This window comes from Helianthus annuus, chromosome 10, assembly GCF_002127325.2.
Source record: "Helianthus annuus cultivar XRQ/B chromosome 10, HanXRQr2.0-SUNRISE, whole genome shotgun sequence".
NCBI classification, from domain to species: domain Eukaryota; kingdom Viridiplantae; phylum Streptophyta; class Magnoliopsida; order Asterales; family Asteraceae; genus Helianthus; species Helianthus annuus.
Window position 1 is genome coordinate 127,301,812 of NC_035442.2, and position 72,089 is coordinate 127,373,900.

At 40.3% G+C, this 72,089-nt stretch overlaps 1 protein-coding gene and 1 non-coding gene across 2 annotated transcripts; one reads left to right on the top strand and one right to left on the bottom strand.

Moving 5' to 3' along the window:
* The first annotated feature begins 35,511 nt into the window (after positions 1–35,511).
* LOC110885905 lies at positions 35,512–37,814 on the top strand. The gene is made up of 3 exons (XM_022133638.2): positions 35,512–35,590; positions 36,334–36,797; positions 37,314–37,814. The coding sequence occupies exons 2-3, from the start codon at positions 36,360–36,362 to the stop codon at positions 37,464–37,466; spliced, it is 591 nt and encodes a 196-aa protein (XP_021989330.1). The 5' UTR covers positions 35,512–35,590; positions 36,334–36,359; the 3' UTR covers positions 37,467–37,814.
* A 2,158-nt stretch (positions 37,815–39,972) lies between these two features.
* On the bottom strand, positions 39,973–40,044 carry TRNAG-UCC. Its single transcript has one exon. It is a non-coding gene; the product is annotated as a tRNA-Gly (tRNA).
* Positions 40,045–72,089: the final 32,045 nt, after the last annotated feature.

Sequence of the window (72,089 nt, forward strand, 5' to 3'; positions counted from 1 at the left end):
GGGGCATTGTTGTAATTGTAACCCGAGTAAGCTTGCTGCTGAAACGGGTTATACCCAGCTGCACCTGGGTATGATGGAAATGGGTTTTCATAACCCATGGGCGGTAGTGCTGGTGCAACTGGTGCAGAGTCGACCTCAGAAACTGGGTTTGAAGGCCCATCCATTTGCGGGTCTTCATACAGCGGCGGGTAGTTGCTGTTGCTGGAGTGTTGGGGGGTGCTGAAATGGAAACCCCCATGCACGGACATCCGTGCTCCTCTTCTTCGCCTTGGTGGTTTTGGAGGCAGTTGCTGCTCTGGTGCTGGCGGTGGTGGCGGCGTGACCGCCTAAAAATGAGGGTCCTCAGAAGGGACCTGCTGGTGTGGTGGTGAGTTGCGGTGAGGGGGAGTATACTCCCACTTGTATGAAGCCCATCTTTCGGCCCAAATATCTGGGCCCCTGTAAGGCGAACCATGGAAGGATGATCCGTTAGATATATCAATGGGATGCGTCGGTGTCCCAGATGGTGACATCTCGGGATCTGGATCTTCATCCACATCCATGTTTTGGATTTCAAGGTAATGATCAGCCGGTCCCAAAGGGTTTGGACCCTCTGGTTCTTGTATTTGGTTCATTGGGTTGAACCGGCTTTGGAAATAAGGAGTTGGGTTCTTGAAAGAACTGTGAGAACCCGAACGCTGCAACGGGATAAGGAATGATGCGAATCATGAGGCTCCTCATCTTGATGTGGCCCGAACGAATGGTGGTAGGACGGTGAGGAACCGAGTGAGACTGAGCGTCTCGCGGGCTTCCAAGTAGGTTCTCCAGTCTTCGTGAGGACTAGAGCTAGGTGTTACTGATGGTATACGCCGGTGAGATGGACCGGCTTCATGGTCATTTCTAGTCAAAATTGGAGCTTTTCCTCTTCCACCTCGGCCTCTAACTCTTGGCGGCATTTTGTTTTTTTTTTTTTTTTTTGATCCTATCAAAACAAAAGAAACAACAAAAGACAAAAACAAATTAAGATTTGGATTAATCCTAAGTCCTTTGCCTAGACTCGGAAGTCAAGGAATGTGCAACTGTATCATTGAGATTAAACGCAAAAGGCTAGTGTTTAATTCACTCAATGTTGGCTCTGATACCAACCTGTCACGCCCCGATATTTCCACGTATTACCGGTGGGCCCGGTGGGGAGTATCGTGACGTAGTTGATATCATCATAGACAATTAATCACAGTTTAATGCACATCGGAAGTCTAAAATAATATTACAAACCGGATTTGAAAGTATAATAAAATATTATACAAACGGTCGTTATTGGATCCACAGGCGGATCTGAAACAGAAGATAAATATTGTTCAACAGACTTTAAGTATTAGAAGCTTGCAAGACTCTTTAACTAATTAGTTTCCAGCCCATTTCGTGTAGTACCTGCACTTAATCTTTTTTTTTAAAATACGTCAGTTTACACTGGTAAATACAATTAACTGACTCTTTTGAAAAGTGTTTATAAAATTGGTTTGGATGCAAAAGGCATAAAGTCTTTTATAACTTGGGAAAATTATTTGAAATAATCTTGTTTACAGATTTATATGTTTGTCGTACGTTCAGGACCGGAATAGAAGAGCCGGTACAAGATTAATAGACACACCACTAGTATAAGCCCACAAGAAGTTTCCTCACGAGTGAGATACCATTTTACATACACAACTGTCAGGTGTATGCCTACACCCCGTGCTTAAGTTATGGCCATTTCAGATGAATGAGCCGAGGATATCCAGAACACAGTCATATTAACCCCCAAATGCTTTGTATCAAACAAAACAGATTAAAATGGGTTATCTCAATGATTTAACCACTAATCGATTAAATATTCAATACTCGACCAAGCGGTAATAATTTACCATATCCCAAGCCTGTTATAAGGGAAAATAAGTTAAAGGTATTTACCTGAGCTAAATGTAATTTATTCTCAGTCGTATTTTCTAATCAGCACATGCAGGGAGCTTTTACTGGGCTCCTAATCTGGAACGAAGGTTTTAATAACCTATTAGATTCCTAACGGGTCTTATTTAAGTTATAACTTTGACCGGTTAGTTTTAAGGGAAAGTTTACGGTACAAAACGCAAAATTAAGCGGTGACCGGAATAGAATGTGATTTAGACCCAACAAGTATGAAGACTTGTATAAAATGGGCAAACTAAATACATTCTAGATTTTGAAGTAAAAATGATAAGTTTTGACCCGTTTTGGTTAATTTATGCAAACTAGTTACATAAACTATACCGAACGCGTGTATGCATAACTGGTAACCGAATGAGTTATATACAAGTTCCAATAGTTATTATGCTTAAAATATGCTGTGATATCAGTAGGATATCTTCCATTATGCCCAAAACGAATTTAAAACCAATTTAAGCCCCGTTAGGGTATTTTGGTCATTTTAAAGTTTATAAAAGAGGTTAAATAGCAAACTGAGGTTCTGATCTAAAATATACAATAAAAATATTAATTTTATCAAGTTACATCAGTAAGATTTCATACATATGTGAGGTTTAACATTTATGGCCAAACTATGCACCGTAGGGGTATTTTGGTCATTTCACATATGCTTTTAAGGTCAAATTTGGAAATCTGAGTTCCAGACTTATACTTACTGTTAAAGTATAAAAATCTATTTTTAAAATCAGTAGGTAACAAGTCTTAGGTGCTAAATATGGTTTTAAACCATACTATGCGCCTGTTTCGCATAAAAGTCGGTATTTGACGATTTTTGAGATGTTTAAAGAAATCTGAGATTTTGATCAGCCTTAACTGTTTAAAATATTTTATTTAATATATAAAATCAGTAGAAAAAGGTTTGACGTGTAAATGATGTGTAAAACACATGCAAGAATTCTGTGTTATGGTCAGTATAAAATTTGACAAAAATTTCCAAAAATCCTTAAATATTATATTAACAGTGGGTAGCAAGTTTGGTGCCAAAAATTGGGTTTAAATATGATTTATGCCAAAAATGCAATTTAATTAACAAAAGTTTTTGTTTTACGATATCTTGCATAGCTTTTATTTTTGACTAGAAACTGATGTCAAATTTTTAGGACATACTTATATATCAGTAATAAAACTTTTTGTCCTCTCACGTTTTCAAAAATCTCGTTTTAATAACAAAAAGGCATAATGGTCAATTTTAAGCAAATACGGAACATGCATGTAATCTCTGATTTCTAAGGGACCATGTAGCATAACTTCAGAGAGTTATACTAACATATAATATGGTCACAAAGGAATCCTAAGGCATAGCTAAACTAATCTAAATTGGTTCAGAACTGAAAGTCAAATCAAAAGTCTACTTTTGCGACTTTCGGTTGCGAACCGAGCCTAAACTCAGAATTGTCGGGTTGAACTTGCCTAAACATGTTCTTATATTATTTACCAAGTTATTTAAGTGATAAAATGTATTTTATAGCTTCTACATTATCAGTTATGAATTATTTTGTAAAACCTGACTCGTTTGACTTTTCTCTTATGTAGTTTGACCCGACAATTGACTAAGTAAATTTGATAATTAGGAGGTGCCCTTTTAAGGGTTTAACACCTACATAATTATCAACACATAGCCACTTTCAATTCGAAAAATGGCTCGACCGTTAGTGATTAATCACAAAGTCAAAGCGTAATTACGATATCTTTGACTTTCGGTCATTAAACTAAGAAAAGCTTAAGTACAGAAGCTAAGAACGCTTACAATGGTCCTTAGCACGAAGATTAACTTTGGGAATGCTTCCTAGATGACCAGGATGCTCCAGAGAAGAGTTTGAGAGTGGAAACTTGAAATGTGCAAGAACAAATGAACAACCAAGGCACCTATTTATAGTGAATTGAGGATCTTTAGGATCAATCCAGCTGTTATGAGAGGCTCCCAGATGTTTACAGGTGTTATGGTGGCAGAAGAAACCATCAAACAACACCTGGTTTCGAGCAGAAGGCATGCAATGGTGGTATAGAAAGCTGCAACCTGCAGCTGCCATTTTTTGTTTGCTGGTGCCTTAGTCGCAGCCCGCGTAGACTTCAAAGAAGGTCTACAGGCCCCGCGAGGCTCCCCCCAATCTGGTTACAAACTTTAGTAAATTTCACTTTCAGCCCCTGGTCCTTTATAACTTGATTTATCTTTCGTCTATTGCAGTTTTAACTCCCAAATTTAACTTTTAAGGGTCTTGAGTCATCAAACAAACATCGTTAAGCTTCTGGTTAGTTATGAGATCACCCTAAAAGTCTTATATTCAAACGTTGACGCTTTTAACCCTTCATTTGTGGAAATTAACGTATTTAATATCAAACGATATCGAAACCTCGTAAATTTTTTGTCACTTGTTCTTGAGAGTGTAATTAATCGTTACAAAGTCTCGGGTTCGTTAAAAGGTCACTCAGAAGTAGTAATTTAACATGTTAACATGTTTAACCCTCGCGTCTTGTAAACTTCCACTTTCTTTCACAAACGGCTTCACACGTTTCACAATTTATTCGTTTAAGAGTAAAAGCATCATGTAGGGTCGTTGAAAAGCATGGTTTTCAAATGTTGACACTTTGGATCCTTATACGTGCATACTTTCTTTGCTTGTCAACTTTAGTCCCTTGAAATCAATTCATTACACGTTTAAAGTTCATGACACGTGTCTTTATAATATTGGACATGATTTTGCGAGGTGTTACACCTACCAATACATCTTATATAGAGCTGCTTATCGTTTTTCATTTTAGGTTCAAAGAGGTTTCGACAGACCATTAACGTACTATCATTTTCTCTTTGGCTCACCAGGAAACTCATTTTTGTTTTTCTATTGTTTTTGTGTTTTTGAAATGTCACACCCCGACCACGTGGAACAATCAAACGTGGCGGAAACGTCGGGGAGTGTTGTAACAGAATCATTGTTTCATAACACATGGAAATTGAGATATTGTTTTATTGATTAAAAGAGTTACAATGTCTTGACAAACAAAGAAATATAACATAAATAACTAGTCTTGCATCTTTTATTGTCACTAAGGCCCAAGTCCGCCTAAGTGTATCTTGATAAATCCTATGCATCATATCCTGAAACACATGTGAAAATAGGTACGTTAGCATAAAAATTCCTGTGAGATACATAGGTTTTGTGAAAATAGAATTCATGACTTATGTTTAAGAAAATGTTTAGTCATGAACCTTGTAATTTGCTTTGTCTTGTAAATCATTTGAAAAGCAATAAGATCAGATGATATGTATAAATAAGAGAATAATGTATGGTTAAATGAATAACCAAGTAAAAATGAGTTTGTATGAGATGAGTTGTTTTGTAAAACTATGTCTTGTGAAAAGTATGTTATTTGTATAAAATGTTATATGTCTAAATTGAAATGATTCAAATAACGCTACGATATGTAATACCATACAAACACTTATATATAGGAAGTACCAGCGGCGTATCCACCATGCTTGTATCATATTACACACACCTCGTTACTTAAATCACTTACTCAAACCAAACCATCAAAGTAAAATGTTTATGTATAATTAAATGTCAAAATGTTTATGTGAAAACCATGTCTAATGTCTATGTCTAATGTTTATGTCTAATGTAAATCATGAATTGTGTATGTAAATGTCAAAATGTTTATGTATGGTAAGTGAAATATATCAAGTAAACCATATGTAAAATGCACAAAAACAAGATATTGAAGTAAAACATGGTTTAAATCAAAGTTATGTTTTGTGTAATAAATGCATGCTATACTGATACAAACACCTATATTGTGAAAATGCATACATTCAAGCCTTTGTGACTGTGGTGATAGACCCCTAAACGAATTTAAAGGTCTATCTTGTTATTATGTTTATCGAATTCGGTCATTCCTTCCAATCCAAACAAAACCCGAGATTTCAGGAATGGGAGTTGTCAAGTCCTATGGTACCATTACCTACTAACGAGCGGCGTAGCTAATGTTAATGAATGTACATTGTTTAATTTAAACAAACCAAATGTCATACCAAAATGTAAGCATGTGATGAATAAATGTACTAAGTATGCACATAATGGGCATACATAGCATAAAATGTAATGTAAGATGATATACTAAGTACGCACACAACGGGCATACATAGCATAAAATGTAATGTAAAATGATGTACTAAGTATGCACACAATGCGTATACATAGCATAAAATGTAATGTAAAATGATGTACTAAATATGCACACGATGGGCATACATAGCATAAAATGTAATGTAAGATGATGTACTAAGTACGCACACAACGGGCATACATAGCATAAAAACAAGGAAATCATGTACTATAAGTGTACTATTGAACATAACAAGCATATGATATGAAAGCATGAAAAGCACGAAAGTAACAAGTAGGCACATGTGTTTCACCTCAAAAATGTTTGGAAAATAGTAAAAGAGGGGTCTATGTACTCACTTGAGATTGCTTTAGAAGTCCTTGTGTAACAACCAAACAATGCTAGAGATCACGGATATCAAACGGCACCTAATATAGGTAACTACATTAATATACCGGACCTAAATCGGAGGATTTGGATAGAATGAGGGTTCGTAAACCAAACGAGTATGGAGACTCGTGTAATATGGTTTAACAAAGCCTACATACTACAATGAAACCTAACCTAAGTGCTTACGACCCATTACGACCCGTTTAGGTAGCTTATGCTACTTTAACGCGTCGTCCGCGTAAAACGCGTTCGGACCGCCTAACTAGCCCTATGATAAGTAAAATATGCCTTAACATGTCTAATATTGTTGCCAAATCAGTTTAGATATCAAAAGTTATGTTACATATGCTTAATATAAATTTTGGCGTAAAAAAGGTGTGACACCCCAGGAAAACCAGTGAACGATACAGCTTACCTAGCTTCCTCAGTGAGTGCGTACCAAATTTCGGGACGAAATTTCTGTTTAGTTGGGGATAATGTGACAACTCGTATTTTGAACCCACTTTGTGTAACGTATGTGAACGTGTTATGATTATATGAACGTCGATTTATTGAATGTTATGTCAAGTGATTATATAAATGCTATGTGCATTGTGTAAATATGTGTATGTATAAATAACCCGAACCGCACAACACTCACACTCGCACAAGCCCTTTGGGCCGTTTTGCTTGTATTCGGACTTCAAGGGCAGCCCAAGTAAGGGCCGGCCCATTGCTCTTTCTCTTATGCGTACAAGCAATCACCATTAGGGTATTGCTTCTCATTAGTTACACAAGAACACAAGTCACGAAACCCTAGCTCCTCTCTCTTCTCTCACTCGAACTCGACGGCACAAGACAACCAAGGAGCATTCTTTGTTCGGTTCACTTTCTTGCTATCATTAACCGGTTAGTGTATATTGTTTGCTTGTTATTCGATTGTATGTGATGATGTTATGATCTATGCGTTCACATGATGTTTATATGATGATTGTTGATCGATTTAGGCTGGTCAAAATATGTGAATATAACTTATGATCTTAACTTAGAATCGGATGTATAGATATATAGAAATCGGCTGTGATGTGGTAATGTGTTAATCGGATTTATGTTTGTGAAATCGGGTTCGCTTATGGTCGAGTATGAAGTGTTACATGATGATTAAATCCTTAGATGATTATGTTTAGGTGTGTTGAATGATTGTTCATGATTATCGATCATCTAGGGTTCATGAGAGTTCATACGGATTTAGGAATGATTGCCTTGTTTGATCGAGATTTAGCATGTCTTGTAACTGATTGGTTTTTGATTGATAATCATATGTTTGGAAACTGTTAATTGATTGTAACCGATGGCATGATATTTGGAAGTTTGTTACGAATCACACAAGGTCCCCTAGTCGCACAAGAGGCCCACTCGTACAAGGCTTCGGGTCGCACAAGGGGGGGGGTCCAGTCGCACATGTTCCACTCGGTCGCACATGATCAGGTTATAAAGGACCTGATCCAATCGCACAATCCGGACACTCGAATAGCATCGCACAAGCTATGTACAAATGGATAAGCACAGTGTACTATGTCATACTGCATGATCGCACAAGATCTCATGGATCGCACAAGACAGTGCCGATCGCACAAGATCTTGGGCCACACACGAATCACCTAAACTGTTTTACTATTTGGGCCTTAAGCCCAATCCTAGTCTCACATCAGTCCGGGTCGCACAAACCATCCGGATCGCACAAGATGTTATTTGATTAATGATTTGGGCTGATATGTTATTGGATTGTTATATGTTAATTAACTTTGGGCCGTATGTTAGTTATTGGGCTGGGCTAGCTCATATCGCACAACTCGGCCGGATCGCACAACCTGATCCGGGCCGCACAAGTCATTTATGTGTTAAATATATTATATGGGACGCTTATGCTGTTGGATCACATATATTATTTGGGCCGAGTACCATTGGGGTTAGTCGTCCAATCACACAAATGTATGATTATATTATACTGTTGACTGTTAGCGTGCAATAAGTGTTGCCATGATCTATACGTGTTCCTAACGTGTTAACTTATCTGATACACACGTGTATTATCTAAGTCAAAACCTGACTTGTATGGTAACCCTTTTAGGACGTGGTTGACCACTGTTAGTTCAAGAACCCTCTTCTTTGGGTTGGAATGTTTGATATGGAATGATTACTCGTACTTACGCAATCACTAGACTATAGACCATCGTCCTCAGGATAGTCAGGACACTTACGTAAAACCTGCGTAAACTAGTATCTACCATTGTCTCCCGGGTCGGGAGGACACTTACGTAAATCCTGCGTAACCTAATACCCACTACTGTCTTCCGGGTCAGAAGGACACTTACGTAAATCCTACGTAAACCCCACGCGTACCACTGTCCTCGGGGAAGGGCACTCACATAAATCCTGCGTGACCTTGTACGTATTCCTGTTCTCGGATTAAGAAGAACACATGGTTGTAATTAGTCTAGTAAGTACCATAACGGGAAGCCCCCATTGTAAAGGATAAATGTGAGAAGCCCTCACCAGTAGTATATACTTGTATGGGACTCCCCCACTAGATGAACATACGCATTATTAATACGAACTTACTTTCTGTGAACTCGCTCAACTAGTTGTTGATTATTTTGCTGCATGCCTTGCAGGACCTTAGGTACTTATGGAGCTTGCACAAGGAGGAGCAGGTCGTTGTGGGCAAATGGGTCGTGATTACTTATGTCATTTCATACATTAATACTTATGATTGGGTTTTTACATTAATGCTTCCGCTATACTTAACTATGTTGGTTTTGATAAACACCTTTCGTATTGATGGATAACTTTTGCTATATATATTTACATGTTCAATATGATTGGTGGCTTGATCCTGGTCAGTCACGCTCCCAAGCGGTGATACTCCGCAGGTGGATTTTGGGGGTGTGACAGATTGGTATCAGAGCCATTGGTTATAGAGAACTTGGTTTTAATATGGGGAAAACGTTTTTATTAAAACCAGACTATAACCAGAACAGTGCTCTCAACGATCCACAACGACGCTTCGCTCCACGTGCAAGACTCGACAACCTAGGTAATAAGGTTTATGTTTATTGCCTGTTTGCTAGAACTGCTTAGAACTTTGCTCGCATTACGCTTAGATACACATGACTTTATTACATGAGAATACCTACGTGCTTACACTTTTCTGTCATCGCCCTACTCGCGAACCATTCTTACTTATGCTACTTTTACAATGAAGATCATGTCTGGACGGATTAACATGACTCAAGCCCAGCTAGAGGCTCTCGTTCAAGCTCAAGTTGCTGCGGCACTTGCAGCTGCTCAAGCAGGTAGTATATCCTGTAGTCATAGCACACACTAGGATCTTTAGATCCTACACTCCTAAACTAGCCCTTGTATTTAAACTTTGCCCTATTCGTACACAATAGGTCAACCAGCGCAGCAGCAAGTTTGCACCTTTAAGAACTTCATGGACTGTCGTCCAAGTACCTTCAGCGGCACAGAGGGGGCAGTGGGACTCCTCCACTGGTTTGAGAAGCTGGAGTCAGTGTTCGAGATGTGCGAATGCCCTGAGGCTCGCAGGGTGAAATACGCCACTGGCACGCTAGAAGGAATAGCACTAACTTGGTGGAACGCCCAAGTTCAGATCTTAGGGTTGGCAGCTGCTAACGCCACACCCTGGAACGATTTCAAGGAACTTATCAAGCGTGAGTACTGCACAAGGGATGATATCCACAAGTTGGAGAATGAGTTTTATCACTTGAAGATGACGGGGTCAGAGATAGAAGCTTACACGAAGCGATCGAACGAACTGGCTATTTTGTGTCCTACCATGGTAGACCCTCCGATCAAACGCATCGAGTTGTACCTCAAGGGTCTAGCCTCAGAAATTCAGAGCCATGTTACATCGGCTAACCTCGACAACATTCAAGATATTCAGCGTCTGGCTCATCGCCTCACGGATCAGGCGGTGGAACAGAACAAGTTGCCCAAACGCATCAGTGCTACCACTTCAGCCGCTACTCCCACTACACCCAGTGACAACAAAAGAAAGTGGGATGGGGATTCTAGCAAAGGTTCAGCAACAGTTCAATCTCAAGTTCAGCAGCAGAAGACTGACCACTACCAGAGTCCCAGTCAGCAATCCTCTGGTGGCCATAGACAGAGAAGGTATCAAGGGTTTCACCCCAAGTGTCACAACTGCAACAGGCATCACAGCGGCCAGTGCAACAAGGGTCGTTGTCAAAGATGTCTCAAGATGGGTCACGAGGCCAAAGACTGTAGGAGCCCACGGCCTGCAAATCAGAACCAGCAACCACAACAAGCAGCTCCACAGAACCCACAACAGCAGCAGCAGCCACAGCGTGGAAACCGGGGATGTTTCCAGTGTGGGGCCGAAGGTCATTTCAAACGTGACTGTCCTCAACTGAACCAGAACCAGAATCGCAACAACAATAACCAGGGCAACGGGAACAACAACAACGGGGGAAACAACAACAACAATGGCAACGAGGCAAGGGGTCGAGCTTTCGTGTTAGGACGAGGAGATGCAATGAACGATCCCAATGTGGTTATGGGTAAGTTTCTCCTTGATGATATTTATGTTACTGTTTTATTTGATTCGGGTGCGGATACAAGTTATATTTCTGTGAAAGCCAGTAAATTGTTAAAACGTACATCAACACCTCTAAGCACCAAACATGTCGTAGAGCTAGCTAATGGTAAGAGTTTAGAAGCCACGCAGATAGTCAGGGGTTGTAGTATTGTCTTAGCCGGTCAAACTTTCTCCATCGACCTTATTCCCATAGTCTTGGGAAGTTTCGATATCGTTATTGGGATGGAATGGTTATCCCAACATCAGGCAGAAATCTTATGCAGTGAGAAGATCATTCGTATTCCCCGTTCTGGTCAAGAACCTCTTGAAGTTCAAGGCGACAAGAGTGGTGCTGTGGTTGGCATCATCTCTTTCTTGAAGGCTCAGAAGTGTCTGCGGAAGGGTCACACCGCAATCTTGGCACTCGTTTCGGATGCATCAGTGAAGGAAAAGAAATTGGAAGATACTCCAGTTGTACGCGACTACCCTCAGGTGTTTCCTGAAGACTTACCTGGCTTACCGCCTCACCGTCAGGTCGAATTTCAAATCGAGCTCGTTCAAGGAGCAGCACCCATAGCTCGCGCACCATATCGTCTAGCTCCATCAGAATTGGAGGAATTGTCAAAGCAGCTACAAGAGCTCTTGGAAAAGGGCTTCATTCGTCCAAGCTCTTCGCCTTGGGGAGCTCCAGTATTGTTCGTGAGAAAGAAAGACGGTACGTTCAGGATGTGCATCGACTACCATGAACTCAATAAGGTGACGGTGAAGAACCGTTATCCTCTTCCACGCATAGATGACTTATTCGACCAATTGCAAGGGTCGTGCTACTATTCGAAGATAGACCTGAGGTCAGGGTATTATCAGCTGAGAGTCCGGGATGAGGACGTCTCCAAAACAGCATTCAGAACTCGTTATGGCCACTACGAGTTTCTTGTCATGCCGTTCGGGTTAACGAACGCGCCTGCCGTATTTATGGACCTTATGAACAGGGTGTGCAAACCCTATCTTGACAAGTTTGTCATTGTCTTCATCGACGACATTCTGATCTACTCCAAGAGTCAGGAGGAACACGAGCAGCATCTACGCCTTATTTTGGAACTTCTTCGAAAGGAACAGCTGTACGCTAAGTTTTCAAAATGTGACTTCTGGCTTCGTGAAGTCCACTTTCTAGGCCACGTAGTGAACAAGGATGGGATCCATGTCGATCCATCCAAGGTAGACTCGATCAGAAACTGGCCTGCACCACGTACGCCAACGGAAATACGCCAATTCTTGGGTTTGGCGGGTTACTACAGACGGTTTATTAAGGACTTTTCAAGGATTGCTCAGCCGCTTACGTTACTAACACAGAAGGGTGTCACCTATCGCTAGGGAGAGCCTCAGGAGACTGCTTTTCAGCACCTAAAGGATAGACTTTGCAGTGCACCTATCCTCTCATTGCCAGAGGGCACGGACGATTTTGTAGTATACTGTGATGCATCCATTCAGGGTCTTGGATGTGTGTTAATGCAACGCGACAAGGTCATTGCTTACGCTTCGCGCCAACTTAAGATTCATGAACGGAACTACACGACGCACGATTTAGAGCTGGGAGCTGTTGTTTTCGCGCTTAAGATATGGCGACACTACTTGTACGGTACCAGGTGCACGATTTATACCGATCACAGGAGTCTCGAGCATATCCTTAAGCAAAAGGATTTGAACATGCGTCAACGACGATGGGTTGAACTACTGAACGATTACGAATGCGCTATTAAGTACCATCCAGGCAAAGCCAATGTTGTGGCTGACGCTCTCAATCGGAAAGACACTTTACCTCGGCGCGTGCGAGCGCTACAGCTTACGATTCAGTCTAGTCTTCCAGCACAGATACGAAATGCTCAGGTAGAAGCACTGAAACCTGAAAATGTCAAAGCTGAAGCCTTACGCGGCTCACGACAACGAATGGAACAGAAGGCAGACGGTGCCTACTATGTAACGGGGCGTATTTGGGTCCCACTTTATGGCGGTCTACGCGAACTTGTAATGGATGAAGCTCACAAGTCTCGCTACTCGGTACATCCAGGGTCAGATAAGATGTACCACGACATCAGAACTACTTATTGGTGGCCAAGCATGAAGGCCCACATCGCTACGTACGTTGGAAAATGCTTGACCTGTGCGAGAGTCAAGGTCGAATACCAGAAACCAGCGGGCCTACTTCAGCAACCCACGATACCTAAATGGAAATGGGAAGAAATTTCCATGGATTTCGTTACAGGCCTACCTAGATCCCAGCGGGGGAATGATACCATATGGGTGATCGTGGATCGACTCACCAAATCTGCACACTTTCTGGCTATAAAGAAAACGGATAAGTTCTCCACTCTCGCAGACGTTTATCTTAAAGAAGTTGTTTCGAGGCACGGGGTGCCCACATCTATCATTTCGGATCGCGATGCACGATTCACGTCAGAACTATGGCAAGCGATGCACAAATCTTTCGGCTCACGGTTAGACATGAGCACAGCTTATCACCCTCAGACGGATGGGCAGTCTGAGCGAACGATTCAAACACTTGAAGACATGCTTAGGGCATGCGTTATCGATTTCGGCAACGGCTGGGAAAAGCATCTCCCTTTGGTGGAGTTCTCATACAATAACAGTTTTCACACCAGCATACAAGCCGCTCCATTCGAGGCATTGTACGGACGTAAATACCGGTCACCTCTCTGTTGGGCAGAGGTAGGGGATAGTCAGATCACGGGTCCAGAGATTGTAGTGGACGCCACAGAAAAGATAGCACAGATACGACAACGCATGGCGGCAGCACGCGACCGTCAGAAAGCCTACGCGGACAAGCGTAGAAAGCCATTGGAATTTCAGGGTTTTACTAAAAGTCTCACCCTGGAAGGGTGTGGTTCGTTTTGGCAAACGGGGCAAACTAAATCCGCGGTACGTCGGACCGTTCGAGATCATTGAGAAAATAGGCAAAGTGGCCTACAAGTTGAACCTACCAGCTGAACTCGGTGCAGTTCACAATGTCTTTCACGTGTCGAATCTAAAGAAATGCCTATCAGATGAGACCCTTATCATTCCTTTCAAAGAACTCACTATCGACGAGCGGTTGCAGTTCGTCGAGGAACCAGTTGAAATCACGGACCGGGATGTGAAGGTCCTCAAAAACAAGAGAATCCCTCTTGTTCGAGTACGTTGGAACTCCAAACGTGGCCCAGAGTACACCTGGGAACGCGAAGACAGGATGACAGAAAAGTACCCCCAGTTATTCGAAATCAATGCAACCACTACTGAGGCTGAAGCTACTACTTCGGAATTTCGGGACGAAATTCCAGATCAACGGGGGGGAGGATGTGACACCCCAGGAAAACCAGTGAACGATACAGCTTACCTAGCTTCCTCAGTGAGTGCGTACCAAATTTCGGGACGAAATTTCTGTTTAGTTGGGGATAATGTGACAACTCGTATTTTGAACCCACTTTGTGTAACGTATGTGAACGTGTTATGATTATATGAACGTCGATTTATTGAATGTTATGTCAAGTGATTATATAAATGCTATGTGCATTGTGTAAATATGTGTATGTATAAATAACCCGAACCGCACAACACTCACACTCGCACAAGCCCTTTGGGCCGTTTTGCTTGTATTCGGACTTCAAGGGCAGCCCAAGTAAGGGCCGGCCCATTGCTCTTTCTCTTATGCGTACAAGCAATCACCATTAGGGTATTGCTTCTCATTAGTTACACAAGAACACAAGTCACGAAACCCTAGCTCCTCTCTCTTCTCTCACTCGAACTCGACGGCACAAGACAACCAATGAGCATTCTTTGTTCGGTTCACCTTCTTGCTATCATTAACCGGTTAGTGTATATTGTTTGCTTGTTATTCGATTGTATGTGATGATGTTATGATCTATGCGTTCACATGATGTTTATATGATGATTGTTGATCGATTTAGGCTGGTCAAAATATGTGAATATAACTTATGATCTTAACTTAGAATCGGATGTATAGATATATAGAAATCGGCTGTGATGTGGTAATGTGTTAATCGGATTTATGTTTGTGAAATCGGGTTCGCTTATGGTCGAGTATGAAGTGTTACATGATGATTAAATCCTTAGATGATTATGTTTAGGTGTGTTGAATGATTGTTCATGATTATCGATCATCTAGGGTTCATGAGAGTTCATACGGATTTAGGAATGATTGCCTTGTTTGATCGAGATTTAGCATGTCTTGTAACTGATTGGTTGTTGATTGATAATCATATGTTTGGAAACTGTTAATTGATTGTAACCGATGGCATGATATTTGGAAGTTTGTTTCGAATCACACAAGGTCCCCTAGTCGCACAAGAGGCCCACTCGTACAAGGCTTCGGGTCGCACAAGGGGGGGGGGTCCAGTCGCACATGTTCCACTCGGTCGCACATGATCAGGTTATAAAGGACCTGATCCAATCGCACAATCCGAACACTCGAATAGCATCGCACAAGCTATGTACAAATGGATAAGCACAGTGTACTATGTCATACTGCATGATCGCACAAGATCTCATGGATCGCACAAGACAGTGCCGATCGCACAAGATCTTGGGCCACACACGAATCACCTAAACTGTTTTACTATTTGGGCCTTAAGCCCAATCCTAGTCTCATATCAGTCCGGGTCGCACAAACCATCCGGATCGCACAAGATGTTATTTGATTAATGATTTGGGCTGATATGTTATTGGGTTGTTATATGTTAATTAACTTTGGGCCGTATGTTAGTTATTGGGCTGGGCTAGCTCATATCGCACAACTCGGTCGGATCGCACAACCTGATCCGGGCCGCACAAGTCATTTATGTGTTAAATATATTATATGGGCCGCTTATGCTGTTGGATCACATATATTATTTGGGCCGAGTACCATTGGGGTTAGTCGTCCAATCGCACAAATGTATGATTATATTATACTGTTGACTGTTAGCGTGCAATAAGTGTTGCCATGATCTATACGTGTTCCTAACGTGTTAACTTATCTGATACACACGTGTATTATCTAAGTCAAAACCTGACTTGTATGGTAACCCTGTTAGGACGTGGTTGACCACTGTTAGTTCAAGAACCCTCTTCTTTGTGTATCTTCCGAGCAACCCAAGGTGAGTTCACACAGCCAAGGCATGGGATTCCCGGGTTGGGAATTGGGTTGGAATGTTTGATATGGAATGATTACTCGTACTTACGCAATCACTAGACTATAGACCATCGTCCTCAGGATAGTCAGGACACTTACGTAAAACCTGCGTAAACTAGTATCTACCATTGTCTCCCGGGTTGGGAGGACACTTACGTAAATCCTGCGTAACCTAATACCCACTACTGTCTTCCGGGTCGGAAGGACACTTACGTAAATCCTACGTAAACCCCACGCGTACCACTGTCCTCGGGGAAGGGCACTCACGTAAATCCTGCGTGACCTTGTACGTATTCCTGTTCTCGGATTAAGAAGAACACATGGTTGCAATTAGTCTAGTAAGTACCATAATGGGAAGCCCCCATTGTAAAGGATAAATGTGAGAATCCCTCACCAATAGTATATACTTGTATGGGACTCCCCTACTAGATGAACATACGCATTATTAATACGAACTTACTTTCTGTGAACTCGCTCAACTAGTTGTTGATTATTTTGCTGCATGCCTTGCAGGACCTTAGGTACTTATGGAGCTTGCACAAGGAGGAGCAGGTCGTTGTGGGCAAATGGATCGTGATTACTTATGTCATTTCATACATTAATACTTATGATTGGGTTTTTACATTAATGCTTCCGCTATACTTAACTATGTTGGTTTTGATAAACACCTTTCGTATTGATGGATAACTTTTGCTATATATATTTACATGTTCAATATGATTGGTGGCTTGATCCTGGTCAGTCACGCTCCCAAGCGGTGATACTCCGCAGGTGGATTTTGGGGGTGTGACAAAAGGGCATTTTGGTAATTTACCTAAGGCATATAAACTATCTATCATACAACTACTTAAACGAAGCGACCATAAGGTATAACCTCGGAAGGTTATTCCCTATATACTACGGTCACCTAATGTGCTTGGTCGGATCCTAATGATCGACCAAACGGGTCGGGTTCGAAAGTATAAGCGATTGTTTAGATCGCTTATCTTACGACCCTATATAAGCACTAAACTAAAAGTGACGAGCTAAGCATGTTAGAACATGCTTAACTAAGTTTAGAAAACAGGTTTGGTATCAAAACAAACGGTTTTGATACCTAAGAGTAGTTTGGTTACAAAATACGTAAGAATGCGCATGTTGGCCGAAACTACGACTCGTCACTGAGCCTAGATAACGTGGTAATCAGTAGGTGTAGTCATTAGGGACTATAACCATCGTGATCACGCTCACGTTATGATGTTCAAACGAACTTCGTGTTGACCATAAACTGGTCAACGCAGAAAGTCAAACAAAGCTTGACTTTAGGACTCAAAAAGCGAATAAAAGAACGAAAGAACACTTACGAAGGGTCCCCGAAAGCTAATCTTGATCAAGGAGCTCAGGTATGAAGCAATGGCATCAACTTAGAGCTCTTTGATCAGATTTGTGGGTTTTTGCAAGAAACTGGGGGGGGGGTATTTATAGGATATGCAAGATCGTTAGGATCGTTTCTTGAATATCGTGCCTCGATCTAACTCGTACACTTGTCGCAATGTTGTGGTGGCTTATTTTGCCCCCACCATAGGGATTTGACAAGTGGCGTTGCCCTTTGGAGGTTTGAAAGGCTGTTGCAAGTGGATTAAAACATTGAATCTGGTCTGGGAGGCTGACGCGGCCCGTGTAAAGGATCACCCTAGGCTTACGCGGGCCGCCTGGGTGTCCTGATCAGAAAACAAGTTTCAGAAATGACAGTTTAGGTCCCTGTTGTGGTTTGGGGCCATTTCCGACATGTTTAAGGCCCGCTAAGCCATCTTTAAGGTCTTAAAATGATGCTTAAACATTTAGGACATAAAACATGCTCAAAAATATGCCGGATGTCGGTTCGTTTGGCCGTACGATCGCGATGTTCGCTTAATTACGACGGAATGTGCATAAGCGCGAAAAACGATCCAAATGACGCAACGAATGGATTTTTCTCATGCCAATCACTAAGGCATAATATTAGGATGCTTACATAAATTTTTGGATGTCCGAATGTATTCAGAACGTAAGTTATGCGCGAAAGTGCAAACTTATGCACTTTTTGACACTTTTAGTCCCTGAATGATCCAAAAGTTTATTTTAGCACACCGAACACCTCAAAGCCTATTTCTAAGCTATGTAAAGGATATTTAAGGTGTGTTTAACTTATGGTCATGTTCTGGAATGTCTGTTATAGTTCAAATTGGCATACTTTCGCAGTTTGACAAATTTAGTCCCTGTAAGCGAATTAACTTGTTTTTGCCATACCAAAGCCTTCAAAACTTATTTCTAAGTTATGTAAAGGTTATTTAAGGTATGTTGAGTATATGTTCCGGAGTATTTGTCGCATTAAACTGAGTATGTTCACGCATCAGATTGCGTATAATTCTCTAGAAAGCGATGTAGAGTTTAAAATTGAAAAAGTCAAAACATGAAAAATGTAAAACATAACCAAACAAACATTGGGGTCAAATAGCATTTTTTATTGATAACTAAACTGTTCACAATGATTTCAAGCACAAATGTTACATGAAATTTTTTGATGTTTTTGTATTTTTGAAAATTTTCAATGTTTTTGTATTTTTGAAATTACTCCCACCTAAAATGCAAAAAGTACGAGAAATTAGAAAACACAAATAAATACTTACAAAAATGATTTTCCAATGTCGGTTTTACTCTTGCTTGACCTTAATGCCGTTTACCCTTAGTAAAAAGTCAAATCGTGATTTGTTAAAAGCTTTGGTAAAAAGGTTGGCATGTTGGTCATCGGTGTGGACCTTAACAACATCGATAAGTCTTTTATCAAAACAATCACGTATGAAGTGATATTTGATCTCGATGTGTTTGGTCTTTGAGTGCTGTTATGGGTCATTTTCTGAGAATATATATCCTGACTAATATTCTGCTTTTGATTGTTTACTTGTGATCTGGATACCGGATCAGGATATTGGTAACATCCTGGTGCGATATCCTGGTATTAGCTGAATTAACCACGTGCAGGTTAGAAGCTGTGGGTCTCTAACGGTCAAGTGGACTTCTTCTCCTTAAGACTCAGGCAAACCAGTTATGTGAGAGACGTTGAACCCAAAAGACCAGGTCTACAACGTTCGTATGGGGAATATCCGCCGAATCCCGGTTTAACAGGGTAGTTTGTTGAATTTCTTTTACTATAAGTAGATGGATCGGATCAAGTTATGTTAGTGCATTAATGTCTATCGCCTTCGTCAATCCGAGCCGTAGCGAGAAACTGAAGATAACGAGCTTTATATTGTAATAATTAGATAGAAGTAGCAAGGTGGCATTTTGGTAATTAATGAGAAGTCTCATTAATTCCAAGAGCTATATATAGGAGAGTTATGTCATTATTTGTAAGACTTTTTGCTCATTGTGACTTTTAGGAGATTCAAGCTTAAAGAGAGAAAGTCTAGAGAGAGAAAGTTCTCTCCACGTGATTCTTGTTTGTACACGTCATCTTATTCAATAGAATCACGGTTATAGTACGTTCTTGTGTGTTCGGTCACGCACGTTCACGGATTCCGCACGTCGAACGTTCGTTACGCAATCGTACGGTGTCAAAACCGATCCTACAAGTGGTATCAGAGCAGGAGTGTAACACCCCGTGTTTTCCAAAGGTCAAAGTCAAAGTCAAGTGTTGACTGTTATTGGAATTAAAGATTAATAAAGATTAATTTCATTTTAGTTTCATTTTGATTTTCGTATTATTTGGAGTAAGTGTTGTATAATCAAACTAATCGGACGATAATCGAACTGTGAATCAACGACCGACTGTGAATGATAGGAAGTAACAACGCAATAAAGCTAGTCAATCAATAATCAAGCTAATCAAATCAATCATCGAACTCAAGTGTGGGGATTTTAGTACTTTTATACGTGTGTGTGTGCCTTATGTGTTACTTGTGCATGTTTACTTTTATGTTAAAGTGTGTGGTGAATCAATCAAATCAATCAAGACTCAAAGGTGAATCAAACTCAATCGAAATCGAATCCAAATCGTGGTGTAAGGATGCTTGTATGTTAGATATAGTAGTTGGGACTAAAAGTAATTTGATTAGGAACTCTATCACTCTCAAATCATCGTTCATCGAACTCGAAGTATCAAAAATCGTCGCGAAACACTCAAAACCAGGCAAGCCGATCGAACAGGGCAACCTGATCGAACAGGCTAGCCGATCGAACAGGACTGTTCGATCGGACAGCTGCTCGATCAGGGATGCTGTTCGATCAGCTGACCCTTTCCTCTTTTGGAAGCCTATAAATAGGGTTGTCCTTGTCAAACTTTCCACTTTTGGAAAAGCTCTGACCGACCAGCCTCTTCTTCTCACTAACTCCCAGATTTCTCTCAAACCGGTAAGTATTTCGCTCTAATCCTTGTACGTTTTTGTTCATTAATCGATTCTCCATCTTTCTATCTTTCAAAATCTGAATTTCATCCATGAAATCACCAAGATCTAGGTGTTCTTGAGTGATGTCATCATGGTGTTCTTGGTGTTCATCAAGAACTTCACGTTCTTGACTTCATTCAACCATGAATAAGCTAGATCTAACCGATTTCCACATAAATAACCTAAAATCTTCCAAAGATCTTAACATTTCACGGTGGAAAAGGATTGGAAGATGGGTTTTCATCTATCTTTCAACTCTTTTACACTCAAAAAGGTGAAAACGAGACTTGAACCGATTTACAAATCAACCTAAACAAACACATGGTTCAAGATTCGGGTTCTACCGAGAGATATACCGATTTCGGGTTAAACGTTAAACTTGGGTTCCAAACCGTCTCTGACCGAGTTTGGGTGATTCCTGCTCGAGTCAGTAGACTAAGTAGGGACTTCAGCTTTGTGGTTCAACTCGTAGTCAAAATATCTCTAAAACATCAACAATTAACGGGAATAACCAAGTGTAAGTGATAGGTTAACCGAATCGAGAAGCTGGCCGAACGGCTAGGCTGTTCGATCGAACAGCCCAACCGAACGACTATGCCAGCCGATCGACTAGGCTAACCGATCGACTAGCACTTAGTCCCACAAACTCATGAAGTGTAGTATTGACGAGGTACTGCTCGATCGACTACGCCACTCGATTGTAATCATTACTGCTCGAATCATGAGATACTATACTTCAAAACACTTAGACTTTTCGAAACATTGGAATGTCACCCGATCGAACATGCCAACCGATCGAGTGACATATTTGAAAACAATGAAGTGCTAGCCGATCGGTTGGGCTAACCGATCGAACAGCTATTCGATCGGCCAACTTGAAAGGTAGTACAAACCATCATACACAAACACATCCTTCACATCAAAGGAAGAAACAATCCACTTGAAGGAACCAGCCGATCGAGCCAGCCGGCCGATCGAATGGATGTTCGAACGGACTTTCAAACCAATCGAACAGCCCACTCGATCGAACTGCTGTCCGATCGAATGGCCTACTCGATCCAAGTACATTGTTTACTTTTCCCGCGTTACTCATCGTTGTGTTATCGAACTATTCAGGCTAACCTATTCTCAGTGCTCCCTTCAATCCACGATCAACCACTGTGAGTATACTCGATCCCTTTGTGCTTTCAGCACTTTTGGGTGTTACATACGTAATCTATCAAATTCACAAACAACACAAACTATTTGAACGCTAACCTATTTGCATGTATTACTTGTCTAAATGATTGCTGTTTATTATGTTTACACGTGGAGTGCTATCTACCTGCTTTAGCAACGTAGTACTATAGTTTGGACTCAGCACCCGTTCACACGGGGGTTGCTAAGGACAATTACTTGCATGGATTACAGTGGTAATCATGTATCGCGAACTGTCTCGGACAGTCAACCCGAAGTCACTGGTATCGATGGTCCCATGTTGATAATTTACATGCATCGTTTGCCCTTGTGTACGTGCTTGGTTATGCGTAAACTATTCGAACTCTATATGCTATATCAAACTTGTGTACTCACCTTTACATTATATGTATTGACTTTTATTTTAACGTATGTGACAGGTGTTTAAGCTACTAGCGTGCTAGGGAAGCGAGGCAATAATAAGCTTCTAGGAGCCAGTGACCTTAGGACAGTGTCCATATACCTGCTCCAGGGCCATAATTATCTGTAGATCTTGTACTGGCACTTGTAGTCAGTAAGATCTATAGTTAGCCGTCTAGAAGTCTTAAAACAATATTTAAATTCGGTCTGTAATAATTAAGAACTTGAGTTGTCGGAACAGTTCCCATATTGTTTGGTTGATTTCTATGATAACTTGTTATTATTTGGGACACGGTATGGGACGTGTTATATAACTGAATTGTATGATAGTTGTTGTGGAAACTTCTGAACAATCTGTTTCGCTCAGTGCCGCGCCCCGATGATTCCGCCATCGGTTGGGGTGTGACAGATTGGTATCAGAGCCATAACTATAGGGAATTAGGTTAGACACGATCTAGTCCGGATCGCTGTCTTAGAGACCTAGACTATAGTTAGGAACCAAGAGACCAAGTTTATGTGCTTATCTTATGTTGTTTCCTTCTATTCTATCATTACATCCGAACTCCGAGCCAAATTTTGTAATTTGGACGGGATTAGGAGTGAAACCCGCAAATTCCTGCCTAAATTACAAATTTTTGCCAATAATTTTGTGTGAATTTCAATCAACAAACGGGGGAGAATTATACCAAATCAGGGCTGAAACCCGTAATTTGATGAAAACTTTCCTCTAAATTTTCTTAAAACAAGGAAGAAATTGCTGAGCTAGGGGTGAAACCCTAACCTTGGCAGTTATTCCAACTTTAATTTTATCTCGCCAAGGCAATTGACGGACTCCAACGACCTGAACTCACGAGTATGACCTAGAATGCGCATGCATAATGCCCAAGAATCGAGGCAGGAACATGTCCCCTAGAGTCGAAAGTGACGACAAGTCAACTGTGAATAGTTAAATTGCCATGGTTAGTCAAAGTCTAGTAGCCGCAGACAATCCATTTTCCGATTTTGAGTGTTGTTTTGTTGATTTTATATGATTTACCTGTTTACGTGTTTTAAGATTTGTTGGTTACTCCATTTGTTATCAATCTGCGTGACCTTTGTTGCTATCCTATCTCGATTTAAATCCCTGTCGATGTGATCTAAACGAAACCAGTGTGCTATGCTACGCTATACGACTAAGTTAGACGATACAATGTGATGCTATCCGATATGCAAAACGAACGACACTCGACTTGTGGTTATAGGTTTCTGTATTCTGAAAGCCTCTGTGATAAAATTTCGTACGTGCTTAGGGAATTAAGTGCTCTATTTGCTTAATTGCTTATGTGCTCTAATTGCTTCTGTGCTTATGTGCCTCTATGATTATGTGCTTATGTGATTATATGTGTTACGTGACGTGAGATGCGACGTGATTCTAAGCTTTAGTAAACTAAGACGTGCGAGATTCGAATTCGTTGTGTTGAGCCCTATGGCGATGTCTATTGCAGACCATGTCGTCATCATCAAGGCCTCGCCAACCTCTTACCCGTCAGGAAAAGAGAGATCGACGTCTCGCCGCGATCATCTCAAGGTCTGTGGCAAAAGCCGTCAGTGATGTGTTCGAGAACGCAAGCAAGTCATCTGAGGAATCCCGAACCCTCACGCCCAAAGACTCTAACAAAGCTACTTTTAGCTTCAAACAATTCAAGGCATGTGGGCCAAAAGAGTTTACCGGTGAAGATGGCCCTACGGCTCTGTTTCATTGGTTTGACTCGGTAGAAGTCACCCTTCGTCAAAGCGGATGCCCAGATCACCTCCGTACTCTCAATGCTACCGGTGTCTTCCAGTCGCGAGCTTTGGACTGGTGGACCGCGGAAAGGAACAAGCGCGGGAACGACGCTGCATACGAGCTGACGTGGAAAGAATTGAAAGCGATCATGATGGACGAGTTCTGTCCTCCCCACGAACGCCAAAAGTTGGAGGATGAGTTCTGGACCATCAAGCAAAAGGAGGGAGACAATGCTGGTCTCACCGCCCGTTTCAAACAACTGAGCATTATCTGTCCAGACCAGGTCAAGACTCCCGAGATGACCATCAAGAAATACATCCGTGCTCTCCCGGATTGTGTTGCAGACTATGTGTTCGCCGCCAAACCCGCATCAATCGAGGAAACCTACCTACTCGCTGCCGAGATTAACGACAAGCGAGTTAAGGCTGGTGTCTGGGATAAGCCATCCAAGTCGTTGCATCAAGTTACTACCGCATCAACCGACAACCCTACTGCTCAAGCTTCCAAGTCCTCGAGAAGAAGAAAGAAGAACAAGAGTTGTGCCGCCGCAACCAATGCTGCTCCTCTTCAGTCAGCACCGCCACAACAGCAACAACCACAGCGCACTGCGCCAGTGATTAATGCGCCGCCGGCTAAGCGTGCGTACACCGGCCCCCACCCACTCTGTGCTACATGTTCTTATCATCACCCGGTGGGTGTGGCCTGCCGTTACTGTGCCCACTGCAATGTTTACGGGCATTTCACTGCAAACTGCCGCTATGGTCCTCGTCAAACGCAAGCTCAAGCCGCTGTTAACCAAGCCCTGCTACCTGCTCCTCAAGCTCCTCAAGCTGCACAGGCCCCAGCAAACAATGTTCGGACCTGCTTTGCATGTGGTGACCCTAACCACTTCGCAAACCGGTGCCCGAACAGGGTGGTGAAACAAGAAGCCCAACAACCCCAGCAACAACAACAGCCTCAACAACAAGCCGCTCACGCCAGAACTTTCAACATCAACGCACGCCAGGCTCAAGCTGATAACAACGTGGTCAATGGTACGTTCCTTGTGAATGGTATATATGCATCATGTTTGTTTGATACTGGAGCCGATAACTGCTTTGTGTCATTTGAATTTGAGAAGCTTCTTAGACGTAAGCGCTCTTATCTTTCGTCACCCTTCGAAGTAGAAGTCGCTACCGGAAGAACCATTGCTGTCAATTCTGTGCTCCGTGATTGTACTCTCGAGCTCAACAATCATATATTTCCGATTAATCTCATTCCAATGCAGCTCGGAAGTTTCGATGTCATAGTAGGCATGGACTTTCTTCGTGAAAACCGTGCTGAAGTTGTGTGTTCCGATAAGATGATTCGTTTTGTGCTAGCTAGTGGTGATATTCTATGTGTTTATGGTGAAACTACTGCAAAAGATCTCAAGCTCATGTCCTGTCTCCAAGCTCGCAAATATCTCCGCAAGGAATATCGAGCCTTCTTGGCCAACATTGTTGTAGCAGAGACGGACAAGAAAAAGAAAGTTGAAGTCAAGGATGTTCCTGTTGTCCGAGAATTTCCTCAGGTGTTCCCTGATGATCTTCCTGGATTACCTCCAAGTCGTGATATCGACTTTCGAATCGACCTTATTCCAGGAGCCAACCCAGTGGCCAAAGCTCCGTATCGACTCGCTCCATCTGAGATGCGAGAACTCTCAAACCAACTCCAAGAGTTACTTGAAAAAGGCTTCATTCGCCCGAGCACTTCTCCATGGGGCGCGCCAGTCCTTTTCGTCAAAAAGAAGGACGGGTCGTTCCGAATGTGCATCGATTACCGGGAATTGAACAAGCTGACCATCAAGAACCGATACCCCTTACCAAGAATCGATGATCTGTTTGACCAACTACAAGGTGCTCAGTGTTTCTCCAAGATTGATCTACGTTCAGGCTACCATCAGTTGCGGATTCAAGAGGAAGACATACCCAAAACCGCTTTTCGAACCCGATACGGCCACTACGAATTTGTTGTCATGCCTTTTGGTTTGACCAACGCACCCGCGGTCTTTATGGATCTGATGAATCGCGTGTGTAAACCGTTCTTAGATCGTTTCGTCATTGTATTTATCGACGATGTCCTGATCTATTCCAGATCGAGGGCCGAACATGCGCAGCATTTGCGATTGGTTCTCGAGTTGCTTCAGGGAAACCAACTCTACGCCAAATTCTCCAAGTGTGAGTTCTGGTTGGAGGAGGTTCAATTTCTGGGTCACATCGTGAATAGTCGGGGTATACACGTTGATCCTGCAAAGATTGAGGCAGTCAAGGGACGGGTTACGCCAAAGAATCCGTCAGAAGTTCGCTCTTTTCTCGGATTAGCCGGTTACTACCGGCGATTCATCGAAGGATTCTCAAAGATTGCTGTACCACTTACCTCCCTTACTCATAAAGACAAGCCTTTTGTGTGGGGAACCGCGCAGGAGACTGCTTTCCAAACCCTCAAACACATGCTGTGCCATGCACCAGTTCTTACACTGCCGGACGGAAGCGATGACTTCGTTGTCTATTGTGATGCTTCAAACCTTGGACTTGGCTGTGTTCTCATGCAACGAGACAAGGTTATAGCTTACGCATCTCGACAGCTCAAAATTCACGAGAAGAACTATACAACCCATGACCTCGAGCTAGGCGCAGTTGTCTTTGCCTTAAAGATTTGGCGACACTACCTGTATGGTACAAAGTGTACGATCTTCACCGATCACAAGAGCTTACAACATATCTTTAACCAGAGAGAACTCAATATGCGTCAACGCCGATGGGTAGAACTTCTCAACGATTACGACTGTGAGATCCGTTATCACCCAGGCAAGGCGAATGTAGTTGCAGACGCCCTCAGCAGAAAGAATTACGTGATAGGTGTTCGAAACATCCAGGCTCAGTATAACCTCGAAGCTCTCATCCGCGAAGCACAACACGCTTGCTTTAACGAGCGTACGTTGAAGAAAGAACGAATCTATCACGATGGAACTCAGCTCGTGAGCAAAGCCAACGGGATATTCTATTATCTGGACCGAATCTGGGTTCCGAGGAGGACAGATTTGCGAAAGATCATCATGAACGAAGCCCACAAATCCCGATATTCCATTCACCCCGGTGCGGACAAGATGTACCAGGACCTACGCTACAAGTACTGGTGGCCTGGGATGAAAAGGGATATTGCTCTATATGTTGGTAGCTGTTTAACTTGTGCAAGAGTCAAGGCTGAACACCAAAGACCGTCAGGCTTACTCGAACAACCGCCGATACCCGTATGGAAGTGGGAAAGCATAGCTATGGATTTCATAACTAAGCTTCCGACCACGCCATCAGGTCACGACAGTATTTGGGTTATAGTCGACCGTCTAACCAAATCAGCCCACTTTCTGCCAATACGAGAAGACTATAAGGTGGCCAAGCTAGCCCAAATCTACACCGACGAGATCATTAAGAATCATGGTACGCCTCGAGACATCATTTCTGATCGCGATGCTCGGTTTACATCGAGATTGTGGGAAACTTTTCAAGCAGCTCTGGGTACGACGCTGAATTTGAGTACCGCATTCCACCCGCAAACCGACGGGCAGACTGAAAGAACGATTCGTACTATTGAAGACATGCTCCGTGCGTGTGTTATCGATTTTGGTGGTAGTTGGAGCAAACACCTACCGTTGGTCAAATTTTCGTACAATAATAGCTATCACTCCAGCATCGAAATGGCACCTTTCGAAGCCTTGTATGGTAGGAGATGTCGCTCGCCTATTGTATGGCACGAGGTCGGTCACTCACAATTGACTGGGCCCGAGATTCTACAAGAAACGACTGACAAGATCCACCAGATAAGGGAAAACTTGGTAAAGGCCCGGGACAGACAAAAGATGTACGCCGATAAACGACGTAGGCCCCGCGAATTTGCAGTTGGCGACTACGTGCTCCTAAAGGTATCACCTTGGAAGGGAGTAGTCCGATTCGGCAAAAGAGGGAAACTTGCGCCTCGATTTGTTGGACCTTTTAAGATTCTGGAAAGGATCGGTAAAGTTGCCTACAAACTCGAATTACCGGAGGAACTCAGCAATGTCCACCCGACTTTCCATATTTCGAACCTTCGAAAATGCGTAGCCGACCACGACGCAATAATACCACTCGACGATCTTCAGGTCAATGAGACGCTACACTTCGTGGAAAAGCCTGTCGAAATCATGGACCGACAGACCAAGCAACTCAGACGCTCTCGCATTCCTATTGTAAAAGTACGATGGGAAGGCAAACGAGGCGCGGAGTTCACTTGGGAACTCGAAAGTGACATGAAGGCCAAGTACCCGCAGTTGTTCAGATAGATCTGAAGCGTCAAATTGGTAAAAATCACACGGCGATGTACGGTTCTCGGCCTAATTTCGGGACGAAATTCCCTAAAGGAGGGGAGACTGTAACACCCCGTGTTTTCCAAAGGTCAAAGTCAAAGTCAAGTGTTGACTGTTATTGGAATTAAAGATTAATAAAGATTAATTTCATTTTAGTTTCATTTTGATTTTCGTATTATTTGGAGTAAGTGTTGTATAATCAAACTAATCGGACGATAATCGAACTGTGAATCAACGACCGACTGTGAATGATAGGAAGTAACAACGCAATAAAGCTAGTCAATCAATAATCAAGCTAATCAAATCAATCATCGAACTCAAGTGTGGGGATTTTAGTACTTTTATACGTGTGTGTGTGTGCCTTATGTGTTACTTGTGCATGTTTACTTTTATGTTAAAGTGTGTGGTGAATCAATCAAATCAATCAAGACTCAAAGGTGAATCAAACTCAATCGAAATCGAATCCAAATCGTGGTGTAAGGATGCTTGTATGTTAGATATAGTAGTTGGGACTAAAAGTAATTTGATTAGGAACTCTATCACTCTCAAATCATCGTTCATCGAACTCGAAGTATCAAAAATCGTCGCGAAACACTCAAAACCAGGCAAGCCGATCGAACAGGGCAACCTGATCGAACAGGCTAGCCGATCGAACAGGACTGTTCGATCGGACAGCTGCTCGATCAGGGATGCTGTTCGATCAGCTGACCCTTTCCTCTTTTGGAAGCCTATAAATAGGGCTGTCCTTGTCAAACTTTCCACTTTTGGAAAAGCTCTGACCGACCAGCCTCTTCTTCTCACTAACTCCCAGATTTCTCTCAAACCGGTAAGTATTTCGCTCTAATCCTTGTACGTTTTTGTTCATTAATCGATTCTCCATCTTTCTATCTTTCAAAATCTGAATTTCATCCATGAAATCACCAAGATCTAGGTGTTCTTGAGTGATGTCATCATGGTGTTCTTGGTGTTCATCAAGAACTTCACGTTCTTGACTTCATTCAACCATGAATAAGCTAGATCTAACCGATTTCCACATAAATAACCTAAAATCTTCCAAAGATCTTAACATTTCACGGTGGAAAAGGATTGGAAGATGGGTTTTCATCTATCTTTCAACTCTTTTACACTCAAAAAGGTGAAAACGAGACTTGAACCGATTTACAAATCAACCTAAACAAACACATGGTTCAAGATTCGGGTTCTACCGAGAGATATACCGATTTCGGGTTAAACGTTAAACTTGGGTTCCAAACCGTCTCTGACCGAGTTTGGGTGATTCCTGCTCGAGTCAGTAGACTAAGTAGGGACTTCAGCTTTGTGGTTCAACTCGTAGTCAAAATATCTCTAAAACATCAACAATTAACGGGAATAACCAAGTGTAAGTGATAGGTTAACCGAATCGAGAAGCTGGCCGAACGGCTAGGCTGTTCGATCGAACAGCCCAACCGAACGACTATGCCAGCCGATCGACTAGGCTAACCGATCGACTAGCACTTAGTCCCACAAACTCATGAAGTGTAGTATTGACGAGGTACTGCTCGATCGACTACGCCACTCGATTGTAATCATTACTGCTCGAATCATGAGATACTATACTTCAAAACACTTAGACTTTTCGAAACATTGGAATGTCACCCGATCGAACATGCCAACCGATCGAGTGACATATTTGAAAACAATGAAGTGCTAGCCGATCGGTTGGGCTAACCGATCGAACAGCTGTTCGATCGGCCAACTTGAAAGGTAGTACAAACCATCATACACAAACACATCCTTCACATCAAAGGAAGAAACAATCCACTTGAAGGAACCAGCCGATCGAGCCAGCCGGCCGATCGAATGGATGTTCGAACGGACTTTCAAACCAATCGAACAGCCCACTCGATCGAACTGCTGTCCGATCGAATGGCCTACTCGATCCAAGTACATTGTTTACTTTTCCCGCGTTACTCATCGTTGTGTTATCGAACTATTCAGGCTAACCTATTCTCAGTGCTCCCTTCAATCCACGATCAACCACTGTGAGTATACTCGATCCCTTTTTGCTTTCAGCACTTTTGGGTGTTACATACGTAATCTATCAAATTCACAAACAACACAAACTATTTGAACGCTAACCTATTTGCATGTATTACTTGTCTAAATGATTGCTGTTTATTATGTTTACACGTGGAGTGCTATCTACCTGCTTTAGCAACGTAGTACTATAGTTTGGACTCAGCACCCGTTCACACGGGGGTTGCTAAGGACAATTACTTGCATGGATTACGGTGGTAATCATGTATCGCGAACTGTCTCGGACAGTCAACCCGAAGTCACTGGTATCGATGGTCCCATGTTGATAATTTACATGCATCGTTTGCCCTTGTGTACGTGCTTGGTTATGCGTAAACTATTCGAACTCTATATGCTATATCAAACTTGTGTACTCACCTTTACATTATATGTATTGACTTTTATTTTAACGTATGTGACAGGTGTTTAAGCTACTAGCGTGCTAGGGAAGCGAGGCAATAATAAGCTTCTAGGAGCCAGTGACCTTAGGACAGTGTCCATATACCTGCTCCAGGGCCATAATTATCTGTAGATCTTGTACTGGCACCTGTAGTCAGTAAGATCTATAGTTAGCCGTCTAGAAGTCTTAAAACAATATTTAAATTCGGTCTGTAATAATTAAGAACTTGAGTTGTCGGAACAGTTCCCATATTGTTTGGTTGATTTCTATGATAACTTGTTATTATTTGGGACACGGTATGGGACGTGTTATATAACTGAATTGTATGATAGTTGTTGTGGAAACTTCTGAACAATCTGTTTCGCTCAGTGCCGCGCCCCGATGATTCCGCCATCGGTTGGGGTGTGACAAGGAGCTCGATTGCACTGATCAAACACATTGATTCGTACCGGATTACATCGATTTCAGATCTGAATTGCTTTATTTCTTCATCTTCTACTCATTCTTTCACGTTTTTACTGTTTTTCGTCAAATTGAACGGGATTTTACGGTCTGAATCGGCTGATTTTTTGATATGTTGTGCGAAAACACCTGATCTATAACCCTACCAAGTTTCAGATCCAAATTCTTAGCCGTTTAGGAGAAATCGAAGGTTTTAGGTCCGATTTTCACGTAAAAAACGTTGATTCCGCTCGAAAATCACTGATTTCGCTTGAAAACACTTGATTTCCCTCGAAAACATCTTAATTTCGCTCGAAAAACGTTGATTCCGCTCGAAAAACGCTGATTCCGCTCGAAATTAGACCTAATTCCGCTCGAAATCGTCATTGTGAGTTCGAGCGAAATCAGATTTCGCTCCAAAATAGTTTATTCCGCTCGTGATTATCTGCTGATTCCGCTCGAACGTTATCTCTCTTGATTTCGCTCCAAGATTTGTTTTTGATTTCGCTCCAACCAATTAATTGAAACCTGTTTGTCAGTCATGTATTTTGAGGCCCAATCAAAATATTAAAACAATGGCATTATAGCCTAGTGGTATCTTGGTGGTGGGATAAGGCTTATGATCATTAGGTCATGGGTTCGATTCCCACAAAGGGGGTTTTTCCCAGATTTATTGGGTTTCCTCCTGAATTGGTGTATAGGCATTATTGTCTAGTGGAGATGGATATGATCGGGTGGTTCTGCTGGTGGCACGATGATACTCCAGTGGTCCGTCAGTGATCCAAATTTGCCGTTCAAAAAAAAAAAAAAAAAGTTGTCGGTTAGAATCATGTGTAAACCTTGTGAATCGAGAAGTTTAAATAAATAACATCAATTTAATGTGCGGCCAAATCAAATGAATTTTGTTATTTGAACAATCTCGATCCATGTGTTTCATTAAATCAAACAGTGTTTGTCATTTTCAAAAGGTTAAAACTTTGTGCAATTAAAGTAATCAGATTTGAAGGTCCAATAGTATAAAGGTTGTCTCGTGAAGGGTTGTCGGCCTTAAAATGTTGAATGATACTGAGTTGTCGGTTATGTGATCATTAATAACACTTTACATCGGCCCATGTGATTGAGATAAGTGTCATTACAATTGTGAGGTCCAATGAGCATTTAAATGTCTTTAAAGTTGTCGGAAATTGTAATTGAATAGATAGGCCCATGTGTGTGTACTAAAAAGTAAAAAACAGTCAAATATTACTTGTTTGAATTGTAATTAAGACTTGCATGTAAGTGGCCAAATAGAATTGTGAATAATAGTAGTGTTTTCGGCTGAAGGGTTTTGAATTAATAAGTCCATAGCGGCCCAATCATTGTCCGATATAACTGATTGTTGTCGGGTTAGTGGTTATCTTGGTCCAATCAAGTGTGGTGATTTCATTATTGTTGTCGGTCACATTTTGAGGCCCAATCAAAATTGTTTGATCATTAATTGATCAATAATGTTGGCCCAATACATAGTTATTTGATTTTCGGCCCAAATCAGTCTTGACCCATAATTCTAGCCACATCCGATAAGCCCATTCAAGATCTTAATTTTTGTCGGCCAGATTGAATCACATTTTGTTCCTATAAGCCCATTTATTCATTGGTTTCACCCAAACAACCTTGGATCGAATCAGCAAATCTTTGACACGGGTCTTAGATTAATTTCATCATCACACACTTTCACTTATTCAATACGTTTAAGCTGATCGTTTGTTTTTGTGTTTGCAGGTGATTCGAGGTGATTTACAAGGCACAAATACCGAGAAGTTGAAATTTTGTGGACTTTGAGCTAAAAACAATTTTTGGACCAAGTCGTTTAACAAAGAATTTGTGGTTAAAATGTTTGACGAACGGGAAAACGATAACTTTGAAATGATAAATGATTGGTTTGATGGGGTTTGGGGTAGTAGATATCAGAATGAAAATAAAAATATTTGGGTTAAAAGACTTGAATATTTTCTATGTAAGAAAAATGAAACGTTGAATGAGTTGGAAAAACGGTATGAAAGCCTACTTGACAATTTAAACAGGTACGAGATAAGAATGTCAAATGCTCAAAAAATATCAAAATTTGCAGACGCGTTACCTTCAGAGTGGGATGAATTTTTGATTGAATTGAAAAAGGATTCTAGGTTCTCAAATTTTTATCAAAATGAATTTATAAATAAGGGGTTGAGATCCTGTACAAACAGTGCTAATTATAAGAACCGTAAGAACAGATCTGAACCATTGTTAATTTAAATCAAGGGTTGATATTGATTATAAATAAAACTCTTATAATTAAAAATTACTACTAACAAATTAGGGGTAATTTTGTAAAATTGCTAGTCATTTGACCATTTTCTATTAAATACAAATTCCACCAAGGTTTTTTAAACTAAAATAACTTTTATATACTTCATTATTTTTTTTAAAAATATATACCATAAAATCAAGTATTTTTTTATCTTTAATATGAGTACCATATTGCTATACCTTTTTGTATTTATAAAAGTGTTTTTTAAAAAAAGTTAACAAAAGGTGTTTTATATTTGTGCTAATAAGGTGCTGATTATGTGTTAATTACAAAATAATACAAACAAACACCAAAAGTAGATATAATCAGCACATCTGGTGTGCTGATAATGGAGAACGATTGAAGATGTTGTGCTAATGTCGTTTATGTTGATAATGGAGAACGATTCGAGGACGATGTGCTGATAATGAAGAACGATTAATGATGTTGTGCTAATTATATAGTGTTGTGCTGATTATATTTTTTGTAATTATTTTTAATTAGTTATAAATAAATATGGTCAAAAAGTCTAAATTACCCCTAAACTAATTTTTTATTGATGGACACTTGTCAATTATGTATTGGTTCTTATGGTTCTTACAAACTTAAGTGTTTGTATTTGATCCCATTCCTTCATTCGGTTACATGTTTTCTATATAATCGACGAATTATTGCTGCAACTATCGTTTTCAAAATCTACAACCGCATGCTTTATGATAATTTATTTCAATGATCAACAAACGATTACAAATAGATCTGTACGGCTCTAAATTATGAAGCGAAATTCGTTTTGCACAGGCCAATTTTGTTTATAAATCACGTGGAGTGTTCATGTGATGATCGCACCTTGGTTTAAAAAAGCGTGAGGCGCTCCGAAGCGTTTTGGTTCCAAAAGCTTTAAGCGAAGCTTCATGCACGAAGCGAGAGCTTCACGTATACGAAGCGCTCAAAATAAAAAAAATTAAAAAATATTTGTACACATCAATATGACATATTCTACTTGTTAATCAATAATAAACACAAAAACATGATTAAAAAACATACTTAACACATAAAAAAATATAATTAAAATGTAAATTAAAGTCGATTATTGGAGAAAGTATGAAGAATCGATGGAGAAGAGGGAGGGAGTGGCTGAAGATGTTTACTAACGTTCTTTTTTTAGGGTAGCGGGCCTCTGTTAAACCCTATTAGAGACTATTGGGCCTAAATTAAAAACCTAAATCTGATCTGATTGGGCTGAAGCGTCGCTTCAAACCAATGGCGCTTCGGGCTTAAAGCGCGCTTCAAAACGCTTCACGTGATTTGTCGCCTCAGAGCAAAAAAAGCGACAACCCTAGCGCTTCATCGCCTCACACTTTACTCACACTTTACGCTCGCTTAAAGCTCGCTTTTTTAAACCAAGGATCGCACAGTACTGATTAGGCAAGTTATCTTTATTGTTTTGTTTGATATGATTTTTGAGTCGATCGGATCGGTTGATGTTTACCTAATTGATGGTTAGCGGTTGACATATTACTTTTGATAGATGATTTTATTGTGAGTTTTGAGATTCTAATTGTAGGATTTTTGTTCTTTCTGTTTATTTTTGAGGATAAGGGCAAAAATACTAAAATAGGAACTTTTGATGTGGCTTTTAATCATTAAAGGTGCTAGAATAGCGTAATTAAATGTTTTGTGTGTGCTTTTAGAGGTATTTAAGGTAGGAAAATAAGTTAATGTAGTTTTCATAGGTTTATATTTTCTTAAACCTGAGCCTAAACTGGAAAAAGAAGATTACACAAAAATTAGTTTTCCAGTTTAGTTACCTTTTTAACTGTTACAGATATATAGTTGATACATACTTATCCAAATTCCAGTTGACCAAATTTGCAATGAGTTTGATCTGATTTATTTTTACTTCATAAAAAACAGTTACTTTTTTTATGAAAAATAAGAAGGCACCCTACCTTACTAGACTCGTCGCTTCTCCGCCTCTCTCAGTTTTTTTTGACCGATTTTGATATCTGGTAACTGAACCCTATATTTTGTAAATTTTACATTAGAGTGGAATTGTTTAAATCTTCTATGTGGTAGCTGCTGTTATAGAACAATTATATGAATATGATATGAATATGTGATTGTGTGATTGTGAATTTGTGATTGTTGTTCTTTTCCGGTTTTTACTGTACTACTTTGTTACTGTGGATGTGCTGATCGTTTATTGTGAATTTATGATTTTGAAAGTAAGAAATACTGTTTTATGCATACGATTTTGTTAATTTCATTGTGCTATGCATACGATTTTGTTAATTTCATTGTGCTATTGTTAGTTGCAAATTGTGAATTTGAAATCTTGTTATTATGGAAGTCGGTAAGGTACTACTGTTATTGTTTTTATGTTAATCAAAATTTGTCAGTGTGTTTGTTCCAGTAGTGTAGTATCTATAAATTTGTTGCTCAATGGATGTTTTTTTGCTGCTGCTTTTCTTGTTATCTAACTGTCTGCTGTTTTTTAAATTAAATATTTAGCTGTCATTTACTATGTATCTTGCTCAATGTCCTGTCATCAACATACTTTCGTGAGAATCATATATTATCCTGAAGTTAACTTACTTTCATGTTATTGTGGTGTTTTTTTAAACAATATGTGGTTGTGATTCTGTGAATATTGTTATCTATCTGGAAACCTGTTTTTGTACTCACCGAATTTGGTTACTTTTACACCCATGTGCAAATCTGGTTTCTAATACTGTAATATCTTTTACATTAGATAATATCTGGCACTATAACTGCCTAATGGAGCCATCGACTGAATACGTGGCGTTTGAAGAGAAGGTGAAGAAGACGATTTACATCGACAACTTATCCCCTCAGGTTACGAAAGCCGTTTTAGAAAACGCAATGAATCAGTTTGGGAATGTGAAAGACGTTCAGTTCGTTCCCACGTATTTCGGGTCTTGCGGTGTTTGTGCTGCTCTGGTGGAGATGGAATCAGCCAAACAGGGTGAAGAAATCATTTGTGAGATGGGTGATTCTCCTCTTATGATATCCGGAATGCCCAGGCCCGTGAGAGCCCGAAAAGCTCAAGGTGAAATGTTTGAGGACCGGCCCAAGAAACATCAGAGAACGATTGTTTGCCGTTGGATGGATCCAAGTCATCAACACTTTGAGCTGGCTAAGAAGATCAAGGATCTGACGAAGAAACATGTTGCTGAGGCTCAATATATAATGGAGGTAAAGACTAGAGTAAAATGCCATTTTCGTCCCCAAGGTTTGGCCAGTTTTGCGACTTTTTCGTCCAAATGTTTGTTTTTTCGCATCCGTATCCAAAAGGTTTAAATCTTGCCATTTTCATCCGGCTCGTTAACTCCATCCATTTTTCTCCGTTAAGTCAGGGATATTTCTGTCTTTTTTGCTAACTTAAAGGGAAACTTGGTCTTTTTCATTTTATGTAAAAAGACTGAATACCCTTGAAAAAGACCAAATTGCCCTTTAAGTTAGCGGAAAAGACGGAAAGATTTCTGACTTAACGGAGAAAATTGGATGGAGTTAACGAACCAAATGAAAATGGCAAGATTTCAAACCTTTTGGATCCAGATGCGAAACAAACCTTTGAACGAAAGTCGCAAAACTGGTCAATCCTTAGAGACGAAAATGACATTTTACCCCAAGTACTAATTGGCATTTTGGTTTAAACTGTGTTGTGTTGTATAAATGTGAAGTAAATGAAGTTTATTTCTTTTTGTGCAGCTACAACTTGAAGAAGAAGAGAAGCTGCATAAACAGCAAAGCGAGACCCTGAAAACAAACTACAAGAAGTATGAGCTGATTGATGGTGTGCAAGCAGATGGAAATGTGAAGCGTTTGAAAGCTGAATATGGAATGACACTCAACGACCACTGATCTGATGCTTCTAATTTTCATGTCGTAGGATGAGGTGGACAAGTGGAGTTGCAGCAATTGCAGACTCTGCTGTCCAGGTATGGGCGAAGGATGAGGTGGACAAGTGGCTACAGAAGATGGAGAGCTGGAAGGTCAGTTTTTCGGACAAGCAGATCAGATCTGGAGCGTGTAGAGCAGGGTCAAGCGCAACAGTTCGTTTTCAAATGGTGTAAGTTTTCTATCTCGAAGGTCAATTATTTTGTTCTAAAAACTAAATAATCTTTGTCGCTTGTTGGTTTATTCTTTCGTTATAGTTGTTGAAATGTTCGAATTGTGTGTTCTAGACGATAAATAATCCACATTTAGGTTTCCGATTGTAGTTTTTATGAATGAAATGATCAGAAACAGAACTGAACTGGCGTATGAATAGATGATGTTATTTAATTTTTTGCATTATCTTTTTTAAGATTGATATTTATGACTGATTAGTTATCCGGTTTCTTTTAACACTGAATTTTAACATGTTAAATTATTCAAATGTTAAAATTGTCTATGACCTACGCCCCAACAGAGGCAGTGCAGGGTGGATAATGTTCATACATCCTGAATTATTACAAGGGTTCTCGACCTATACACGGGGCGCATGCCAGATGCTTCATTTTGCGGGAGCATCTGCTTCGCCTTCACCACCTCCAACGCCCATGTCTAGATCCTCAGGAAGCTCAAAAATATTTTTTTCAAACGGTCAACAAAATTGTCATATTGAAGGGCTTCAGTCACGAGGTCCATAGCAAGTAAATGTAGGTTATTGTAAGCCTCCTGCGTGGCCACCAGGTCATCACAAGTGGCCTTTCCATGTGTGGCCGAATGATATAAAAAGCGGAAAAAGTTTATGGCTTTTCAAATTCCGGTATATGAATCTGGCCATAGCGGAACGCCGGCCACTACAAACGGAAACGCGTTTGGGATTGATTAAAAACGTGTATTTATCGATTGGAACACTATTATAATAGACAATCGGGAACGGTCCAATTTAGCGATCCGGTACGCGTACCAGAGGCGATTGGGACGACTCTGTACCGCGATGCGGTACGACCGATCTGGTACGCGATACGCGGGTCTTTTAGCGTTTCCTGTGACTATGAGCAAAACTAATGACTATACGAAAGCAGAATGTTATATGATCACTTGAAATTGTGTAAATACTTTGAAGTACAATAACTTAAAAACTATGAAGATTTGCCTAAGAAGTCATATGGGCATTTGGTCTAGTAGTATACGCTTGTTTTGGGTCAAAGAAGATTGTTTTGGGTCAAAGAAGAACCAGTTTCGATTCTTGAAATGCCACTGCACTCTTAAGTTATACGAAGTTGTCAATACTTACTTTGTCCTCCCATATCAGTTAAAACTTGAATAGCAACATTTACTTGTAATCTGAAAAGATTCTGTCCCTGAATCTTACAATCATTTATCATCTTAAATTATGCAAACAAACCTAAGAAAACTGTTGTGTTACAGTAATAAAAAGACTGTGTTGTGGTAGAAGTGTGGGGCGGGAAGGGGAGGCCATGTAGGCCAATGGGGCGAGAAAGCTAAAGCATGAGGAGCAGATCATGGGGGTGCGAGGGGGAGGTGAATGATTGGCACGTGTGCCTCTTCAACCTAAATTGCTAGATTTTACAATAATGCCTCTGGTTCACAATTCACGTTACCACAACACATGTTAATGTGTGTGATATGTGAAAGCCCCACTGCCTACATGGCACACTTTTTTTTCACATTTCACATACACCACAACACATAGTCTAATAATAATGCACACGCTTTGATGTAATCTCACAAGTCATGAAGCCAATAGCTTAAAACTGTTTTCTAAAACAGTAAAACCACAGAAACATGCCTTTGTGATTGATAATGAAATCAAAATTTCTATCGTTCAGAATTTCAAAAAGTCAGAATTAGATAACTTATTTCATTCCTATTACTTAGCACCTCATGAAACTAGCACTTCCAAATGAACAGACAAGCACAGATGGTTAGACCGTGGGGTATGGTGAGGCTTGGGTTGGGCATTGGTTGACACGTGGAATGGGAAAAAAAAACCCACGCCCATGGGGTATGGTGGGGCTTGGGTTGGGGGCATGAGTTGACACATGGCCATTGAGAGCCCGCCATGTCACTTTGCTAGCCCGCCCCACACCCGGCTTCAAACCCACGCCAAAGGGGCCACGCCCAAACCCAAGCCCCAACCCAAGCCCCTGGGGTGGTGACTTGGGCGTTTTCCCCCAACCCACGCCCCAACCCAAGCCCCATACCCCATGGCCTTATGTATAACCAAAAATCACATAGCAGAACCCTAATGAAACTGTGGCTGTGCTAATAAACTCAGAATAACAAGGCACTATATGAAAATTAACACAAATATAAATCCAGAACATGTATAAACGAAAAGGTTTTGAGTTGTAATCTCAGAAACAGATTTTAGCGGTTAATTTTGTGATAAAAAAACAATAAAATTTAAAAATTATGCGTTTGCCGGGAGTCGAACCCGGGTCTATTGCTTGGAAGGCAATTATCCTAACCGTTGGACTACAAACGCTGCTGTTTACTTTTTTGCTGTTAGTGAATATAATGCTTCATTGCTTTGTAAAAAGAGATGAAGACTTTGTTGCTGTTAGGGGATAAAATGGTTTCCAAGAAGATATTGTTTAGAGGGTTAAGTTATTCTATAAAGGCTACTGAAATAAGAAGTGTATAAAGACTTAATATATCGCATAAGATGACACATTATCGAACAAAATATAACACATTGCCGAAAAATATAACACAATGTCGAGGGAAAAAGACACAATGACGCAACACATAGAAAAGACATAATGATAAATAAAAAAAACACAATCCAAAAGTGAAAACCTAAAATATCACATCGTGGAGTTTGATAAGACGATCTCAGTGCCTCTTGAATGAGGTCAATTGGAGTCTGTTTGACACCCTTTGTACGACTTCTTATTTTTAGAAGCATTTGTATTTGATCCTAAACTATTGTTTAGATAGGACATAAGTTTATGGTTGTTCTGGTCATATCAATAATTCAAAACATTATACACTGAGTTTTAAAAGTACTCAATATATATATATATATATATATATATATATATATAGGGGAGGGTTATCTTGAGAACGCTAAATATTGCGAGAACCGTGAGAACGAATGAAAAAAGCAATCAAAACCAATTTTTTTTATACAAACCTCATTGTAATTAAGATACAACATCAAAACAAGAATTTATAACATCAAATAATTCATTTCTCATTTCAAAATCATTCTTTTTAGATTTTTTACACATGTGTAAATATAGCAGATTTACACATGTGTAAATGGAAAACTTACACATGTGTAAATTTTCTTTATTTATGAATTCACGTAAATCTAAACGTGTAATTGAATTTCTAACATTGTATTCGAATAATAATGATAAGTGTAGAAAAAAATTTTGAATTTGAATTGTTTTTGACCAAGTTCTCATGGTTTTTTCATTTGTTCTCACGGTTCTCACAAATATTTAGCATTCTCATTTAAACCCTCCCCTATATATATCCCTTCAACCCTTTGAGCGAAATACCGCAAAAGGAAGGAAAATCCATGGACCGACCCCATCAACACGAATGATATACTATATTATATTCTAATAATAATAATAATTAATTATATATATCTATATAATTATCTATTTTTTAAATGCAGTAGAGTAGACTCATAGTGGGCTAATTCATGATGAAAAAGTAGAAGCAACTAAAGAAGGGTGACGAAGCTTCTTTGATCCCATAGTGCTGTCGCACTAAGCGACTACCGTTCCAGAGTCGTACAACGAAGTGATTAGCATACCAGAGTGACGCAAGGCTCTAAGCTCGTACCTTATATATATATATATATATATATATATATATATATATATATATATATATATATAGGGGAAGCTTCTATGCAGAACACTAAATATTACGAGAACACGCAGAACAAAATGAATCACTCATTTTTTCAATCCAAAAAACCTAAAAAGTAAATGAAAATGTTATAAATGTAAGATTTATTGTTTCTAACACTAGAAATTAAAACAAAATATGAAAAATCTTCAGTTTTTAAATAACCTACACATATGTAGGTTATGTGTAGGCTAAATTACCTACATGTATGTAGACTATGTGTAGGAAAAAATATATAATTTTTTTATGTAAATATAATACACATATGAATGTAAGAAACATAAAATTTAAGAAATATAGACCTTAAATCCCAAAATTTAGAGATTTAGAGTTGTTCTTTTTGTTCTCGCAATTATTAGTGTTCTGTAATGATCCTTTTATATATATATATATATATATATATATATATATATATATAGGGAGCCGCTAGAATAAGAACCACCTTCAGTTGTAAGAACCGTGAGAATCAGTCTCCACCAATCAGATCTTGCCAACAATAAGGGTATATTGGTCATTTCCTTAAAATGTCTAATTTCTCCCCTCTCCTCTCTCCTCTTTTAATGTTGCAGGCTTTCTTCTCTCATCTCTCCTCTCCTCTCTCCTCTTTTAATGTTGCAGACTTTCTTCCTCTCATCTATCCTCTCTCATTAGTCTTCATCTTCAACCCACCAGCACATCGCAACCACCGTCCTCCGATCTCTGCCTCAACCCACCAGCACATCGCAACCACCGTCCTCCGATCTCTGTCTCTCTGCTTGTACGAGCTCTCGATGACACCACAATGCCACCGCCGCCTACGGTGGTCTCATCTCCGTCTGTCAATGTTGCAGCCGCCAAACACCGCCGCTAAGACACCGTGCCGCCGTCATCTGAGAGATTAATGGCGATGATGATGTGGAAACCCACACATGAGCCTTGTTCTTCATCTGAGAGATTAATGGTGATGTTGATTATAAAATTTAAGAAATATAGACCTTAAATCCCAAAATTTAGAGATTTAGAGTTGTTCTTTTTGTTCTCGCAATTATTAGTGTTCTGTAATGATCCTTTTATATATATATATATATATATATATATATATATATATATATATATATATATATAGGGAGCCGCTAGAATAAGAACCACCTTCAGTTGTAAGAACCGTGAGAACCAGTCTCCACCAATCAGATCTTGCCAACAATAAGGGTATATTGGTCATTTCCTTAAAATGTCTAATTTCTCCCCTCTCCTCTCTCCTCTTTTAATGTTGCAGGCTTTCTTCTCTCATCTCTCCTCTCCTCTCTCCTCTTTTAATGTTGCAGACTTTCTTCCTCTCATCTATCCTCTCTCATTAGTCTTCATCTTCAACCCACCAGCACATCGCAACCACCGTCCTCCGATCTCTGCCTCAACCCACCAGCACATCGCAACCACCGTCCTCCGATCTCTGTCTCTCTGCTTGTACGAGCTCTCGATGACACCACAATGCCACCGCCGCCTACGGTGGTCTCATCTCCGTCTGTCAATGTTGCAGCCGCCAAACACCGCCGCTAAGACACCGTGCCGCCGTCATCTGAGAGATTAATGGCGATGATGATGTGGAAACCCACACATGAGCCTTGTTCTTCATCTGAGAGATTAATGGTGATGTTGATGTCGGTGGTGCCGGCGTTGTTGGTGGTGCCGGTGGTGCGACGTCGGTGGTGCCAGTGTTTGAGTGGTGGCTAGAGGTGGTGCCGGTGATTGAGTGATGGCTATCGGTGGTTGATTTGTTGGTTTAAACGGGTTCAGGTTTGTTTTTCGGTTGTTGATTGTTGGTTTGATATGTTGGTTCAGGGTTGTTTTCGACTGTTGATTTGTGTGTTGATTTGTTGGTTTAATCTATTGATTTGTATGTTCTATTGATTTGAATCTGTTGAATATTTTTGAATCTGATTAAATATACCTGAATGATGTTCATGGTGGTTTTGGATGTTTAAATCGGTTGGATATGGTGCCTTTTTGAATATGGTGCTTTTTTGATAGGTTTCAAACAGTGATATGGTTGTTGGTGCTTTTTGACCTTAATCTGGATATTTGTTTTGATTCTGAGTTTAGTTTGTTGGGGATTTTGATCTGTGGGTTTTGATTTGTGATATTTAAATCTGTGGGTTTTGATACGATCGATGGGGTGGCGATGATGTAAAAAAAAAGAAAAAAAACAACGTAGATTTTGATGACGATGGCGCGGCAAGGACGGTGGAGGGTAGGGTTTTTGATCCTGCAACCCCACTTTTGCAGCCTCTTGATTATCGGATAATCTGAGCCAAACCCCGTTTTTTTTCGAGATACCCTTTGTTTTTTATGTTTGTTGGGCTTTTATATTTTTTTGAGGCGTCGATGATGATAGCAATCTATCTGAGACACCTACCGAGTAGCGATTTTCTGGGTGCGTTCGTTTTTACGTAGAACGTAAAACGTTCTACGTAGAACGTAAAAAGTTTAACGTGCAACGTAAAAACGTAAAAAGTTTTACGTAAAACGTAAACCGTAAACTTTTTTATCGTAAAACGTAAGCTTTTTATCGTAAAACGTAAAAACGTAAAACGTTAAGCGTAAAAAAGTTTTTTTGTAAAAAAAAGTTAAACCGTAAACTTTTTATCGTAAAACGTTTTATGTAAAACGTAGAACGTTAAGCGTAAAAAGTCTTACGTAAAACTTTTTACCGTAAAACGTTAAAAGACGGCGCGTTAAAATGTAAAAATTTTAACGTAAAACGTAAAAAAAGGCGCGTTAAAACGTAAAAAATTTAACGTAAAAAACGGCGTGTAAAAAAAACGATTCTTGAAAAAGCCCGGCGTAAAAATCGGCGCGTTTAAAGAGACGACGCTTGAAACGTAAAAAACCGGCGCGTAAAACGTAAAAAAACTGGCGCGTAAAACGTAAAAAAACGGCGCGTAAAACGTAAAAAACGTAAAAAACGTTAACGTAAAAACTTTTTACGTTCCGTAAAAAAACGCTCGTAAAAAAGCGGGGCGTAAAAAAACAGGGCGTAAAACGTTCCGTAAAAAAAACGCTCGTAAAAAAACGGGGCGTAAAAAACGTAATATAAAAATCTGTTTTTTAATCATTAGAAAAAATTATCATTAAAATCTGAATTTAAAATATTGTTTTAATATAAAAATCTATTTTTTTAATAAAAAGTAATAAATGAATGGGACAAAATAGACATTTAAAAATAATATATATAAAAGACAAAAAAACAATTTTACCTAAATACCCTTTAACAATAAAATATTAAAAACATAATAAGACAAAAAGTTTTTAATATTAATTAATCTTATCCATCCATCTAGTTGATCAAAGGGCTAGAAAGTGGTTCCTATGGTTCTTACAACTAGAGGTGATTTTCATTTTAGCGGTCCCCTATATATATATATATATATATATATATATATATATATATATTGAAAAGAGATAAAAAGATAATATAGTAACAATAGTAGGGATCAAGTGATGCCTACTAGCGTGTGTATTTCAAGCAATGTTATGCGGATGAAGAGAGCGAATAGTGAAGTGACAACCGGAAGCCATAACTATTTCAAAATATTATTGGAATATGTTTGTTTATTATTAAGGGAAAACTACAAGTTGTGTCCTTTATCTTAACACCGTATATCAGGCGTGTTATTTTCAACGAATTTTGACATGTTTTGCACTTTGCAGGGAATTTTGTTGCACGTTTTGTCCTTTTACCCTAACCCAGTTAGATTTTTTTTTGTTAAATCTAGTTATGTCACATGTGACTTGCACACGAGGATAATTTTGGCAATTTACTCTCATATCTCTATCTCTCTCTAAAACACCTCACCATTATCACCACCACAACACCCACCTTCATTGCCACCACCCCACAAGACTTCCACCGCCACCAGACCTCCACTGCTACTGTGCCAACACAAAACCACCACCCACACAGCCTTCACCCACCACAACCATGGGTAACCACCAACCAACCCACCACCAAACCATTGCCACAATCTCCCACCCGAAACCCCTACCGCACCTGAAACCCCTAACACAACTTCCCACCGGAAACCCCCTTTGTCTCTTCTCACCTCTCTCTCCTACCAGTTAAATCAACACAAAACCCTAGCCGTTCATGGTGAATCAACAAATCACAGAACTCACAGATCTAAGAAATTGGCGAAATCAACAAATAAAAAACTCACCGATGTCGTACAGTTGGTTGTCGTCCATATTTTCCAGCCGTCCACCACCGCCCCCTACAACCAATCTACACCTTTATTTTGGTCAGTCATCGAACAACAAAAAGTTCTAATTACATAAGCTTGATTGAGTGATGAATGAACAATTGTGTGGATTTGAATTAGGGCTTTTTTTAGGTGATGAAACAATGTCATAAAGGAGGGATCGTGTCACACCCCGGCCGCGTATAACATGCAACCGCGGCGGAAACGCCGGGGAGTGTCGTGGACAGAATTAAATTGTTTCATAACCATGGCATACAAGTTGTATTTTATTTATAAACAAAGGTGTTACATTGTCTTGGAAAGAGAGTACGGAAATCAAAACATAATTAAGCTAGTTCAAACTTCATTTTTAGGCTCTAAGGCACAGGTCCGCCCTAGAATCATGATCATCGTCCTATGGAATAGCTCCTGAAAACACATGTGAAAGTAGGTACGTCAGCATAAAAATGCCTGTGAGATACATAGGTTTTGTGAAAATGGGGTTCATGACTTGAGTTTTAAAGAATGTTTAATAACAGTCAGTCATGAACCTTGTAATTTGTTTTGCTTTGTAAATCATTTGAAAAACGATAACATCAAACGATATGTATAGATAAATGCAAGGTTAAACGAATAACCAAGTAAAGTGAGTTGAATAAGATAAGTTGTTTGTGAAAATAATGTCTTGTGAAGAATATGTTACTTATGTAAAGTGTAATGTGTCTAAACTGAAATGACTTAGATAACGCCACGATATGTAATATTATACAAACATTTATATATAGGAAGTACCAGCGGCGTATCCACCATGTTTGTATCATATTACATACGCCCCGTTACTTGAATCATTCACCCAAACCAATCCACCATGTAAATTGTTCATGTGTAAACCAAATGTCAAGTGTTATTGTAATCCATGTCAAGTGTTTATGCTCAAGTGTAAACCACCAAATGTATATGTCAATGTCGACGTGTTTATGTTCAATGTAAATCATGTAATGTGAAATCCCAAAATGTATGGTAAGCGAAAAGTATCAACTTAAACCATATGCACAAAACAAGTCGTTGAAGTAAAACGTGGTTTAAATCAGCGTTATGTTCTGCGGGAAATGCATGCTCAATTGATAATAACATTTATGCGGTATTGTAAACTATGCATACATCCAAGCCTTGAGACTGCGGCGATAAACCCTTAAACAAATTAAAGGTTTATCTAAGTTATGTATATCGAATTCGGTCATTCCTTCCAGTCCTATCAAACCCAGGACTTCAGGAATGGGAGTTGTCAATTCCTATGGTACCACTACCTACTAACGAACGGCGTAGCTAGTGTTAATGAATGTATTGTCCCATGTTAAACAAACCAAATGTCATAACAAAATGAAGGCATGTGCCCATATGCTGAGTAAACATATGCAGCAGAAATGTTTATGTAAATCAATGTGTCCATATGCTGAGTAAACATATGCAACAGAAATGTTCATGTAAATCAATGTGTCCATATGCTGAGTAAACATATGCAACAGAAATGTTTATGTAAATCAATGTGTCCATATGCTGAGTAAACATATGCAACAGAAATGTTTATGTAAATCAATGTGTCCATATGCTGAGTAAACATATGCAACAGAAATGTTCATGTAAATCAATGTGTCCATATGCTGAGTAAACATATGCAACAGAAAATGTAATGTAAATCAATGTACTAAGTACGCACACAATGGGCATACATAGCATAAAATGTAATGAAATCGTGTACTATAATGTACTAACAACATAGCAGGCATATGATGGGAAAACATGGAAAGCATGAATGTAACAGATAGGCACATGTGTTTCACCCCAAAAACAGTTTAGAAAACAGTAAAAGAGGGGTTCAATGTACTCACCTGAGGTTGCTTTGTTGTTCTTGTGAAATAACCAGGTAATGCGAGAGGTCACGGAATATCAACGGCACCTAATAGGTAGCTTATGTTAATATACCGGACCAAATCGGAAGGATCGGACAGTACGCGGGTTCGAAAACCAAACGAGTATGGGGACTCGTGTAATATGGTTTAACAAAGCCTACATACTAAAATGAAACTTAACCTAAGTGCTTACGGTCCATCACGACCCGTTTAGGTAGCTTACGCTACCCTAACGCGTCGTTCGCGTAGAACGCGTCTGGAACGCCTAACATTGTGACCACTAGGTATAACCCCGGAAGGTTACAACTATGGCCACCTAAAGTGTTTGGTCGGGTCCTAATGACCGACCAAATGGGTCGGGTCCGAAAGCATAAGCGATGGTTTAGATCGCTTACCTTACGACCCTATATAAGCACTAAACTAAAAGTGACGAGCTAAGCATGTTAGAACATGCTTAACTAAGTTTAGAAACAGGTTTGACATCAAAACAAACGGCTTTGATGCCCACGAGTAGTTTGGTTACAAAATATGCAAGAATGCACATTTTGGCCGAAACTACGACTCGTCACCGAGCCTAAATAACGTGGTGATCAGTAGGTATGGTCACTATGGACCATAACCATCGTGATCACGCTCACGTTATGAAGTTCCATGAACTTCGCATCGACCATAAGCTGGTCAATGCAGAAAGTCAACAAAACGTTGACTTTCGGACTCGAAAAGCGAATAAAAGAGCGAAAGAAGACTTACGGAGGGTCCCCGAGTGCAAATCAAGACCAAATAGCTCAGGTATGAAACAATGGTTTCAACTTAGAGCTCTAGATCTGATTTTGTGGGTTTTTACTCAAATGGGGGGGGGTATTTATAGGAAAGGTGGAACCGTTAGGATCGTTTTATCGAATATCGTGCCTTGATCTCGTGCGTACATGTGTCCAGGGGTTAAATTCAGTGAACTTGACCCTTGGCCCTTCATTTGGGTGAAAAGGCATCGTCCTTTGATCGAACGAAAGGCCAGATTCTGCATTAAATGCAAAATCTTCTGTCAGACATGTTCACGCGGCCCGCGTGAAAGTGGGTGCAGGTCTTACGCGGGTCGCCTAGCCCCGTCTGATCTGCACCACTTGCAGAATTTACGTATTTGGCCCCTGTTGCGTTTTTAAGCTATTTCCAGCCCTTTTAAGACCTGTAAAGCCATCTTTAAGGCCCCAAAATGATGCCTAAACATTGTGGACATGAAACATGCCCAAAAATATGTCGGATGTTGGTTCGTTTGGCCGTACGATCGCGATGTTCGCTTAATTACGACGGAATGCGCATAAGCGTGAAAGACGATCCAAATGACGTGACGAATGGATTTTTCTTATGCCAAACACTAAGGCATAATATAAGGATGCTTACATAAATTTTTGGATGTCCGGATGTATTCAGAACGTAAGTTATGCGCGAAAGTGCAAACTTATGCACTTTTTGACACTTTTAGTCCCTGAATGTTCCAAAAGTTTGTTTTAGCATACCAAACCCCTCAAAGCCTATTTCTAAGCTATGTAAAGGATATTTATGGTATGTTTAACTTATGGACATGTTCCGGAATGTTCGTTACAGTTCAAATTGGCATACTTTCGCAGTTTGTCAAGTTTAGTCCCTGTAAGTGAATTAAGTTGTTTTTGCTATACCAAAGCCTTCAAAACTTATTTCTAAGTTATGTAAAGGTTATTTAAGGTATGTTGAGTATATGTTGATGTTCCGGAGTATTTGTCGCATTAAACCGAGTACGTTTACGCACCAGTTTGCGTATAATGCTCCAGAAAGCGATGTAGAGTTTGAAATTGAACGTAAGTCAAAACACGAAAAATGTAAAACACAATGAAACAAACATTGGGATCAAATAACATTATTTTATTGATAATTGAACTGTTCATGATGATTACAGGCACAAATGTTACAGATCGGATGAAGGGGTTGTTTGGTGGTGGTTGTAGATGATGAAGGGGGGTGTCACACCCCAACGGATGGCGGAAACACCGGAGTGAGACGAAAACGAGATTGCTCTAGACTTCATAGCGACTAATTGTGACAGGAATTTAAAGTAACAATTTTCATTTGTTTCAAAGGAAAATACAACATTTAGAACATAACAACTTAAACAACAAAACATAAATTTAAACTAAGTGTGTTTCTAGTCCTTCCTACTAGATTTCTTTCCAACGCCTCAACATCAAGTTCCTGCAATATATATTTACTGTAACATGTCAACACAAAAGTATTTGTGAGCATACAAGTTTAGTGTACTGGCATATGTATAAAGAAATTTAACGTGATCCACATGGCAAAAACGTACACTAAGGCATAACATATCATGAACTAGCATGCATCACATACGTGTCAACACAAAGATTCCATTAGCGTAATCTTATCGTCGCAACGACAAGACCATTTGTATGATTACTTAACATAGACCCAACAAGGGCGGTGTGCTATTCCTATAGCGTTATACATGTTAAGGTAGGCTTATAAGAAGTTAATGACAAAGTATAGTGCAAGAATGGCTTCTAGCATGCATGTATTCCTAAAGTATAAGCGTATAAAGCATGTATAACGGATTCGTTTGTGTGAGTAATGTATTTGCATAAGTCTGTTCATGTGAGTTTTAATACGGTATATATATTGCACCCAAAAGTGTGAAAACGGAAAGAGGGTCATGTATACTCACGGTTTGCGAAGTAATTCCACTTAGTGAGTTGACGAGTCTTGAGTTTTGGAACACCGAAGTTACCCTAAGAGGGAAACGAAGGTGTATGAGTTGCGGTTTTAACGGATTGGATTCGGAATTTAGGAGTTAATGCATATAAATGTAAAATTAAGTACCATGAGAATGGTCATGCAAGGAGGTAGGATGAATTCCATCCATTTAACCACATTATAGTGGCGGATCTAGAAATCCATATAGGGGAAACGTTTCAATAAAAAGTGGTAACGAAATAAAAAAAAAACGTCAAATTTTTCCAAAATTTACACTACCGTCGGAGCGTCACCGAAGCGTTAAGGGGCAACGGGGTTACCCCTTTTATCACTCTAGGTCAGCCCATGCCTCATTATATGATTCACCAAAGCACAAAATCAACTTTTGTTGATGATTTCGGGTGTTCATGAATATGAACTAAAAATGAAAATACAAAAGCTACTAAATCTTAAAACAACCAAGTGAGAAAGCTAGATGCGTGCACCCCAAACATGGAGAGCGTGTGGGAATGTGATGTAGCCGTGTCCTTTTGTTGGAAATTGTTTTGAGACTTAGTGTATGAATCTAAGCTAACAAGTGAAGTAGTGGAGTAAGGTTGGAGAGCCAAAGCATCCATGGTTCACACATTCACCAAAACACAAGTCTTTCGATATTGAAGGTTGAAAGCTTGGATTGTTCCAACACTTTTTGTGACAACTGGCACCCAACCGGTAATTTCCGTACACTTTAATTACTATTTAATGACTGCAATTATGTGCTTAAATGTCAACAATGTCTGATTACATACTAGACAAGTGAATTCATGCACGTTTTATACTACAAGAATCACTTTATGCATTAATGAACAATGTTGCGTCAGAAATACTAGTAAACTCACCGGTAAGACACATTGTGTCAACAAATCTGCAGAAAGCAGTCAGACAAAAGAATTGGGGCCTAGATGTAGGTCCAACGTCAAGAATACCTTAAAACCCAAGAGTACATACAAGGGTTTAAATATAGACTTTCCGGAAGCTAAAATACGCACTAAAAAGCACCCGAAATACACTTTAAAAGCTAGATTTTATATAATTTAGCAAAAATTCAGCAATATAACAAGATATTACCATGCAAAAACATGACTACATGGTCCAGAATACTTCCCTAAGTGCTGGGAACTGAAAGTGTCACAAAAGACTACTTAAAGGATACTAAACGGTGCAATTTAGCACTTTAATGAACCGGTACTTAACCGAACAACCGGACACTACCCGGAACACCAAAATATTGCTAGAAGCATTGTTTATTTATTTCTGAGCTAGTTATGGTCCCCGAACACCATAACACCCCTTATAACACAATAACACATTAAATCCTTAAATTGTACACTTGAAAGCTTACTTAATTATGAAATTAGGGAATGAAATTTACATGTAACCCCCCCCCCTCATAATTCACGGTCACTTATGTGGCCCCACATCTACAAATCTTGTAAGATCACACAAAATATTCTCCTAATCTTTCCTTGGATTTAGTAAGATCATGATGGTACTATAAGGAACACTTAATCCATTGGTTAATAGCAAAATGGTGTTTATAAGAAGAACATGAACCATAATCACCAACTCACCTCCCTTCTCCTCCATCCCCAAGCTCACGGCTCACCCACCTTCACCATACATCCACCATTTTCATTTCATTTCAATCCATTCCAAGGTTCACATAAGGTGCTAGAAGGTGAATTAGGAAGTTGGAAGCTTGTGGATCTTGAAGGACCTTCTTCGTTTGCTTTTATCCAACCATTTTGTCATCTTCAAGTTCTAGTATTCTTCCCTAGCTTGAAGCTAGTAGTCAGGCTCTCTTGATCTTGTTTACTTCATATTTTGATTGGTTAAAAGATATATTATGATGAAATAACAAGAACACTAAAAGACTTGAACATGAATCTTGAAACATAAAGCTTATAATATGATGAAATAGTGTTGAAATGGTATTGTTTGGTGCATAAATGATATTTGATAGTTGTTTACTAAAGATGATGATGTTAATCTTCATAAGCTTGCTAGATTGTGATTAAACACATGATCTAGCAAGATTAGGAGATGATTATGTGTTACACAAAGATGATCATCTCCTTGATTAAACATGAACTTGAAAGTAAAATGATTTTTCTTGGAAAGTAATAAACCAAGTGAACTAGTAATCTTTGTAAATCCAAGACTTGTGAATGATTTTTCTAAAAGAACCAAGTTCAAAATATGATTTTTAAAAGATCTTGGTTTTTACTTAAACCTACACTATTTTTATTAGAAAAACAAGTGTATGAACACTTATAAAACAAGAAAAATACAAAAGAAATATTTTTAGAAAAATCATCTTACAAGTTGTAAATGACTAAATCCTTCGAGAATGAGATTTACAAACAAACAACCATGCTTTGAAGGGTAACTAAACCTACTAAATAACATGGTAAGTTACTACAAGTTTTTACAAAAACTTCAAGTTCATGATGTAGTGAAATTACTTGATTTTGACACTCGGTAAGTGTGGAATGAGTTGTTAATGTTTCATGATGATTTAAAAGAAAATAAACACATGTTTTGAAAACATGGGAAACCTCCATTTTTAGGGGAAACTATGTCAAAATTTTTATAAATTTTGACACTTAGAAAAATATAAGTTCTTGAGAAACTTATTCCCTAAAAATGTATCTAAAAACATTTACCAAGGTTTCCCTAATTTTTGTGTTAAGAAATGATGATTTCTTCAAGATTAAAATTGATATTAAGTATGTATATTTTCAAGAAAAATATATATATTTATTGATCACCAAATTTTGTGCTAAGTGTATGTAGTATGTATTATACGTGATAGTGTATTAGGACTTGAAAATACACTAAGTACTCCCAAGGAGTAGAAATACAAAGATACACATACAACATACTTAGACAAATACAAGAAAACATATTTATGAAAATATATTACTTGATAGAATAAATAACTTGGACAAGTTATGAAACATTAAATGAAGTACTGGACAAAATACATAATTCGGGTGAAAAATATCAATCAATCAATCAATCATACCCAGTAAAATCCCACAAATAGCAAAGCTATTTGTAGGGTCTGGGGAGGGTGGGATGTAGGCACACCTTACCTCTACCCCTAGGGATAGAGAGGCTGCTTCCAGTGAGACCCTCGGCTCCAAAACACCCAGAAAAGAAATCGGGTGAAAAATACAAGATGCTTATATTTATTTTTGAGAAAATAATATAAGTAAGACATATAGTTAAAAATATAAATTATTTTTAACACAAGAACACATATACAAAAGATAGTGACTTATACTTGTGCGATACAAGTCTAGTGACTAACGCTAATAAAACACGTTTAGGTCACGACGCTAAATAAGCAAATCCGGTGAAGTTTACGGCGCAAGGAACGCAAAGTTGTGAGTTCATGCTCCCCCTTTTCTTTTAACTGTTTTCAGTTTTATAACTTCGGGGGTGAAATACATGTTACAAATGTTACAATGTTTATAAATGGTATGATGGATACAAAAACAAGAAGCACTCTTGGTGATAACTAGTACCAAGTATGATGCGTTTTGAGGAATGATACGAGAAATCGTGTCACGAATAGGGTACCATAAGCACCATTAATCGTGTACATACTAAGACCGCAGAACAAAAGGTTAGATCTAATGGGTTTTCGGGCAGCCACACTCTTGGTGAAAACTAGTACCGAGTAGTGCTTTTGTGTCTCAGTCGTGAATCGACAACTAGAAAAATGCCTATGGTTTGGTTGCTTCCTATGTCGTGTCACATGTTAATGGCCTTGCAACCCATTAACAATCTTGATACATACAGGAATACGTGATTTATACAAGAATATTTGATTTATACAAGAATACTTGATTTATACAAGAGTACTTGAGTTATACAAGAATACGTGATTTATACAAGAATACTTGATTTATACAAGAATACTTGATTTATACAAGAATACATGATTTATACAAGAATACTTGATTTATACAAGAATACTTGATTTATACAAGATACATACCATGTTTTCATACAAAGTATACAAACGTTCAATACAAAAACTGCATGAATTCACACCAACATTATGTTGACGTTTTTCCAAAACTCACATGTATTTCAGGTAACTAAAAGTGGATGTGCGCGCGGTCTTACTTATGCTCTTGGATATCGTTTATGTTTATCGTTGAATAAAGTTGTAAACTTTTCAGACATTATGATGTCTCGTGATGTAAACACTTAAACTATGTTTTTCGTTATGTAATGTTAATGGTGTTTGAAGTTATTTTTATGAGCATGTAGTATGTTTATCAATCGTATGCAATGAAAACCTTTCATGATCACACCTCGTGCTTCTGCCTTAGAAAGGGGTGTGACAGATTGGTATCAGAGCTGCGATTGTAGTGAACCAGGATTCCTTCTCGAGTCTAGTCTACAATATCTAGGATCCTTTCACGAAAATAAATTTTCAAAAAGTTTTCATTGGATAAAACTTTCCGCGACATGCACTACCTGAAACTGTTTACAAGAGTCAAGAAAAGACACTACGAGACTTAGGGTGCACTAGAGTAGCACTTGTCTGTGATTACGACTTACTTGCAATTATGTGTGATAATTGATATATATATATACTAGAAGTAGAATGTCACAGATATACGTGACTTCGTCTGAAAACAATGATCTATCTGAAGGAGGAAATACGAGGATGAAACAAACTGTGCGGACTGTGCAAGGAGTTACATAATTATGGATGCATACATAATTATGGAATTCAGTGCACAGAAACCACAGCAAGTCTTGTCACGTGTAGATTCCCTCAGTACAAGAAAAGGTCAACGTGAACACCCCTCCCCCAGCCTATTAAATACTCTTTGGAGTAATGACTTAGGGTATAAAGACAAGAACCGCCAATGTGAAGTAAGGTGTTTACCTAATTATACATGCTTGGTGTTGTATGAATTGATTTATACATTTGGCGGATTGTTTGATGTCACTTATGTGGTATATGCCTGAGTATATAAATACTACTACTTTCTCGTATGACAATATCAAACAAATGTCTAACCCTATTGTGTTGCATTCTATCAGAACATGGCACCCAGGAGAGCTGTGAACGCTCGTGATCAACCTCCTCCTCCCCCACTGCCAAAGACTGCTGAAGAGCTGAATGCCCTACTGGAAGAAAGGATCTCCGCAGCTATCGCCCAGTACGAGGCGAACCATACTGAACAAAGTGGAGGACCAAGCAATGCAAGACGTAATGGGAATGGAGATTCATCTGGAGGAAACGCAGCTCAGGGCTGCACTTTCAAGCAGTTTCTCGACTGCAATCCGCTGAACTACGACAACACTGGAGGTGCAGTGGCGTTCGTACGCTGGACGGAAAAGACTGATGCTACTATCCGTATGAGCAAGTGTACCGCGGATCAGCAAGTCACTTTTGCTACTGGGTTGTTTGTCGATGAAGCTTTGACTTGGTGGAATTTACAAGTCCAGACTCTGGGTGATGATGCCGCGTATGGCATGTCTTGGGATGAGCTGAAAGAGAAAATGAGAGAGAAGTATTGCTCTCGTGCTGAAATCCAATGGTTGGAGACTGAGTTCTGGCACTTAACCATGGAAGGTGCAGACATCACTGGGTATACTCGAAGGTTCCATGATTTAACTAGAGTGATCCCCTACATGGTGACTCCTGAATTTAAGCGCGTTGAACGCTACAATTGGGGATTGGCCTCAGAATTTCGCGGCATGGTAACTGCGGCCAAACCTGCAACAATCACTAAGGCTGTAACTCTGGCTGTCAGCCTTACTGAAGATGCTGTTCGAATGAAGAAGCTATCACTGAACCCCACAGAAAAGACCGAGACGCATGCTGAGTCGTCCAGTGACAAGAAAAGGAAACATGCAAACCTGAATCAAGCAACTCGTAACAACAAAGGTTCAAACAACAAGAAGCGTGACACTAACCCGCCACAGGAGGCAAAAACTCTTGCAACCATGAATGGCGCTCCTGCCAAGAGATACCTGGGCACTCTGCCCATTTGCAACAATTGCAAGTGTCATCACGAAGGGGTTTTTCACATTCCAAAATGCGACAAGTGTGGAAAACTAGGTCACCACACTGAAGACTGTTGGGTAAAGGAAATAGGAACGGGAATGGAAACCGCAACGGTGCCGGTAATAGAAACGGTGGAAATGGGAATGGCAATGGTAACGGAAAGGGGCAGAACCAAGGATGCTTCAGTTGTGGAAGCAAGGACCATTTCATGAAAGATTACCCAAAAGGAAACAATGCTCAGGCTCGAGCGTTTGTGATTGGAGCAAGGAACGCACGCGAGGACCCTAATGTGGTCACCGGTATGTTTCTCATTAATAATCACTTTGCATCCATATTATTTGACACTGGTGCCGACTATAGCTTCATGTCTGTGGAATTTAAACACATGCTTGGAATAGAATCTAGTAGATTAGATATACCTTATTCTATAGAACTAGCCAATGGTAAACTTGTTGAATCAGGCGAAGTTGTTAGAGGTTGCACATTAGAACTTGGTGAACTAAGATTTAGCATCGATCTCTTACCTATTCAATTGGGTAGCTTCGATGTAGTGGTTGGAATGGACTGGTTGTCCAAGAACAAAGCTGAAGTTATTTGTCATGAGAAAATCATTCGCATTCCTTTGGCGAATGATGAAACTCTCATCGTACATGGAGAAAAACGAGATGCACCTCTGCGAAACATCAGTTGTATGAAGGCACAGAAGTGCTTAAGGAAAGGATGTGTTGCTTTCCTAGCTTACGTTGTAGATAAGAAGGCTGAGGAGCCGAAACTCGAAGACATTCCTGTGGTGAAGGAATTCCCTGATGTTTTTCCCGAAGATCTGCCAGGACTACCTCCGCAACGACAAGTCGAATTCCGTATAGACTTGGTTCCAGGAGCCGCTCCTGTAGCCAAGGCACCCTATCGACTTGCACCATCCGAGATGCAAGAATTATCTACACAACTCCAGGAGTTGTTGGATAAAGGATTCATAAGGCCAAGCTTCTCACCTTGGGGAGCTCCAGTATTGTTCGTGAAGAAAAAAGATGGAACTCTGCGGATGTGTATCGATTACAGAGAGTTGAACAAACTCACTATCAAGAATCGGTACCCACTACCAAGAATTGATGACTTATTTGATCAGTTACAAGGATCAAGCTACTATTCCAAGATCGACCTTCGATCTGGATACCATCAGTTAAGGATTCAAGAGGAAAGCGTACCAAGGACTGCATCCAGAACACGCTATGGGCATTACGAGTTTCTTGTGATGCCATTCGGACTGACGAACGCACCAGCGGTCTTTATGGACCTGATGAACCGCGTTTGTAAACCATATCTCGATAAATTTGTGATTGTATTTATGTGACAACCCTCAAAATTCCATGTATTCCGTACAATTTATTAATGATAATTAAAGTGCTTGACGACTGTGTGGAATTACTTAACTGCTCTCTGATTACTGTGTTATACTTACATGTACTTGTTAACATACTAATAGTGTACAGAAAAGTCATTAAATAGTCCGTTATGCTTTCCTGAGTGTTGAAAATAAAAAACGTTACAATAATATATATGTATGACACTTTACGGATTAATTAAACACCTTAACGGAACGGGGTTTAACCGGACAACCGGACATTACCCGGAACACAAAAATGTTGTCAAACATATTGTTCATACTTTTCTGAGCTAGTTAGGGTCCCTGAATATCCTAACCCACTTTATATTATTACACACATTTAAACCACTAATTGTTCCAATTACCTCCTAACTAGATTAGTAACTTATACTTGAAACACAACTAAACCAACCCCCCCCCCCCCAACCGGATTCAAGAAGTGGGATCTCCACTTGATATTTTCTTGATAAGTTTAATAACATTGCAATGTACTTGGGGGGCATATTGTCTTGTGGATAATAAAATGTTGGAGAACTTGTGGAATATAACCCCTAGATCACCATTATCTTTCATCATTCACAATCAACCAACTCCACTTCCTTTCCTCCTCTCCCACTTACGGCTCAAACAAGCACAATCACCACCACCATCATTCAAAGTCCATCATCCATTCTAAAGGCATCCAAAGGTGTTAGAGAGCAAACAACGAAGCTTGGTGCGTTCGGAAGCTCAAGGACCGCTCTCGTTTTCTTTTATCCACCACTTTTCTACACTCGAACTCCCCTAGCCTTGTGCTAGTGGTAAGCACTTAGATCCTTGCATTTTACATGATTGTTATGTGGTTAATGATGTTTAAAGATAAAAAAGCTAGAACTCTAATGAACATAAACAAATCTTGAACATCATCTAGCATATGGTAAAGTAGTGTTAAAAAGGATGATGAAATATGTTAATGCATGATAAATCTGAAGTATATAAGTGATAATCTGCTGTAAATATTATTGTGACCGCTAAACATGTTAATGGGATCAATCGAACACATTTTATAATGTTAAAAGTCTGAAAACAGCTTGCTGATCTGCATTTCCAGCCGCCTTTAACTGGCTGTAACAGGACCATAACTCAACGAAAAATGTATTTTCTAAAGCCTAGATTTATGTATTATGAAATACGGTTCTAATGGCACCAGAATCATAATTTTTGGACTTCGTTTACTATTTTTAAAGTGTCATTCCGTAACAGCAGCTAGAGCTGCATTTTTCTCCTGAAAATATACGTTCTGTTTTCTGTAGTAACTTGAGTTCTGTGTAGGGTTAGATCATGAAACTGGTACTGTAGATGGATACTGATGTCATAGTAATTGTCCCACTGGAATTTCGTCAATCCGACTTACAATGAATTTTTAGTGAATTATTCCGTGGGCTGCAGTCAGAAAATAATGAATCTGATTGCAGTCCGGAAAATGATTTTTAATAAAATATTGGTGATGAATTAGATCCCGAGATTTTTACACAATAATATTTGGGTCGTTTAGCATCTTCTGTAAAAAGTTGTGAATTTTTGAAATAAGATAACTATTTTATTAAAATGCTCGAAAACAGCCCAGTTTTGGATATTTAAGTTGAAATGACATACGTAGTAATTTCCGCGTCTAAATGTCGAGTATGCTATCTGTGAATGATCTAACATGTTATGTGTCGATAAAAGTGTTATGTGCAATGTCATATGTTTATTTGTGAATGGGAATAGATGGGGAGGTTACATGGGCATAAACCGTTAAAGTAATGCATGTTATGTGATAGATACGTGTAGGAACTTTGTGCTCTATTTGAAAACCACTAAATGACTAACTGGTAATCATATTAGGACGTGATTGACCGACCTTGACTGTTAGCTATATTTGAGAATCTAACCGAGCAAACCAAGGTGAGTTCACACACTTTCTAAGGCATGGGATTCCCGGTGGTTTGGGAATGGGTTAAAGAATTAAAACGGAATCTACATATCTTACTTAGGTAGGATATGTACGGCCATCCTCCTCGGGTAGGATGCCAGTATTAATCCTGCGTATTCTCTTTGGGAGAACTACGTACGTTCGTCCTCCTTGGGTAGGACAACAACCTTAAAACTTACTAGACAAAACTCTATCATAAGTCCCTCATTTTATATCGACTTAATCGCCGAGGCCAATGGCGAGCGGGTCATTAGTTAATAGCGCTATTAGGTTTAACAAACCTCACACCGTGCCAGTCGGACGGGCGTGTACTAATGGACTATGGCAAACCATCAGTGATGATAGACACTGATGTAGGGCACAACTTACTTGCGTAGTAGTCAATATCATACGGTCTAGTAGTTCACATGGGGAAGCCCCCACTAATCATGGACATGGTTTGGGCAATAAAGAATGAACTGGTTAAGTCTTACTTTCAACTACGGGGTAACCCCCACGACAATTACGCCAACGGAAGACAAACCACGTTTTCAGAAACAACTTAAAACTAAACAACCAAACGTGAACTCACTCAACTTTGTTGTTGACTCGTTGTTACATGCCTTACAGGTCGCTAAATGCTTGGAGCTTGCACGAGGAAGGAGTCGTTGTGGTGTACGGACTGTTATGTTCCGTGCTTAATATTTAAATCCTTATAAACTTATTAAACTTGCGTTTTGAACTTTAACTTATAAACTATGGACTTATGTTTTGGACCTTACGTTTATGCTTCTGCTGTTTAATTTATAACTTGGTTAACTAGCTTTTGGTCACCAATCGCATTGTGGTTGGCTTTATTTACTTAAATACGTTGTTCAGTATGATTGGTGGATCGATCCTGGTCATGTCATGCCTCCAAGCGGTGGTACTCCGCATGGTGAATTTTGGGGGTGTGACAGATCGGTATCAGAGCCATTGGTTATAGTGAACTTGTTTTTAAAAAGGGGAAAACGTTTTTGATAAAACCAGACTATAACCGGTACAGTGGTCAACGATCCACAACGACGCTTCGCTCCACGTGCAAGACTCGACACAATAGGTGGTATGATTTACGTTATATTGTCGGTTAGATAGCTCACACTGTGCATTAGTTAACGTGATAGCTGCTATTTGAACCTTGTGTGCTTACTCTCTACTGTCGTCCCAGACTTACGCACTTTCGCGACACTTTTCTCACTTACGTTGCTTCGTTATGAAGATCATGAGCGGACGCGGAGGACGTATTAACCTCACTCAAGCCCAGTTGACGGCCTTGATCAATGAACGAGTTGCTGAGGCACTCACGACTGTTCCTGCAGGAGGTATAACCTGCCATATCAACCCATCTTAGGACGTTTAGATCCTACCTTCGCAAACCAACCCTCATGCTTAACCTTGTCTTTTATTCTCGCGTGACAGGTCAACATGCTCAGCCTCCTGTGTGCACGTTCAAAACATTCATGGATTGCCGACCTAGTACTTTCAGCGGCACAGAAGGAGCTGTAGGTCTTCTTCACTGGTTCGAGAAGCTTGAGTCTGTTTTTGAGATGTGCGAATGCCCTGAAGATCGTAGGGTGAAGTATGCTACTAGAACACTCGAAGGTGCTGTGTTAACCTGGTGGAAGGCATAGGTTCAACTGCTTGGGTTGGCGGTTGCTAATGCCACCCCGTGGAACGGTTTCAAAGAGCTGATTAAGGAAGAGTACTGTAGTCGTGACGACATCCACAAGCTGGAGGTGGAATTTTTCAATCTGAAGATGACGGGGTCTGAGATCGAGGCATACACGAAGAGGTCAAACGAGCTGGCCATCCTGTGTCCCACAATGGTGGACCCTCCCATCAAACGTATTGAGCTGTACCTCAAGGGTCTTGTACCAGAGATTCAAAGCCACGTAACCTCAGCTAATCTTGGCACCATACAGCAAATCGTCAAGTTAGCCCATCGCCTTACTGATCAGGCAGTCGAGCAGAACAGGCTGCCCAAGCGTATCAGCGCTACTACTTCTGATGCTCCCAATGATAATAAGCACAAGTGGGATGGAAATTTGGGCAAGGGTTCTGCTTCAGCTCAATCCCAGCAGCGAAAGACAGACGAGTACAGGAGCCCCAGTCAGCAGTCTTCTGGGAATCAAGGTCAGGGTGGGTACAAGGGAAATCACCCTAAGTGCAATCGATGTAATCTGCACCACAGCGGCCAGTGCAGCAAGGGTCGTTGTCAGAGATGTCACAAGCTGGGTCACGAAGCCAAAGATTGCAGGAGCCCACGTCCTGTGAATCAGAATCGCCAACAACAGCAAGCTCCAGAGAACCACCAGCAGGAGCAACAACAGGGCAATAAAGGATGCTTTCAGTGTGGCGCTGAAGGCCACTTTAAGAGGAATTGCCCCCAGCTAAACCAAAACCAGAATCAGAACAACCAAAGAAACGGGAACCACAATGGAAACAACAACGGAGGCAACAATGGAGGTAACAATAATGGCAATGGCGCCCAAGGTCGGGTGTTCGTGATTGGTCAGGGAGAGGCAAGGAACGATCCCAACGTTGTGATGGGTAAGTTTCTTCTGGACGACTTCTTTGTTACTGTGTTATTTGATTCGGGTGCCGATACTAGTTATGTGTCCTTAAAAGTTAGCCAAATGCTTAAGCACACTCCAACACTTTTGAACACCAAACACACGGTAGAAATAGCAAACGGTAAAAGTCTTGAAGCCACACACATAGTTAAGGGCTGTAACCTCGTCCTAGCTGGTCAGACCTTCTCCATCAATCTTATTCCTATTATTCTGGGTAGTTTCGACGTCATTATTGGGATGGATTGGCTATCTCAACACCAAGCGAGATTATTTTCAAGGAGAAAATCGTCCGTATCCCTCGTTCTGATAAAGAACCCCTCGTGATTCATGGCGACAAGAGTGGTGCTGTTGTAGGCATCATCTCTTTCCTTAAGGCCCAAAAGTGTTTGCGAAAGGGCCACACCGCTATTCTAGCCCTCGTTTCTGATTCATCCTCGGATGAAAGGAAGATAGAAGACATTCCTATTGTGCGCGACTTTCCTGAGGTATTTCCTGAGGAATTGCCTGGTCTTCCGCCTCATCACCAAGTTGAGTTTCAAATCGAGCTAGCTCCTGGAGCAGCACCAGTAGCTCGAGCACCTTATCGTCTAGCTCCGTCAGAACTCGAAGAACTGTCCACGCAACTAAAAGAACTCTTGGAAAAGGGTTTCATACGTCCTAGCTCTTCGCCATGGGGAGCTCCAGTGTTATTCTTGAAGAAGAAGGACGGTACCTTCAGAATGTGTATCGACTATCGTGAACTCAACAAGGTGACCGTGAAGAATCGTTATCCTCTCCCACGCATTGATGATTTGTTCAACCAGTTGCAAGGGTTGAGTTATTACTCTAAGATTGATTTGAGATCGGGCTACCATCAGTTGAGAGTCCGAGAGGAAGACGTCTCCAAAACAGCATTCAGAACTCGTTACGACCATTATGAGTTTCTGGTTATGCCTTTCGGGTTAACGAATGCACCTGCGGTTTTCATGGATCTCATGAACCGAGTGTGCAAGCCTTACCTGGATAAGTTTGTCATAGTGTTCATCGACGACATCCTGATCTATTCTAAGAGTCAGGAGGAACACGAGCAATACCTGAGGCTAATTCTGAAACTTCTTCGAAAAGAGCAGTTGTATGCCAAGTTTTCGAAATGTGACTTCTGGCTTCGCGAAGTCCACTTTCTAGGCCACGTGGTAAACAAGGATGGAATTCATGTTGATCCATCCAAGGTTGACTCGATCAAGAACTGGCCTGCACCCCGCACACCAATAGAAATCCGCCAATTCTTGGGTTTGGCAGGATACTACCGAAGATTCATCAAAGATTTCTCAAAGATTGCGCAACCTCTCACTTCACTGACTCAGAAGGGTGTCACCTGTCGTTAGGGTGATGCACAGGAGTCCACATTTCAGCACTTGAAAGATGACTTTGTAGTGCGCCTATCCTCTCATTGCCCGAAGGCACAGATGATTTTGTGGTTTACTGCGACGTTTCCATCCAAGGACTTGGTTGTGTGTTGATGCAACGTGACAAGGTCATTGTCTACGCATCACGCCAACTTAAGTTCACGAAAGGAACTACGCTACACATGACCTGGAATTAGGAGCAGTTGTTTTCGCGCTTAAGATATGGAGACATTACCTGTACGGTACCAAGTGCACCATTTACACCGATCACAGGAGTCTCGAGCATATCTTCAAGCAAAAGGAGTTAAACATGCGTCAACGCCGATGGGTCGAGCTCTTGAACGATTATGAATGCGCTATCAAATACCATCCGGGCAAGGCCAACGTTGTGGCCGACGCCCTCAGCCGAAAGGATACTATACCTAAGCGTGTACGTGCGTTACAGCTTACCATCCAATCTAACCTTCCCGCCCAGATTCGTGATGCTCAGGTTGGAGCATTGAAAGCAGAGAACATCAGGTCTGAGTCCCTACGGGGATCGAGGCAACGGCTAGAACAAAAGGAAAACGGCGCCTACTATGTTAACGGACGCATCTGGGTTCCGCGGTATGGAGATTTACGCGAGCTTGTGATGGATGAAGCACATAAGTCTCGTTATTCAGTACATCCTGGTTCGGATAAGATGTACCACGATCTAAAGACTACATACTGGTGGCCTGGTATGAAAGCCAGCATAGCAACCTACGTCAGCAAATGCTTGACTTGTGCGAGGGTCAAGGTCGAATACCAGAAACCATCAGGCCCACTCCAACAGCCAGAGATACCTAAATGGAAATGGGAGCAAATTTCCATGGATTTCGTTACTGGCCTGCCTAGATCTCAATGCGGTAATGATACCATTTGGGTAATCGTGGATCGACTAACCAAGTCTGCACATTTTCTGCCTATCAAGGAAACGGATAAGTTTTCTACCCTAGCAGACATCTACCTAAAGGAAGTGGTATCAAGGCACGGAGTACCAACCTCCATCATTTCTGATCGTGACGCACGTTTTACCTCTGAACTGTGGCAAGCTATGCACAAGTCTTTTGGCTCACGTTTAGATATGAGCACCGCTTATCACCCACAGACGGATGGGCAATCGGAACGCACCATCCAGACCCTTGAAGACATGCTTAGGGCATGTGTAATCGACTTTGGTAACGGTTGGGAAAAGCATCTTCCATTAGTGGAGTTTTCATATAACAACAGTTACCACACCAGCATCCAAGCCGCTCCATTTGAGGCATTGTACGGACGTAAATGCCGATCACCTCTCTGTTGGGCAGAAGTTGGTGACAGTCAAATCACTGGTCTAGAACTTGTAGTAGATACAACCGAGAAGATTGCTCAGATACGACAACGAATGGCGGCGGCTCGTGACCGTCAGAAAAGCTATGCTGATAAGTGAAGAAAGCCACTCGAGTTCCAGGTTGGGGATCGAGGCTACTCAAAGTCTCACCTTGGAAAGGTGTAGTTCGTTTTGGCAAACGAGGTAAACTCAACCAGCGATACATTGGACCCTTCGAAATCATTGAGAAAATTGGCAAGGTCGCCTACAGGTTGAATCTACCTGAAGAACTCAGCGGAGTTCACAACGTATTCCATGTGTCAAATCTGAAGAAGTGTCTGTCAGACGAGACCCTCATAGTTCCTCTCAAGGAGTTCACTATCGACGACCAGCTGCGATTCGTCGAGGAACCAGTAGAGATTACTGGTCGAGATGTTAAGGTTCTCAAGCGTACCAGGATACCTCTTGTCCGAGTTCGTTGGGATTCCCGTCGTGGCCCGGAGTACACCTGGGAACGAGAAGACCAAATGAAACTCAAGTACCCCCAACTGTTTAAGAAAAACACAACCACTACTGAGGCTGAAGCTACTGCAGAATTTCGGGACGAAATTCCAAATCAACGGGTGGATGATGTGACACCCCAGGAAAACCAGGAAACCAACGCAACATAACTAGCTTCCTCAGTAACCACGAGCTAAATTTCGGGACGAAATTTTCTTAACAGGGGGAGAATGTGACAACCCTCAAAATTCCATGTATTCCGTACAATTTATTAATGATAATTAAAGTGCTTGACGACTGTGTGGAATTACTTAACTGCTCTCTGATTACTGTGTTATACTTACATGTACTTGTTAACATACTAATAGTGTACATAAAAGTCATTAAATAGTCCGTTATGCTTTCCTGAGTGATGAAAATTAAAAACGTTACAAAAATATATATGTATGACACTTTACGGATTAATTAAACACCTTAACGGAACGGTGTTTAACCGGACAACCAGACATTACCCGGAACACAAAAATATTGTCAAACATATTGTTCATACTTTTCTGAGCTAGTTAGGGTCCCCGAATACCCTAACCCACTTTATATTATGACACACACTTAAACCACTAATTGTTCCAATTACCTCCTAACTAGATTAGTAACTTATACTTGAAACACAACTAAACCAACCCCCCCCCCCCCAACCGGATTCTAGAAGTGGGATCTCCACTTGATATTTTCTTGATTAGTTTAATAACATTGCAATGTACTTGGGGGGCATATTGTCTTGTGGATAATAAAATGTTGGAGAACTTGTGGAATATAACCCCTCGATCACCATTATCTTTCATCATTCACAATCAACCAACTCCACTTCCTTTCCTCCTCTCCCACTTACGGCTCAAATAAGCACAATCACCACCACCATCATTCAAAATCCATCATCCATTCTAAAGGCATCCAAAGGTGTTAGAGAGCAAACAATGAAGCTTGGTGCGTTCAGAAGCTCAAGGACCGCTCTCGTTTTCTTTTATCCACCACTTTTCTACACTCGAACTCCCCTAGCCTTGTGCTAGTGGTAAGCACTTAGATCCTTGCATTTTACATGATTGTTGTGTGGTTAATGATGTTTAAAGATCAACAAGGTAGAACTCTAATGAACATAAACAAATCTTGAACATCATCTAGCATATGGTAAAGTAGTGTTAAAAAGGATGATGAAATATGTTAATGCATGATAAATCTGAAGTATATAAGTGATAATCTGCTGTAAGTATTATTGTGACCGCTAAACATGTTAATGGGATCAATCGAACACATTTTATAATGTTAAAAGTCTGAAAACAGCTTGCTGATCTGCATTTCCAGCCGCCTTTAACTGGCTGTCACAGGACCATAACTCAATGGAAAATGTATTTTCTGAAGCCTAGATTTATGTATTATGAAATACGGTTCTAATGGCACCGGAATCATAATATTTGGACTTCTTTTACTATTTTTAAAGTGTCATTCCGTAACAGCAGCTAGAGCTGCATTTTTCTCCTGAAAATATACGTTGTGTTTTCTGTCGTAACTTGAGTTCTGTGTAGAGTTAGATCATGAAAGTGGTACTGTAGATGGATACTGATGTCGTAGTAATTGTCCCACTGGAATTTCGTCAATCCAACTTACAATGAATTTTTAGTGAATTATTCCGTGGGCTGAAGTCAGAAAATAATGAATCTGATTGCAGTCCGGAAAATGATTTTTAGTAAAATATCGGTGATGAAGTAGATCCCGAGATTTTTACACAATAATATTTGGGTCGTTTAGCATCTTCTGTAAAAAGTTGTGAATTTTTGAAATAAGATAACTATTTTATTAAAATGCTCGAAAACAGCCCAGTTTTGGATATTTAAGTTGAAATGACATACGTAGTAATTTGCGCGTCTAAATGTCGAGTATGCTATCTGTGAATGATCTAACATGTTATGTGTCGATAAAAGTGTTATGTGCAATGTCATATGTTTATTTGTGAATGGGAATAGATGGGGAGGTTACATGGGCATAAACCGTTAAAGTAATGCATGTTATGTGATAGATACGTGTAGGAACTTTGTGCTCTATTTGAAAACCACTAAATGACTAACTGGTAATCATATTAGGACGTGATTGACCGACCTTGACTGTTAGCTATATTTGAGAATCTAACCGAGCAAACCAAGGTGAGTTCACACACTTTCTAAGGCATGGGATTCCCGGTGGTTTGGGAATGGGTTAAAGAATTAAAACGGAATCTACATATCTTACTTAGGTAGGATATGTACGGCCATCCTCCTCGGGTAGGATGCCAGTATTAATCCTGCGTATTCTCTTTGGGAGAACTACGTACGTTCGACCTCCTTGGGTAGGACAACAACCTTAAAACTTACTAGACAAAACTCTATCATAAGTCCCTCATTTTATATCGACTTAATCGCTGAGGCCAATGGCGAGCGGGTCATTAGTTAATAGCGCTATTAGGTTTAACAAACCTCACACCGTGCCAGTCGGACGGGCGTGTACTAATGGACTATGGCAAACCATCAGTGATGATAGACACTGATGTAGGGCACAACTTACTTGCGTAGTAGTCAATATCATACGGTCTAGTAGTTCACATGGGGAAGCCCCCACTAATCATGGACATGGTTTGGGCAATAAAGAATGAACTGGTTAAATCTTACTTTCAACTACGGGGTAACCCCCACGGCAATTACGCCAACGAAAGACAAACCACGTTTTCAGAAACAACTTAAAACTAAACAACCAAACGTGAACTCACTCAACTTTGTTGTTGACTCGTTGTTACATGCCTTACAGGTCGCTAAATGCTTGGAGCTTGCACGAGGAAGGAGTCGTTGTGGTGTACGGATTGTTATGTTCCGTGCTTAGTATTTAAATCCTTATAAACTTATTAAACTTGCGTTTTGAAATTTAACTTATAAACTATGGACTTATGTTTTGGACCTTACGTTTATGCTTCCGTTGTTTAATTTATAACTTGGTTAACTAGCTTTTGGTCACCAATCGTATTGTGGTTGGCTTTATTTACTTAAATACGTTGTTCAGTATGATTGGTGGCTCGATCCTGGTCACGTCACACCTCCAAGCGGTGGTACTCCGCATGGTGGATTTTGGGGGTGTGACAGGTTGCACATTAGAACTTGGTGAACTAAGATTTAGCATCGATCTCTTACCTATTCAATTGGGTAGCTTCGATGTAGTGATTGGAATGGACTGGTTGTCCAAGAACAAAGCTGAAGTTATTTGTCATGAGAAAATCATTCGCATCCCTTTGGCGAATGATGAAACTCTCATCGTACATGGAGAAAAACGAGACGCACCTTTGTAAATCATCAGTTGTATGAAGGCACAGAAGTGCTTAAGGAAAGGATGTGTTGCTTTCCTAGCTTACGTTGTAGATAAGAAGGCCGAGGAGCCGAAACTCGAAGACATTCCTGTGGTGAAGGAATTCCCTGATGTTTTTCCCAAAGATCTGCCAGGACTACATCCGCAACCACAAGTCGAATTCCATATAGACTTGGTTCCAGGAGCCGCTCCTGTAGCCAAGGCACCCTATCGACTTGCACCATCCGAGATGCAAGAATTATCTACACAACTCCAGGAGTTGTTGGATAAAGGATTCATAAGGCCAAGCTTCTCACCTTGGGGAGCTCCAGTATTGTTCGTGAAGAAAAAAGATGGAACTCTGCGGATGTGTATCGATTACGGAGAGTTGAATAAACTCACTATCAAGAATCGGTACCCACTACCAAGAATTGATGACTTATTTGATCAGTTACAAGGATCAAGCTACTATTCCAAGATCGACTTTCGATCTGGATACCATCAGTTAAGAATTCAAGAGGAAAGCGTACCAAGGACTGCATCCTGGTTGTTAGCTGTTGAGCTATCGTTGAGAAATTCTCGATGAATCGCCGGTAAGGTTTGGGTTGCGTGCTCATGCAACACCAAAAAGTCATCACTTACGCTTCAAGACAACTGAAGGTACATGAAAGGAACTATACCACTCACGACTTGGAACTCGGCGCGATGGTATTCGCCTTGAAGATCTAGCGACACTATTTATATGGTACACGATGTACAATCTTCACAGATTACAAAAGCCTGCAACACATACTTGATCAGAAGGAATTAAACATGCGTCAGCGACGATTGGTTGAGCTACTAAACGATTATGACTGTGAGATTAAGTACCATCCCGGAAAGGCAAACGTTGTAGCGGACGCGTTGAGCCGAAAGGAAAGGGTTAAGACCCTAAGGGTTCGAGCATTGGAAATGACTATTCGAACGAACCTCACTGTACGCATTCGGGATGCACAACAAGAAGCCCTTAAGATGGAAAACCGTAAAGCTGAATACCTCCGGGGTATGTTGAAATATATGGTGCCAAATGAAGAGGGAGCCTTATACTTTAAGAAGCGTATTTGGGTTCCGCTCTATGGCGGCATTCGAGAAGTCATCATTGATGAAGCACACAAATCGAGATACTCGATCCATCCAGGATCGGACAAGATGTATCAAGACTTGAAAGAATACTATTGGTGGCCGAGACTCAAAAGCGATGCTGCTGTTTATGTTGGAAAATGCCTAACCTGTGCTAAGGTTAAGGCTGAATATCAGAAACCGTCCGGCCTACTACAACAACCAGAGATACCCATGTGGAAATGGGAGCAAATCTCGATGGACTTCATAACGAAATTACACAGGACCCCGAGAGGGCACGATATGATATGGGTGATAGTCGATCGGTTAACGAAGTCTGCACACTTCCTACCGATCCGAGAAAAAGACAGCACTGGAAAGCTTGCTGAGATATACTTAAAAGAAATTGTGGCACGCCATGGAGTGCCTATCTCAATTATTTCAGACAGAGATGGACGCTTTGTCTCAAGAATCTGGCAATCCTTTCAGGAAGCCTTTGGATCTCGATTAGATCTAAGCACGGCATTCCACCCGCAAACAGACGACCAGAGTGAACGAACCATATAAACATTAGAAGATATGCTTCGCGCATGTGTCATGGACCTAGGTGGCAGCTGGGATACTCATCTACCTTTAGTTGAGTTTTCCTACAATAACAGTTATCATACAAGCATAAAAGCCGCACCGTTCGAAGCTCTGTATGGCCGCAAGTGCCGCTCGCCCTTATGTTGGGCAGACGCTGGAGACAAACACATGGTTAGTCCTGAACTTGTACAAGAGACAACCAACAAGATTATGCAGATCCGAGAGCGCACTAAGGCGGCTCGAGATCGACAAAAGAGCTACGCTGATCGAAGACGAAAACCATGAGAATTCGAGGTGGGAGACAAAGTTTTGTTGAAGGTCTCGCCTTGGAAGGGCGTAGTAAGATACGGAAAACGTGGGAAGCTGAATCCCCGATACATCGGACCATTCAAGATCTTAGAAAGAATTGGTATAGTGGCATACAAATTGGAATTACCGGACGAACTTAATGGAGCACATGATACGTTCCATGTATCCAACCTCAAGAAGAGTCCAACACAAGAAAACGTGATCATTCATGCGGATGAAGTGCATATTGATGACACCCTCCGATTTACAGGACAACCCGTTGAGGTTACAGACTGGAAAGTCAACAAGACCAGGAGGAGCACTGTCAAACTTGCCAAAGTACGTTGGAACTCTAAGCACGGACCCGAGTACACGTGGGAACGTGAAGACCAGTTTAAAGAAAAGCACCCCCACCTGTTCAAGAAAACTCCTGCGAGAGCTAGTGCAGCCTGAATTTCGGGACGAAATTCTTTTAACGGGGGGAGACTGTGACAACTGGCACCCAACCGGTAATTTCCGTACACTTTAGTTATTATTTAATGACAGCAATTATGTGCTTAAATGTCAACAATGTCTGATTACATACTAAACAAGTGAATTTATGCACGTTTTATACTACAAGAATCACTTTATGCATTAATGAACAGCGTTGCGTCAGAAATACTAGTAAACTCACCGGTAAGACACATTGTCTCAACAAATCTGCAGAAAGCAGTCAGACAAAAGAATTGGGGCCTAGATGTAGGTCCAACATCAAGAATACCTTAAAACCCAAGAGTACATACAAGGGTTTAAATATAGACTTTCCGGAAGCTAAAATACGCACTAAAAAGCACCCGAAATACACTTTAAAAGCTGGATTTTATATAATTCAGCAAAAATTCAGCAATATAACAAGATATTACCATGCAAAAACATGACTACATGGTCCAGAATACTTCCCTAAGTGTTGGGAACTGAAAGTGTCACAAAAGACTACTTAAAGGACACTAAACGGTGCAACTTAGCACTTTAACGAACCGGTACTTAACCGAACAACTGAACACTACCCGGAACACCAAAATATTGATAGAAGCATTGTTTATTTATTTCTGAGCTAGTTATGGTCCCCGAACACCATAACACCCCTTATAACACAATAACACATTAAATCCTTAAATTGTACACTTGAAAGCTTACTTAACTATGAAATTAGGGAATGAAATTTACATTTAACCCCCCCCCCCCTCATAATTCACA

Coding starts and splice junctions, on each gene's coding strand:
- LOC110885905 (XM_022133638.2), top strand. CDS start 36,360: ATGGAGCCATCGACTGAATACGTGGCGTTTGAAGAGAAGGTGAAGAAG. Junction 36,798..37,313: donor AGGCTCAATATATAATGGAG/GTAAAGACTAGA, acceptor CTTTTTGTGCAG/CTACAACTTGAAGAAGAAGA.